This window comes from Malania oleifera, chromosome 7 (assembly GCF_029873635.1).
Source record: "Malania oleifera isolate guangnan ecotype guangnan chromosome 7, ASM2987363v1, whole genome shotgun sequence".
NCBI classification, from domain to species: domain Eukaryota; kingdom Viridiplantae; phylum Streptophyta; class Magnoliopsida; order Santalales; family Ximeniaceae; genus Malania; species Malania oleifera.
Genome location: NC_080423.1, coordinates 84,064,408 through 84,136,496, shown reverse-complemented (window position 1 = coordinate 84,136,496; position 72,089 = coordinate 84,064,408). Strand labels below are relative to the sequence as shown.

General features: G+C 38.0%; 4 protein-coding genes across 4 annotated transcripts; 3 read left to right on the top strand and 1 right to left on the bottom strand.

Annotated features, from left to right (window-relative positions):
• The first annotated feature begins 434 nt into the window (after positions 1-434).
• Positions 435-10,536, top strand: LOC131159830 (uncharacterized). The gene is made up of 9 exons (XM_058115008.1): positions 435-483; positions 648-755; positions 2,248-2,303; positions 3,110-3,253; positions 9,157-9,230; positions 9,392-9,446; positions 9,512-9,574; positions 9,657-9,784; positions 10,136-10,536. The coding sequence occupies exons 2-9, from the start codon at positions 710-712 to the stop codon at positions 10,212-10,214; spliced, it is 645 nt and encodes a 214-aa protein (XP_057970991.1). The 5' UTR covers positions 435-483; positions 648-709; the 3' UTR covers positions 10,215-10,536.
• A 3,236-nt stretch (positions 10,537-13,772) lies between these two features.
• Positions 13,773-16,360, top strand: LOC131160913 (putative cyclin-D7-1). The gene is made up of 6 exons (XM_058116786.1): positions 13,773-14,060; positions 14,232-14,318; positions 14,443-14,535; positions 14,704-14,914; positions 15,876-16,006; positions 16,118-16,360. The coding sequence occupies exons 1-6, from the start codon at positions 13,773-13,775 to the stop codon at positions 16,358-16,360; spliced, it is 1,053 nt and encodes a 350-aa protein (XP_057972769.1).
• Positions 16,361-23,295: 6,935 nt separating this feature from the next.
• LOC131159829 (light-harvesting complex-like protein OHP1, chloroplastic) lies at positions 23,296-24,490 on the top strand. The gene is made up of 3 exons (XM_058115007.1): positions 23,296-23,826; positions 23,938-24,060; positions 24,167-24,490. The coding sequence occupies exons 1-3, from the start codon at positions 23,647-23,649 to the stop codon at positions 24,233-24,235; spliced, it is 372 nt and encodes a 123-aa protein (XP_057970990.1). The 5' UTR covers positions 23,296-23,646; the 3' UTR covers positions 24,236-24,490.
• A 523-nt stretch (positions 24,491-25,013) lies between these two features.
• LOC131159828 (uncharacterized) lies at positions 25,014-48,894 on the bottom strand. Its single transcript, XM_058115006.1, has 12 exons — positions 48,546-48,894; positions 48,329-48,440; positions 44,488-44,561; positions 44,327-44,373; positions 44,063-44,216; positions 43,921-43,965; positions 43,645-43,849; positions 43,500-43,561; positions 43,271-43,371; positions 26,723-26,777; positions 26,585-26,632; positions 25,014-25,621 (listed from the first exon to the last, which is right to left on the bottom strand). Exons 1-12 carry the CDS (start codon positions 48,742-48,744, stop codon positions 25,443-25,445), a joined length of 1,281 nt encoding a protein of 426 aa, XP_057970989.1. The 5' UTR covers positions 48,745-48,894; the 3' UTR covers positions 25,014-25,442.
• Between the last annotated feature and the right edge of the window lie 23,195 nt (positions 48,895-72,089).

Genomic DNA, 72,089 nt, shown 5'->3' with positions numbered 1-72,089 from the left:
CAATGGGTTCGCCCTCTAACTTTCCTCTCATGCAATTATCTCTCGCTTCACATAACTCTTTTCGGTACATGTGATCCACTCTGAATATGAGACAGATTCCCAATAATTTATTTTTTTTTATAAAATATAAGGTAAAGTTCGTATCCTTTTAACAATCCTCTGGATTTGCAAAATTCTTGAAACTTTAAACTCAGAAATGTGAGAGAAAGGAAAGAAAAATATGGAGGAATCAAAATTTCCATATTTAGTTATCAAGAAAAATTAGAAAGAAAATAAAATATATATTAAATCAATTGATAAAATTTTAATTTTACACATCATCGATATTTAATTTTTCTTAATTTTTATTTATATTAAAATAAACATTTATTATATAATATTTTTGATATAAAAAAAAATGTAATGGAAAGTGAGTTCCTTTTTATTTTCCTTCCCTCTGTTTTCTCACAACATAATCCTTAATTCAAAGAATTCTTTGGAGTGGTACTTGAGATTTTTAAAATTTTAAAGAAAGTGAATGTTTTTTAACCAAATTTCAGAGTGATTAATTTTTTTCCGTCCTAAATTTATATTATTTTAATAAAAAAATTTAAAATAAAAAAAATGGAATAAAATTCTCCATTAATAATTCACCCTCTGTATTTTAGGACCGTCGCACGGTTGGTGAGGCAGTTTCCGGCGCGACCGCTCGCGGGATCCATCAAGAGTAATGCCAGTGAGAGTGGTAGAGACCTCCGCACCTTCCCAAGTACCGGGTAATTTCTTCAATTTGGGCTTTTGTTAACGTTGGCTTAGTATTTCTTTAGACTCTCAGTTTCTCGACATCCGCTTGCTTCCTTAGAAAATGCAGGAAAAGAAAGGGTGAAGCTGAAACCTTAAACCTCCACTCAGCTCAGCTTGATGCTACCGTTTGGTGTAAATTGACGTGGGTTTCGATTTTTTTTTTTGTCTGGAAACCTATGCCACACAAGATAAGCTTGCGGCTCAAATTCCTTTCTCTTCTCCTTCTGATATTTTTCTCGGTAGCCAAGCAGAGGGTTGGGGTTGTCGCGGTAACAGATTCTCTTTTTTTTTCTGGAAGAAAATCAGGCTTCTGTTTCAGTTGACGGTAAAGATGGTGTCTGTTCGTTTATGAAGCTGCGATTATACTCCGCTAATTTTCTGTTTTCAAAAGCAAGTGTGAAAGCGTTATTTAATGCGGCCATTCGTTATTTTCTTTACAGTTCAGCCTTTTGGACTCAGTTTGTTAATTTTATGAATAGAAGATGATAATGGATAGCTTGCAAGCCCTTTCCAGGTCAAAAAACTTATATTGGTATATGGCGACTGTGTCCAATATGTAAGCGTATGTAGCATAAAAAATACTGGAGCAATTCCTCCATGTAGGGCTGTTCTTGTTGCATCATGTAGAGGATAGAGAATAAGAAGGCCCTTCCCCTCAGTTCAACGTTACCATAATTTTTTATAAGCTCTCTACAAATGGACTATTTTGGCCGCTTAATGCCCGGTGGAGCAAATTTTTTTTTAAATATTGCATAGCATAACATACCATGTGAAACATCAAACCCCTTATTATTATTATTATTATTATTATTATTATTATTATGATGTTGGACAACTACAAAATAATAGGTGTTAGCATCAATATCTATCTTCCTTGCTTACCATTTCCTTTTGAGGTCATAGTGTGGCATCTTGTCTGTCTTGAAGACTTAATTATTGTACTTCTTCTCAGTTCGTAGTAGTTCTTTTATGAATTCATAGTAGTCCTTTTACAGGTGATTTTTTGTGGTCTTACGTCCTAAAAATAATTGAAATCATAACTTCTTCTCTCCACAATCTTGTATTCAGCTAAAGTATGTTTTTTAGCTCTTCATCGTCTTTGAGCTGATTTTCTGGAAACTCCAGATCTATCATAATTTTGGGTTGCTATCCAATTCATTACACTCCATGGTTTTTCTTGGGATCCTGTGTCCATTATGAAAGAAACCCTACCAAATAACTTCCTAGATAAATGGAAATCTCAGTACATCAATTTAGTCATTTTTACTTCATATGTCATATCCACTTCTTGTTTTTCTCTGCTTTGAAAAGTTGGGACAAAGCTTAATTATGAATATTGAATTTAATTTTGTTTAAGAACTTAAGATTATATGGAGTGTCATTGACATCTGTTTGTCTCACTAAATAACCTATGAGTTTTTAGTTCTTTGTTTTCTTATCTGGAAGTTTCTATTGACTTTGAAGGTGCAAATGGTGGAGACAGATCACCTTCTGCTTGTATGCTTCTGAGTGTTGGACAGGTGGATCTTCACAGTTTCTTCATGTTGATTATATTCACTTATCAATATCCTTCAATTCTTTTTCAAATACATTTTTTTTTATGTGCTTTGATCTACTAAATAATTTCTTTATTGTTGGTTAACGTCGGGTGTCTTGTGCTGTTAAATGGTTGATTTAGTTAGTTTCTTACTAGTTATTTAGTGTAAAGTATTACATGGATGTTCATTTACTCATGTAGCTGAAATTAAAGAAAAAATGATAAATAATGCTCTGATGTGTTAATATTATTGCAAAATTACGATATTTTTGTACAATCTAAATATCTAGTGCAGGTTTGTTGATGATTATATGTTAAAAAGATGCAACATATGTGATTACATGCATTTTTCAGTATTGCAAGATAATGTGAGAAGCAGCTTTGTGATTCTATTACTAGAAATATAGTTTATAAATGCAGTTTCCGCTATTGTACGCATACTCACACAGCGTCATATACACATACATACATGCTATTTGTATATAAGATAGCTGAAAATGATGGAAATAGGTAAGTTCAAAGTGCTGTACCAAAATACATGTTGGGTTCCAACTTCCAAGTCGTAGGTACCTGCACATTGCTCATTTAGAATCATCCATATAACATATATACCTAATGATTGAATTTTTCTTAGCACAGTGCACAAATGCTAATTAGGAAATAACGTTTTCATCACCTCATATTAATTTGAATAAGATTCTGTATTCGATGCGCATACTATGGAAATCATTAAAGGCCCATGTCTATATTGTACCACTAAAAATGCTCATTTTAGCTTCACCATTACAGGCCTTTTCTGGAACTCAGAATGTTTCTAGTCTACAAAAGGATGAAGCATGGAGAGTTAATGTGCGTATCCAAGGCTGTGACCTTGATCATGGATATTTATGTGGCACTATGGAAGCTCTTAATGTTCCTATGGCAGACACCCCAGTAAGCAACATCATTTTCTTGATTGAAACAATCATTTAACAGATATTCATATACCAAAATCTTCACACACACACAGACGTATTATTTATTTGCTTTTTGTGTGTATAGTGCACTACTGCTAAAAGAAAATCTGATGAGATAAGATATTAGAAAGGCATAAATTTAGCAAATTCTTCTAAAACTTATGCTTACAATATTAATAGATAGTTATTTGGCATTACTTTGTGCAATGGCTGGTTCTTCCTTCCTTGTATCCCGCACACGTTCCATCACCACTTAGCCCTATCTTGTGGCCATAGCAAATTTTTGCAGATTTACCTGTCTTTACCCAACTTTGATAGGAATTTTGGTGGCAATAGATTTTATATCCCTGCATACATATTTATTTTTTAGCACTTACTTTTGAATCCTCCATTTCCCGGTTAGTCCTCTACTGAAAAGAAAATCCACTGCAAACCAAAATATTGTTGAATGACAAAATATAGAGCTGACTAAATCTGTTGGTCCTTAAAATAGTTATTGACGTGGTTGATGGGCAAGGCTATAAAAGCTATTAATTCAATGGTTAAGTTTAATTCCAGATGTCCTCAATGACACTGTGCCTTTGTTGGCATCAGTGATTTGTTCAGACTTCACATTGTATCTCTTAGGCATGCATGCTTTGTTAGCTTCATATTCCATGTCTTGAAAATTTTATTCCCTTGATTAAAACCCGTTGGAAGCCATATCCTCTACCTCTCTCTCTCTCTCTCTCTCTCTCTCTCAATTTGAGTCTGCACTTGAATTGAAAGTCCTTCACGGCTTAGTAATGTCTTATAACTTATAGGGCACTTGTGTTTTCTTTCCTTCTACTCATGGCCTGTGCTTCAATAGTAGTATCTGTAATTCAGAGTTAAAGTTCTTAAACTTCTTATAGTGTGTGCTTTTCAAGTAAATTTTTTTTTGTAATGATCCTTTTGTACTTAAATATGCTTAATTGACCACTTTCATAAGTCATGCCAATAATAACTCCGCCCAAGGTTTTAAATTTTGATTTCGACTCAAATTTTGAAGCTCCAAAAGTGTGGAAATTTGAGGGAAATTTCGATTTTGATGTCAATTTCAATTTCGATTTGAAAAAAATTATGAAAATTAGTAGTAAAGCGTGGAATTCTTTTATGAAACTTTAGAAATGGTTAATAGACGTAATAACATAAGTTTTAGGACTAATATATTACAAGTTAAATACATTTATGTTGTGTATAAGGTGGGAAAGTTGTAAAATAATTTGTGTATCAAACATATTTGTAAAATAATGTGCATTAAAACATATTCATTTAATTAAAATTAAATTTCTAAATCATTTAAATATTATTAATTATACAAATAATGATAATTTAGACATGAATGGTCAAATAAAAAATGTTGTTGTAAGTTTTTTTTTTTATATATAATTTCAAAAGCCCTTATAATAATCTTTTTGTTTCGATAAAAAAATAAAATAAATTAAGAAAAAAATTTCACTTCACTCCTAAATTTCTCATTTGAATTCCAAGAAAATTTCATTTTATAGTTAAAATTTTGACAAATTTTGCTAAAATTTCAAGATTTCGATAAATTTCAAATGATTTGTTGAAATTTCAATGGAAATTTTGTAAAATAGAAATCGATTGCCATTTCAATTTTGAGGGTGATGAAAATTGGAAATTTGGACAAAAAATTCAATAATTTCTTGGAAATTTAATGCCATGACTCCACCTCAGTTGCCAATTACAAAAGGGGAAAATTACCAATTCATTAAGATATTGAACCATGCATAACTTTGACCAAAAAAATCAATAAATCATGTTATCAGTTACCATATTCATCCATTAATTCAGCCTTATCATTTAAATTAATTGCAAAGAACATCGACAAATAAATTTCTCAATCATGCTTCTATCATTGTCCAATGAAAATTAAATCCTCTACGCAATTCACTTATCTTATATATGGTAGAGATAACACAACCTTCAAAGAAAATGATAGCTGCTTCCAGAAGAATTCCTGCAAGGCTTTGGTTCTCTAGTCTCCACACTCTTGTTTCCTACAGTCTCACCCCCAAGGCAGCACCCTATGGTATTAGTTTTAGGTAAGTGGATGCTATAGGATTAGGTTTTGCATTATTATCCAAGAAAGCGATCTTAGGGTCCAAAAATAGCCCAAAAGATGATTAATGGTTCACAAATAAAGTGTCATTGCGTGCGTGGTGAAAATGAAGAGGGTATTAAAAAAGGAAGCAAAAAAAGCAGAGAAGGGTAGCATGGTGCAGTTGCCCAATTGTTTCGACAATTGGAGGATTTGCTTAGAATTTGCTAAATTTCATGGGTTGACCCAATTTTATTCAAATTTTAAATTTGGATAGTGACTATTTGCCTAAAGTTTTTGCTAATTTCCCAATCTTTTTAGCCCAAGATTTCACTCCTGTGATTAAATTAATTTCAAAAGATTTTCTTTATGATTTTCCAAGTGAATCTCACATGGGCCATGTGTAATTGGGCCTAGAATTGTGCAAAGTTGAAAATGGGCTCTAAAATTACTAAATCAAGATGATTATAATGAAAATTGGCCCAGTAAGAGAGGACCAAAGTCAGATGTCTATATCGGCACTTATGAAAGGGCCAACATTAACTCCTCCTATGGGCGCTTACATTCTCCAAAGAATGTTATATCTGAGAAGGGAATATCATTTACTTTTGGGACATTGAGATCAGTGTGTGAAACCTCAAAAAAGTCTTAGTTGAACAAAAAATTATTAAAGGAATATTGAAACTATTTATCAAATGAATTAAATAATAATAATAATAATAATAATAAAATCTCACCAAATAACAAACTTAGTCAAATTTTCAACAATCTCCTGCTTAGATCATGTTAGATTAGATTCCACCAAAAAGGAATGCAAGCAACAATTGTTTCATGTCACCTCTTCAGACTTCTCCTTATGATTGGGCCACATGGTATTTTCTTCAACCATAATATGGGCAACCACTTCAAACTGTTTTAGATTTTCCATGTTACCTAATTTCTTAATATCTTTTCAAATGTTAAGAGTTAATGGTTAAACATATAGTTTATTTTTGTTTTTGAAAATAATGTCAAATGACCCAAACATAGGGAGAGTATAAGGAGATTGTATGAATAAACTACTCTTGCATCATCCCCACTTAAACGTGCGTGCGCACACACATATTTGTCAATGTTTTGACACCCCATGAGGAGAAATTCTCGAGTGTTATACCAAAACTCAAGTATATACCAAGTTCGTTAAACCAAACCTCCCTATTATACTATTTGCTTGAATTTTCCAAGCTTTTTATATGCTTTATTTTCCTACGGAAACACAAAACCTGGTTTGAAGCAAGAATTGATATTGCTTACATGTTTTAGTGATTTTTATACATCCACAAGAAAAGGCAACAGAAACTTTGAAAAAGATTTATATTGTAGATATTTGACAAGTTTTATGCTGGTTCTGCCACCTAATGCACCCCGCTTACTTTTTTCTCAGGCTTGGGACCATAAGAAAAAGCAATCAACAAATCCATCAAGATTCTTGTTGTTAGGAATATACGAACAAATTCCCGAAACCTGTGAGAAACAAATAGAGAAAGAATGACACCAAAGAAAAAATTCAATCACACGCACAAGACAATATTTACGTGGTTCGGCAATTTTGCCTACGTCCACGGAGTTGCAGGGATTTCAACATTATCAGGAAGAAAGCACAGAGAGTGCGGCGATACAATTCTCTCGCTCTCGCTCTCTCTCAAGAATACAACCACTCTACCCTAATCACCCGAAAGCACCCTTTTTATATGTTGCGCCTAGGGTTCCGTTCCGAATGGGCTCCAAAAAATTTTCCCCGGGGGCTACAACTTGTACCGCTTAGTCCATGGAGCGAAGGCTTGGGCCTCTAATTAAATGGAGGTCGGGTCATCATCCAAATTAAGACACAACTAGGCTCCACAAAAGCCCAACACTTGTAATGAACAAGTTTGCTGCCTTAGATCCCTCTCCCCCTTTCTTTTGTCCAAAAAAAAAAGACAAAAACAAAAGGAGGAAAAGGGCCCTCATGGCATCCCTAAAACCCCATAGAGCTGCCTAGAGAATCCCTCTCACCATGAGTGAGTATGCTGACCCACAAGCTTACCTAGAAGTAAGGCTGCAAATGAACCAAGCTGCTCAAGAGTAGGTCGGGAGCTTGGCTTGTTAAGATCTCATTCTAGCTCATTCATTATATAAATGGGTGATTCCCAAGCCTATTTTTGCGGCTCGTTTAATAAATGAGCCAAACTTGAACATAAATGGGCTTGGTTCGTTTCAGCTTGTGAGCGGCTCAATTATAGACTTGGTTTTGTCTCATTTAATACATTTGGATTAGGCCTTATGTATGGGATAGTTTAACAAGGTTGAATTGGGGTTGATAGAATAAAATGGGCTCAAAAGTAGGGCCTGTTTAGTTGCCAACTTATTTACCTCAAACTCCATAACATAAATTTAGTGATAGGCCACTGCACAAGGCCAATAGGCTAGCTTGGTTGAGAGGGGGAGCAAAAAAAAGATCTAAGGCAGTATTAATAAGAGCCTCTTTTTCACCAACAAAATCCTAAGATCGTCTCACCTCTTCAAGATGTTCCTAATGTACCTAACCATTCATGAGCATCTTGGTAGCTCATTTCAGTAAGGGCTCATGAGCTCATTTAATTGCATATTAGACAAGTTTGATATTAATACTTGGTTGAGCTCAGCTCGAGCTCGATTAAAAAAATTTAATAAACAAGTTTAAACATAACAAAGTTCTGCTCAACTCGGCTTTTTTGCAGCCCTACCAGAAGTCTGCAATCACCTAGAGCTAACACTAGGCTATCCTACAAGAGATCATGTTCTTCCATGGAAAAAGCTTCCCAAGAGGTAATAACATCTACTTTCTGTATATACGGACTCCTTGCAAATCTCTTTTTATGGAATCTTAAACCTGAGTCCTGGTTTAATGTGTAGAACAAGGAACATCAGAACTTATTCCCAAAGTAATCCCCAAAAATGTAAATTCCAAAATCAGAAGTTGTGCCATGGCAAGGGAAACTGAGACAAAACACCAGCCACAGGCTTATGAAAGTGGTAGGCAAAACCAGTCATATCCTTGGTGCTAAGGACTTTTGCAGAAATTAGTCATACGAAATGTGCAATAACAACTACAAGCCTTTAGTCCTACTAGGTGGGCTTGGCTACATGAATCATTTTCCGTCGATTCATCCAATTGAGAGTGTTTTCCTCTATTAGATTAACGGCTATTAAATCCTTCCTCACTACCTTTTTCCAAGTTATTTTAGGCTACCCTTACCCCTTTTCATGCCAGAAATAATAACTAACTCACTCCTCCTCACAAGTGGTCTACTAGGTCTACGTTTCAAATGCTCAAACCATGTAAGCTGCCCCTCCCTTATCTTGTCTTCAATTGGTCCTAAATTATTGTGTATATGATCATTTTTTACTTTGTTTTTTAAATGTTATAATACTTATCAACCTTAGCATTCGCATTTCAACAACTTTTACTTTTTGTATATGTTGTTTCTTACTTGTCCAACATTCTGAATCATAAAGCAGAGCTGGCCTTATAGCCATCTCATTAAACTTTCTTTTTAATTTTAAGCATATTGTATGATCACACAACACACTTGTCGCACTCCTCCATTTAACCCAAGCTGTTTTAATTTTATGTACTATGTCTTCTTCAATATTAATTTGAAGATTCTGCATTGATTATTAGGTCAGTAAGGGAAGCTTACCTGCCATGCCAACTTCTCCATTCTTGTAGGAACACATGGATTTGTTAAATACTTTGCATCTGCACAGGGCTTTAACTTATTCAATTATCTATTCAGGTTGTAACTTTCTGGGAAGGAGAGATTGTTGATACCAAGAACTACACTTTCTTCACGGGCAAATGGGAAGCAACGTATGGTTTTCTGTTTTTGTTTTCATTCTTCTTTCTTTTTTCTTGAACATGGAGCCTACTTCATTAGGGGAAAAAGATGGTGGCTGTTAATTGGGCTGATTTCTAGCCATATGGATTTGAAAATAAGTATACTGATTAATCAGTTTGGAAATCGTTAACAGGCCAGAAGAGGACATAAGGCATTGGACCAAATTTCCATCTTTTGCGCCACTTTTGGTAAGGAATTGTGTCTTTTCCTTGTGTGCAGAATATTGTGTCTTGATTAACTCTGTTCTTTTCAGAGTCAAGTGGAGGTTGACGGTGGCAAAACATTGGACTTGAGTAACTATCCATACATATTTATGGTAACCTAGTCTCATTCACTTAGAAAGAAACTGACACTATATCAAGAAATAACTTTCCATTTTCTGTGATCTCTTTGTACAGAGATGGAAGGAGCAATACTTTGTGAATGTTGGAACAGACTGTGGATTGACTATAGCTGGATTTTACTATGTTTGCTTCTCTTGTAGTGATGGCTCCATCAATGGCTTCTATTATGATCCCAATAGCAGGTATTTGTGGCCTAGATTCCCCCTTATGGCGCACTTGGCACTTCAAGCCTTGATTTGAACAAAATGCATACAAAATTGTGTTGAGTTGTTGAATTCCACACAATTCTAAATCTAATCTCAAATTCCTTGGTCTTAGTGCATATATATATATATATATATATTATATTATTGACACACTCACACTATGATGGAAGCATTTTCACCGGTTTCCTTTTCTCATTTTATAGAATTATGGATGTTGTAACCAAGATCATTTACATATGAGGTTTCACCCATTCATCACATTTGTGTTTTTACACATTGAAACAAACTTGAACTAACCGGTGAAAATGTAAACGAACCAACCTGCAGCCCATTTCAGAAGCTTGAGCTGAAATCCACTAATGAGGGAAGATCAGGTTTCAGTTTTTCATCGTATGAGTTGCAGTAAATGGATCCTAGGCGGTTGATTCCAAGAGAAGCACTTTAGTTGAATTTCAGCATCCTATTGTGCATTGATGACTGTAGAGCGCTCTCAGTTGTCTCTAGCGCTGTATAATGCTTTTTGAAGTCAGGTGAGTTTGTTTACTTGCATTTCTGGAGCTGCTGGAAGTTGGAGGACTGGAAGAGCTCCAAAAGTTGTTAAATGTGAGGATTGTATCACAAGAATTCACAAGATGTGCTTGAACTTTATTTATTTTCATACTTCTACCTGGCTATTACATGACTTGAACTAAATATATAGTGTGATGAAATTATGCCTATTGTTCCAATCCATGGATTATGTGCATCAATTGTTTTTGGGTAGGGGTATTGGTGATGAAGTTTATTTTGTTTTCATAGTTCTACATGCCTATTTCCCACATCCACTATTTGATCGGTTTATTGGATGCCTGCCATAACTTGTAGATGTGAACAATGTAATGTAATTTTGTGATTATGGTGTTTGAAATTTAAAGAAGTTTCAGTACTTCACATTTTTCTATTACCCTTTTTGTTTTTACCTTGAATCTTTTAAAGGTGTATGTTCCAAATAGGCGTTTTTTATTTTTGTTTCTAGGAGACTGGATTGTATGTCAATAACTTCCAACACCTCTATCTTCTTTTCTGCTCATTCTTTCTTTACCCTTGCTCTTGCCATTTTGATAGTTACGACTATTTGAGCAACAAATTGAAATGTTCACCTGTCTCTTTGTCAACATGCCAGTAGAATGAGACCATTTTGAGCAATTAGGGTTTGATCTTAGAGATTAAGTTTGTTGATATTATTTGCAGTGAGGGATGCCATACCTTCTTTAAGCGTTCACAGAATTTGCGACTCAGAATCTGCATATAATATTTAAATGCTGTGTATTTATGTGAATTGGTTCTGTTGATTTTATTGCAAATAGAGCACAAAGACAATATACATCATATTGTTCCACCAATCCAAGGCAGTGGTTTTGTATATGATTTTCATTAAATCACCGTTGGGTTGAAATATTATTCTTGCATTGGTGTTTCCATCCATTTTCCCCATTTTTGTATCTTGCAATCATATTTTTCAATTTTGTCCAATAGATATTTCAATTCGAATTATATTTGTGTATAGATATTTCAGTGCTCTAATTAATAGGGTTGTTGTAGAGAGATCTTCTATCAAATTCCCATTTTGCCTTTTGCTAGCAGAAGTCACATTCTCCCAGTGGTTTTGAGTTTCCTGTCTACTTTGCCACCACGTTAACCCTACGCATAGCATTACATTCCATGTTCCATGTGCAATTATCTTCTTCATCTTCCTTCATCTTCTCTGTACCAACCTGTCTCTCGAAGATTTTCTTCTCCATGACATTAATGTCCTTTGGTTGATTGATCGGTAGTTTATTTAACTGTGCAAGGAAAAATTTACTTTCTGATTGCCCTTAATTTATCTGATTAAGTTAAATTGTTCATCCGATTTGATTTGCTTCAACTGATTTTCGTAATTCGATTTAAATCATCCACACTTGATCATCCTGCTATTGACAAGATTACGGAATTCTGCTTGTTCATGGGGTAATGCACTTGGGTCAGCCGAGCAGGGTCACAAGACAACGGGGTCTTCTCTTTCTACTGATTTCATTTAGAATTCTTTTCACTTTGTCAATTATTCATCACATTTGAAGCAAGAAAATTATTTTCATTTTTGCATTGCATTTCATATTGATGAAATAAAACTCCGGATTTTAGAGCCATTAATTGGCATTTGAGGTGGGCAAGCCTATTTATATTCAATTGGAGCATGTCTTAGTGGCTATTTAGTAATTAATGCATAGTATTCATACTCGGTACGATTAAGATTTTTAACATGATATTATCTCATTTATGTTGATCCAATGTCATTTAATTCATATTCGTGTTGTCGTATTATATGTTAATTATTTTACGCATGAAAAACATGTTAATTATTTTAAGCATGAAAAACACGAGCGCACAATGCATAACAATGGAGGATTTGAACTTCTAGTAGAACAATTGGGTGGAAAGTCAATTTGAAAAATATTTTAGTATCATCTACGGTTATCACTTTAAAAAATGAACCCATATTTGCATTTTGTTTAAAAAATTCATCAAAAAATATTTTTCGAGATTTTTCCATAGTATGGCACTAGATAGATGGTAGTGTTATATTGTTGTCCATCTTCTACACCAAATCAAATTTTCATTTATTACACTCAAGATTATATCAATTCATCATATACTTATGAATATAACATAATCAACCATTTAGATTTTTTTGTTTTTTGTTTTTTTAAATCTGCATTGTTATGATTAAAGAACAAAAATTTTATTTTTTTGAAATGGTAATCACAATAAAATCAAAAACAAAATTTTAAAACAAATTGTGTTGGCAAGGTGATTGTTATGGAGCAGTGGGGGATAAAAGAAGATGTAGCAATATATGCAACTCACCACATCATCATAGTTAATAATTTAGAGTAAATGACAGTAACCTCTCGTGAGATTCAATAAAAAGATAAGAATCTTGCTTGAAATCTTTAGAGATTTTAAAAATTTTACAAATCTATTTGATATTTGACTTTTGAGATACTTATACCCTTTAAAAGGTTTGCCTTCTTTTTTAACAAAAGATAAAAAATAAAAAATAAAAAAGTTCATGTCTTTTAACAAATTTCAAGGGAGTTGTGTGAAATTCTTAAAACTTTAAGTGGTTTTAGAAATTTTTGAAACTTTAGTAAAGATTATTATTTTTCTATGAACTTGAGGGCAAAATAGGGCCTTTGTCCAGTAATTTAGAAAAATGGTTTGTGCTGTGAACCATGGGCGTGTGACACATAATATAACTCAATAAATTATGATGAAAAGCTGAGCAGGCTCATAATAATGATAATATCTAAGGAGAAGCAGGAGAGAGGCAGAGGGCTGAAGCTGAGGCTGGAGCTTTGCTCATCTTAAAATTTCCATGGAGAAGGAAGTGAAGAAGAAGGGGGGAGACGAGGTGACATTGAATGAGGAGACGCCCATACCCCCTGCGTAGACTCGTGCATTCCCCCGTATCACGCACTCTCTTACTCTTACTCCTTCCCCATGCGCTCAAAAATTTAACCCCCTCCCCCTCCCCAACTCCCTCTCGCATTTACCCCTTTTCATGTGGGACGCCCCACTCCCCTTTTATTTCCTATCCTCTCTCTCTCTCTCATATGCACTTAACCCCACTATATAACCCCACTCTTCACACTTCACTATTCCCCAACTCCCACCCTCCCCTCCCACGTCCCCCCCCCCCCCCCCCCCCCCTAACTTCTCTCTCTCTCTCTCTCTCTCTCTCTCTCTCTCTCTCTCTCTCTCTCTCGTAGTGTACTAAACCCAGAGAATGTACTGTTTGCATGCAACGTGGAACTTTTAGACCATTTTGCCGTTTACGGGCTGTGAGGAGATAGATCTTAATTTACGCCTACCAACTTGCAGAAGAAGCCCAACTACTCCTACTTCTCCATTCACAATTGTCTATTTATTATTAGCACATAGAATGGAGATTACCCAACTCCTCTGCGACGAAGTGTGGCTTAGCAGCAGCGGCAGCGGCAACAGCGCTCCTTCTACCCCTCACTGCAACACCCACGGCGACCACGCAGCCATGCTGCCGCCCATTGCCTCGGATCCCTTCTTCGCCACTAAAGAAGACTGCGAGGAGGGTCTGGCCACATGCCTCCACAAGGAGTCATCTTACATGCCCCTTCCCCCATACTCTCACCTTCTCCACCACTCCCCTGCTTTGGTTTCCTCTAGACTCCGAGCTATTCAATGGCTCATCAAGGTTAGTTCTTGTTGATTGTTACTTTCTTCCTCACTAAGTAATTAAATATGTTTCGAACTCCTAAGCAACAATATACATTAATTTTTCGTTTGGTGGGTTTGAGTCTAACTTATATTATCAATATACATTAATTTTTGTTGATTTCTCTGCGTTTTTTTTTCCCTCTTGTAGTCTCGAAGTCGGCTGAATCTCTCTTTCCAAACTCTCTTCAACGCCGTGAATTACCTTGATAGATACGTTTCCACAAATCATTCTCACGTATGATCGAACAGCAAACACCCCTTGAATTAATCAGCATTAGTATTTTCCAATCTATATATACTATGATTTTTAATTTCTGATAATTTTTTAATAAAAAATAAATAATTTTCATGGATGGCAGGGCTCTCGGATTTTTGAATTGGTGTCTGTGGCGTGTTTATCAGTGGCATCCAAGTTTAATGAGACTTCCCCTCCTTCCTTGCATGAAATTCAAGTAATAATAATTCATCATTAATTAACTTTAAAATTTCATTATTAATTACCGTCATATTATTTTGTTAATGAATGTAATGTATGTTTCTGTCAAATTAATAATTAAATTAGTGTTTGGACACGTGATTATATAAATTAATTAGTTTGAATTGATGCATGCCCATTGAAGACGGAGGATCTGGAGAATTCATATGAATGCAGCATGATCCAACGGATGGAATTGAAAGTGTTAGAGGCATTAAGATGGCGACTTAGCTCTACTACCCCCTTTTCCTACGTAGGACTGCTGCTGTGGAGCATTGCAGACTCCCTCCAACCTCAACTTCTCCACCATAACTTAAACACTCGAGTCACTAATCTCCTTCTAGCTGCCCTTCAAGGTACTTGCAGTTTTTGATATCCCGGGCTTTGTATTCCGGCCATTATCCACAGCAGACGCAGGGTCAATGGATCGGAATATAAAACTCGAAATGTTAATTATTTTCAATATATATATATATTTGTATGTATGTATGTGTGTGTGTGTGTGTGTGTGTGTGTGTGTGTGTGTGTATTTTTTTTTTATTTCTTAAAAAATTGTGCTAATTTGATCAGTATTTAATTTGTTCTTAAAATTTGAGATTATTTGTTCAACATATATTGATTTATATTTCATTTAAGGTGGTGCCTGCCCCATTAAAATTAATTGGTGGATTGCACTTCCTAATTTGATTAAATTGGATTTGATTGATGAATAATGACTGACTAGGTAACGTGAGAATTCAGTAAATTACATGTGGGTGGGTGATATTTAAGGAACGCATGCATAGGGGTTACATAGTGTTTCCACATTCAACATTATGTAACCCTAGGTGCCGCATCACACATCTATTTTTCTAACCTTTCTTAAGAAATTTTTAAATAATTGAGATGGGGTTTGGTGGGACTTTTGAAATCTCAAGTTTATGTTTTTCTTTTTATGTCAAATCTTCATGAAATTTAAGATTTATAATTATAATTTAGAGCGTTCCATACATTTTTGTCCAACTTCAGTGATCCTAAACTCATGCAAAATATTTGCCTGGCTTTTCCTTAATACAAAATCTGCGCCCCTCATGCTTCTTTTATTTAATTTATACATGCATATGCATACACACTCTCAGTGCTCATGCTTATACTTCACACCCAGTTAATAAAATTTCCTGGGCTACCACTAGCTTGTCCATGTGAAATTGAAGCTATTGTATGTGCACGCAGGGGCGATCATGCACCGTATCGATTATGTTGTAGGTTAAAAATTACACCAGAATCTATACACCATCGATGAATGTTTAACACTAAAGTATTAATTGTTTTGATCAGATTACAAGTTCCTGGAGTTCAGGCCATCTGTTGTCGCTGTTTCAGCCCTACTATGCTGCTTAGAAGACCTAACCCCATCATCTGATGCCCACCTCCCCTACATTAGCACTCTCATCCCCCAACCCCAAAAGGTAAATTAATTTTGCAAACCAGAACCTTTCTACCTAACTGCTTCTGCAACAATTAATACACACGCACGCACACCATTCATTGGTTTGATTATATCTGATATATGTTTATAGGAAGCTCAGCAGGTGGAGTGCCAAAAGATGATGGAAGAGCAATATTTGCAGAGCATAGCGGGAGGAGGGAGGCCGTCATGCCGCTGCCCATCAAGCCCAGTGAGCGTACTGTTGAAGGACCAGATAGATGTCCACTGCGGTTGTAGTACTCGTCTATGCCGCTGCCTTAACACGCCTCCCCGTTCAAAAATTGATGAGCCATCCGTTTCGAGAAAGACCAAGAGAAAGAGAGAAGAACAATAAATGGAAGCATGCGTGCATGGCTCAACTTGCATCTGCTTCAAACCCAAACTCTGCCATGCCAAGCACATACTATATTATTCATTCCCGGCCCCGGCCGGCCACCCCATTACCCATGCATGTATGTTTATGATTGTTGTACTATTTAATTAATGTTCATTTCATCCATCAATGAAATCATAAATTGATTTATAGTTTAATGAAGGTCTGTGCGTGAATGTTTTCATTTCCACATGCAATTTGTTAAATTTCACGGAACGGAAGGGGCTACGAACCATGTTCATAATTTACATTCAATTTTTTTATAGGGAAACAAAAGTGGGGTAATGGGGCCTTCACATACCATGTTTCTTTCTCACTGTTTTAACTTGAAAAATATTAGAGAAAAAAAAAATACAAAAGGAATTTATTTTTTATAAATAAAAGTGAAAAAATAAAATATAATAAATCAATAAAAAAAATTTGCCTGATTTTTAAATCATAGTTGAATAACTTCCGTTCCTAAATGTACTAGATATAAAGAAAAAATTCAATATAAAATTGATTTCTTTTTTTTTTCTCTCTCAAATGAAATTCTCTGCATCATAAATAATATAAATATGTTGGGGTTTTACAGATCAAGTAATTAATAGATAAAAATAAATAAAGCACACACATACCAAAATTGACACCAGAGTTACGTGGTTCGGCCAAATTCCGGCCTACGTCCACGGGAGCGAGAGATTACTATATATAGGGAAAAATACAGAGGAGGAGGAGGATACAATCACTCAACTCTCACTCAACTCTCTTTATGCAAGCTGCAACACACCACACTCACTTCACTCTTAGCTTATTGCATATACAACTCCACACACACACATATATATATATACACAAGGGGGAGCAAAAATTCAACGGACGGTGGCTAAATGTCAACATGTCCGGCAGAGTAGGTGGAGCAGCAAAGGGTGACGGAGGAGCAGCCGGCACCGTAGATGTTGAAGGGGCAGCAGCCGTCTGCTTTAACTGGGTATGGATCCATCAATTCTCCCCCTCCATACCCATAGGAGGAGAATAATATGTTAATCTTCAATTGACGTCCATCCCAGCTATATCCCTGCATAGCTAGAGCTTCTCATAAGTTACCCTCTTTGTTAACATGTCTGCCGGATTCTCTTTAGTATGAATTTTTACTAACTTCAACAGTTGTTGTTCCATCACTTCGCGTATCCAATGATAGCGAATGTCAATATGTTTTGTTCGGGAATGGTACATTGAATTCTTGCTCAAGTCCAGTGCACTCTGACTATCACAATGTACCTTGTATTCTTCCTGTTTGACTCCTAACTCTTGAAGAAACCGTTTTACCCACAACATCTCCTTCCCAGCTTCCGCTGCGGCAATATATTCTGCTTCTGTTGTGGATAGGGCAACACACTTTTGCAATTTTGACTGCCATGATACAGCTCCCCCTGCAAAGGTGAACAAAAAACCTGATGTGGACTTTCTTCCATCAAGATCACCAGCCATGTCTGCATCAGTGTAACCCTCCAAGATTGGTTCAGCTTCCCCGAAACATAAGCATAATCCCAATGTACCTTTCAAGTACTTGAGAATCCATTTCACAGCTTCCCAATGGTCTTTCCCTGGATTGGAAAGAAACTTGCTCACAACGCCTACAGCGTGGGCAATGTCTGGTCTCGTACACACCATTGCGTACATCAAGCTTCCAACTGCTGATGAGTATGGGACTATTGACATTTCTTCCCTTGATGAGTGAGACAACTTCTTGCTTAGCTTGAAATGATTAGCCAGTGGAGTACTTACTGGCTTGGCACTTTCCATGTTGAATTTTTTGATTACCCGTTCAATATACTTCTCCTGTGATAACCATAACTTTCTGGCTTTCCTGTCGCAACTGATCCTTATGCCTAGGATCTGCTGAGCTGGGCCTAAGTCCTTCATTTCAAAAGACTTAGACAACTCCATCTTTAACTTGTTGATCTTGCTTGCATCCTGACCAATGATCAACATGTCATCAACATAGAGTAGTAGTATGACAAGACTACTATCAGGGAATATCTGAACATATGCACACTGATCTGCTGCAGTTCTCTTATATCCGTGACTCACCATGAAAGAGTCAAATTTTATATACCATTGTCTCAGTGCTTGCTTAAGGCCGTAGAGACTTTTCTTCAACCTGCAGACTAGGTGTTCCTTCCCTGGAACTTCAAATCCTTCTGGTTGCTCCATGTAGATGTCTTCTTCCAAGTCTCCATGTAGGAAAGCTGTCTTCACATCCATTTGTTCAAGCTCTAGATTTAACTTGGCTACTAATCCGAGTATGACTCGAATTGTTGTCATTTTCACTACTGGCGAAAATATCTCGTCAAAGTCAACTCCTTTCTTCTGTTCGAAACCTTTGACGACCAATCTGGCTTTATGCGTCACAATTTGTCTACTACCATCTTTCTTAAGCTTGAACACCCATTTGTTCCTTAGTGCTCTCTTCCCTTTGGGAAGTCTTACCAGCTCATACGTTTGATTCTTGTGTAAAGAATTCACCTCTGCTTTCATAGCTTCTATCCATTTAGCTTTGTCGGTATGAGATTGGACCTCTTGGAAACTTTCTGGCTCCCCCTCATCAGTGAGTAAAAGATATTCTGATTCTGGATATCTTCTCGACGGAATCAGAACACGACCTCTTTCAGATCTTCTAGGCTCAACTTCTTCTGGAGGAGGATATACTTCATCATCTGACTGATGTGATGATTCTGCAATTTCTGGTGGAGGGGGTTGTTGCTCCCTCTGCTCAACACCGTCTACATCTGTTTCCAAAGGATCATCCTGCAATTCTCCATGGTTTGTGGGAGAATATGATGGTGTAGGATCCGTTACAATGACTGGAGCACTGGAACTAGGCTGGTTAGACTTTGTTTGTGGTTCAAAGTCCTCAAACACCTGGTTTTCATGGAAAACCACATCTCTCGATCTGATGACCTGCTTCCTCTCTGGATCCCATAATTTGTAGCCGAATTCATCATCTCCATAGCCAATAAAGATACATGGAATGGACTTCACATCGAGCTTTTGCCTCTGCTCATTAGATATATATGCAAAAGCTTTGCACCCAAACACTCTTAGATGAGTGTAAGAAACTTTTCTTCTGGTCCATTCTTTCTCTGGAATTCCAAAGTTAAGTGGTGCTGACGGTGATCTGTTAATAAGGTAACATGCGACACGAATAGCTTCCCCCCAGAATGGCTTAGGTAATTTAGCCATACTGAGCATGCTTCTAACTCTCTCCATAATGGTCCGATTCATTCTCTCAGCTACACCATTATGTTGTGGGGTACGTGGGACCGTCTTTTCATGCCTAATACCATGTTCAGTACAGTATGCTCTGAACTCGTTGGAAGTATACTCGCCTCCATTGTCTGTCCGGAGGCACTTCAATTTCTTCCCTGTTTGCCTCTCCACCATAGCATGAAATTCCTTGAAATATTTAAAAACCTGGTCCTTTGTTTTCAAAAAATATACCCACACCTTCTTTAAAGCGTCGTCAATAAAGGTAACAAAATACCTGTTGCCGCCGATTGATTCTACTTCAATGGGTCCGCATACATCAAAATGTACCAAACTCAATGGCTTTGACCTTCTTTTTATAGAGGAACTAAATAAAACTCTATACTGTTTCCCAAATAAGCAATGATCACATGGGTTTAAGGCAATACCTTTTATGATTTTGATAAATGCCTTCTTCGCCAGTGTAAGGAGCCCTTTTTCACCCACGTGTCCAAGTCTCTTATGCCATAGGTTTGGTGATGCTTCATTTTCCACTGCATTGATGGCATCAGTACAAATCTTCACCTGCGTTTTATACAATGTGCAGCAAATGCGTCCTCATGCTATTGTCAAATTACCTTTTGACAATTTCCAAGCACCTTTCCCAAAGTAGCTTTCATAGCCCTGTTTATCAAGGGCTGCCCCAGAAATAAGGTTGAGTCGAAGATCTGGGACATGTCGAACATCCTTTAGTGTTATGGTGCAACCAACATTGGTCACAATCTGCACGTCTCCGATTCCCACGATCTGAGAAGAACTAGTGTTCCCCATCTTTACTGTACCAAAATCTCCAGATTTATACATCGTGAAGAATTCTTTGTGGGGAGTGGCATGGTAGGAGGCTGCTGTGTCTACCACCCATTCAGTGTCGTGGTTCCCAATATGACAACATGCATCTTCATCAATTGAGAAAACTGATATATCTTGAGTTAAAGTGACCGAGTTCTCACCTTCCTCCTTCTTTTGTTGCTGGCGGCTTTGACCATGATCCCGTCGAAATTTTCGACAATCTTTCTTCATGTGGCCTTCAATGCCACAATAGTAACAAGAGATTTTCCCTCTCTGCCAATTTTTACCATCACTAAATCTGCCGCGATCCTGGGATCTTCCTCTAGATTTGCTTCTACCTCTGCCTCTACCTCGACTTCTGGTACTGGTACTTTCTTGAGGTCGGCCTCTGGTTTCAGTAACAAAGGCTTGTGACTGATCTGCACCTGTTTCTTTTCTCCTAGCCTCTTCGTTGAATAAGGCATCTTTTACCATCGCCATGGTAAGTTTGCCGTCAGGAGCTGAATTGCTGAGAGTAATAACCAATGTCTCCCAGCTGTCTGGTAAGGAGCTAAGAAGCAGCAATGCTTCTGCTTCATCGCCAAGATCCATCTTCACAGATGAAAGCTGATTTACTAGGTTTTGGAACTCACTAGTATGTTCAGCTATAGAGGTCCCACTTTTTAACTTCAGATTAACAAGCCGTCTCATTAACATGGCTTTGTTGCGGGCAGTCTTGGCCTGGTACATGTTTTCCAGCTTCTCCCAAAGACTATAAGCATCAGTCTCTTGTGCGACGTGATGATATACCTTGTGGTCAATCCATTGTCTGATTTGACCAATGGTCTTCCTATTCATTCTTCTCCAATCATCATCTTTGACGGAATCTGGTTTCATACCTTTATAATCCAAAGGGTCTGCCAGATCCTTACAATTAAGAAGATCCTCCATCCGAGACCTCCACAGAGTGTAATTGGAGGCTGTGAGCTTGATCATGGTACCCGAGTCTGACTCCTCCATTGATTTTAAATACTAACTTGCTTGTACAGAAAAATTGGGGCAGAATCTCAAGAAACCAAATGTACGGTTGCGTCCGAAACGGTCGAAAACCCTGGAAATGGCTTAAGTTGTTCGAAAAACGGACCTGAAATGGCTTTAAAAAGCCTGGTCAAACTTCGGTCAAAATTGGTCAACTCTTGGTCAACTTGTGCTGACGTGGCGTTTGGGCCCACTGTGGGGTCCACTGCTGACGTGGTGTGGGACCCGAGCTGACGTGGCAGGTGACTCAGCTGCTGACTGGGTTGCTGACTAGGCGCCACGTGTCGCTGACTAGCGCGGGTCCTGGATGACGTGGCCGCTGACGTGGCGCTGACGCGTCAGGCTGACTGGACTCTGACGCGGCGCGGGTCCCGGCGACGTGGCGCTAACTGGGTTGCTGACTAGGCGCCACGTGTCGCTGAGTGGCGCGGGTCCTGGATGACGTGGCCGCTGACGTGGTCGGCGACGTGGCGCTGACGCGTCAGGCTGACTGGACGCTGACGCGGCGCGGGTCCCGGTGACGTGGCGCTGACGTGGCGTCGTCTTCCTCCTGCGAATGTGTGCCGGACGTTCTCCGGCGCATGAAAGCGCGTGACGCTACTTCCAGAAGAGTAGCCGGCGCGTGGAAACGTCCCCTAGACGTTGGCGGCGCGTGTGACGTCTTCTGATGCTGTTTGGAGCTCCGGTTGACACCGTTTGCTTCGTCTTGATGAGTGGAGTTCGTTGGTCGCCTCAAAATTAAATTTTGAGGTACTGGACAGAGGCTCAAAATCTGGGAATTTTCTCCGATCTGAAATTCTACTCCAACAATACGCTCTGATACCACTTTGTTGGGCTTTTACAGATCAAGTAATTAATAGATAAAAATAAATAAAGCACACACATACCAAAATTGACACCAGAGTTACGTGGTTCGGCCAAATTCCGGCCTACGTCCACGGGAGCGAGAGATTACTATATACTAGGAAAAATACAGAGGAGGAGGAGGATACAATCACTCAACTCTCACTCAACTCTCTTTATGCAAGCTGCAACACACCACACTCACTTCACTCTTAGCTTATAGCATATACAACTTCACACACATATATATATACACAAGGGGGAGCAAAAATTCAACGGACGGTGGCTAAATGTCAACATGTCCGGCAGAGTAGGTGGAGCAGCAAAGGGTGACGGAGGAGCAGCCGGCGCCGTAGATGTTGAAGGGGCAGCAGCCGTCTGCTTTGACTGGGTATGGATCCATCAAAATATGCTTGAAAATGAATCAGGTTGAATTGAGTTTTACCGTAATCAAATTTGTTTATTAAATTATTTATAAAACTTGAATATAATCTAATCTCAAAATGAGCATGTGAATATACAATTTTGAAAACTTGTTAAACAAGTTGAACAGACCACGTTTATTTATGCAAATGAACAAGTTGAATGAATCCTTATCAAGCTAACTTATCGAATTACACACGAATGACTTTCTTTTTTTAAAGATCTCTCGTTGGAAGAAGCAAAAGACTCTTACACTATGTTTAAAAAGGTTTTAAAATTAGATTTGTATTGGATTTGAAAAAGATATAATACAAAATTGTATTGAAATTTATCGAAATTCAAGTCCTAAAATTATTCTCTCGAGCACAGCATTAAAGTTTTGTTAGGTAAACAAAATATTAATATGAGTTATAACTAATATCGTCTTAGTATGTCTTTGTTCCTAACAAGTTAAGTCTGTTTTCCTTGATCCCCTTGCCCAAACCTGATTGAATTCTTATTAAATCCAGCTCCCAATCCGCTCGAAGCTGTATGGTTCATTCATAGTCCTGTACATACTTTAAAAAATAATGAAATAATATTTTTCTCACTCTTGCAAATCTAAACTCGCGTGAGGGGAACATGGGTTTCACTGTGCTTTGCCTTTTCTCTCACCACATTATTCTCTGCGTAGTTTAAAAAATATTATAGGGGAAATTAGATGTGGAGAGAGAGAGAGAGAGAGAGAGAGAGAGAGAGAGAGAGGAGTGTGGTTCAGAAAATCAGGGCTGGGATGACCCTGTGGACAGGAGCTCAGTACACACAAGGCGCAGTTTAGAGGCAAGCCAAGACTGTGTGGATAAGGTAGGGATAGAAGCAATGGTGCAAATGATTACGGAACCAAAACAATGGCTTCTTCTTCTTCTTCAGCCTCAGTGGCTGCTTCGTCTCTGTCTCACCTCCCTGCAAGAGCCCCGCTGGTTTATCATCCAACCCAGAAGCTCTCACTTTTCCATACCCCAAGTAGCAGAGGAACCAAGCAGAGGCGCTTGCCTTTAAGAATCCAATCTGCAAAGCTCCCCGCCGGGGTAGGTTAATTCTTGATCTCAGGGTTTTTCATTTTTTAAAACTTTCTTCAAATGGGTTCTTCTTAATTCTTACACGTTAATTTCATCTTCTGCAAAATACAAAATACCCAGGTGGACTTGCCAAAAGCAGAGCCTAGATTTCAAGCCCCTGTCCTGGGGTTCACAAAGACCGCAGAGGTATGGAACTCCCGAGCCTGTATGATTGGTCTGATTGGGACATTCATTGTGGAACTGGTGAGTCCCCTGCTCAACTCACTTCTCCTCAAATCTTCTTTCCAACAGTAATGCCTTTCAATTTTAAGCTGCAGCATTTTACACTGCTGTTTTGTTTTGTTTTCAGATATTTAACAAGGGAATACTTCAGATGATTGGGGTGGATGTTGGGAAGGGTCTCGATCTTCCTCTTTGAGCAAGCAATCTGAGCATATAGATCTCTACATAATTGGGTCTTTGTTCTAGCGCTATATTGTTTTAGAATCTTGAGTTGTTAATGAAATGGATTTTGAATTTTGTTCAGATTCAGCAGCTCAAATGCATAGTATTGGATCATCTAATTTCTGTAATCTTCCTAATCGAAGCATCCAGTCTTATGTATCCAAACACGACTGTCAACATATATAAATTTAAAACTAAGAAAGTGGAGATAAACCTTTTCCTTCTTAAACAATGTTGTGCATTAGGGGTTTTATTTTTATTTTTTACTTTCACCCCAATTTGTGTTAAGTGATTACATTATGATGATATGAGCTTGTTATTTCTATTATCTAGGCATTGACAGAGAACTTGTAGTTTTTCATGATAAAGAGGAAACTGTTGAATAATTTTTATTGTTGTTGTGACAAGGTTGAGTTATACTAGTTTTGTAAGATATCATTTTTATGCTTTTTCATGCTGGCAGAGAGCTTCCAACATGGGAAATGTTCGAATAGTTGTCTGTAATTAGAATTATTTTTCTTTTCTCTTGCTTCTAAGATAGGTCTACCCTTGGTAATCTCTTTTGTTTAACAATATTTTTATTATCTTGAGTTATTTAATTTGGATGGCTTAGGATAAATAAAGGCTTTAAGTTAGATTCTTTTTTCCCAAAATATCCACAAATAGTATTGTCAAGATCATCAACCTTCAAGAGTTTCAAGGTATTAGTATACCATTCATGCCTAGAAAGTTATTGATGACCCTTAGCAGGATGCCTCAAAGACCAAAACCAGTTTTATTAAGAAACATAAATTAATAAAAAAATACCAAAAAAAGCTATGGCAAACAACCTTACAACCCATCACTTGCTAATTTGGGGAGAAGGTGAGGCACATAACAGCGTTCAACCCTAACACATTAAAGCTAACGCTTCTTTTCTGCATCACTTGCGAGAGAACAAAATCAAGATAACACTCGGAGCAAGTCCCAAAATTGTGGACTTATAATACAAAACTCAGGCAGACCTCAGCATCTGCCTCTATAGACATACATTTGAAAATTAATACAAGATGTAAATCATACATGCTGTGTAGATGGAGATGCAATGCATCCACAGGATTGAAGCCCATCCGCTCCATTCCTCTGTAATTTCACCCCTGGTATCATTGACCTGCTGCTGCAAAACCTAGCAAACATGAAGCCTACAGGACCCTGCTGATTCGAGCATCTATGATTGTCACTTTGGAAGACGATTCAGAGAAATCCAGTGCCTCAGCCAGGGATAACCGCTGATTTCCCCATGCAGATTCCGCCCATCTCTTCATTTTCTCTCCTTCGCTCCTCCTGTTCTGTTGAATGCAGAGTATTTCTGCATATCCACCTAGACATCCAACAATCATCATCAACTTTACAAAATGCGAAAAATAATGTAATTATGTTCAGCAGTCACAAAGCAACTTTATAATAAATCCATTCCTGCATAGATGCACCGCCAAATGAAAAAAAAATTGTTAAAGATGTTATTTATCACAAGAGTGAAAATAAGAAACCCATTCCATGAGCATGGGTGGGGGTTCTTACATGCCCTTAGAAATGCAAAATCATGTTTGCAGACCTCTCGTGATCTGGTAGTGAATGCAAGAAAGAAAAAAAACTGCCAAGTTTTGCTCATTTGAACAGGAAAATGAATCCTATGCTTGACTAGCAATGCTACACATTTTGACTGCTTGCATATGATTTGAATGCATTCCATCTGCCATGTTGAGTATTATTCGCACACATCACACATAGATAGCATCCTCCATATCAGATGGTCCATGTGGCATTAATATGCATCATTCTGCGCACAAGGCAGAGCCAGCAACTCCTTGACACAGTTGTAAAATTAAGAGAAATGAAAGAACGCATGAATGCAAATAATACCCAATAAGAATTTCAACTATGATTGAAAGAACTGCACAAGTTTCAGTTACAATTCGCAGGATGGCTTATGGCAGGTTTGCAAAAATTTTTCCCATTTCTTCTAATTTTACTTCTTTGGTTTCAGCAAATTGTTAGACTCAGGGTAGTAGAGCAAAATGGTCCTTTTTCCCTTTCATTTACATTTATTTTGGAGGCTTTGAGGATCAGGATTATGCTATATCCAAGATATCTGCTAAGAGGTTCAACGACTTAAATGTTTAGATTTGACATGCTGCTGTGAACAAGCCATAGTATTGGTGCAAATTCACTTAACCAAGACCAAAGCTAAATTTCCATACATCTGTAGTTCCAACTGCTCCATAAGCATGCACAATGATGCAGGAGCAGTATAATGAAAAGCATTGTCATTGCTGAACCATACCTCTTGCAAGGGCCGCTATATCCTGTCTATCTACCATTTCTTTTGCACCTGTTCAACCAAGGGAAAAAAATGCTTCATTTGAATTTTAATACAGGCAGAGGAGCAAAGGTGGGAAAAATCAATGAATTCTTTCCATACTTTCAGTCTCCAAGGGTGGAGCTTTGAACAAATCTATTGCCCGTCTATACAGTCCCTGTCAAAGAAAGTTTCAAGAAAATGCTAAGAAAACATAAATTCTTTTATACATAAATAGTTACAAGATCCACAGCCCCTGTTAAACTGGTATGGCTAAATTCCCAAAACCTAAACAAAGGAAACCAAAAATATCAACTGATTAGACTCAATGAATCCCATTTCACTATTTTAAATAGGAAGGATCAGGTATAAATTTAATTCAAAACTCAAACTTAAAAGTACTAAAAATATTTTATAGGTTCACAGACATGGGTTCTATACCTTTAAAATGTTAAAAAGAGTTAGTTAAGCTATCAAGGGTAAAGAGTAATTAAAGAGTAACAAGTGTATTATATCACAAAATAAAAGTAAAGCAAATGGCAATGATTGAGCAAAACAAAAGAGAGAAGAGAGAAGAGAAGCTTAACACAGCGATATTAACATGGTTCGGCACCGCGCCTACGTCCACACCTTGAGACCAACTCAAGGATTCCCAAAATCCACTATACGATCCTCCTTCCGGCGGAGAAGCCTATACACACAGCTGCTCACAAAGAGCTTTCACAATGGTACTCACTTAGAGATACCCTACAATGGCTCACAAAGAGCCTTTCTATACAAGTAGTTGATGAAAGGTAGATACAATCTTAAATGCTCCTCTTGAGCTGAATATCACAACAAAATCCTCTCACAATATCCTCTTTTTCAATGGAGTAAAACGAGAGCAAGAACAAGAGGGAAAGTGATTTGCACAATAAAACCCTAGAGTGAATGCACAATGAATGATCTCAATAACTAAATGAGCTTTTTATACTTGAAGTTAATGCAAGATCCCTTTTTAAACACCAAAACGGTTGGGCGTTGGAGAGCCGTTGGGCATTTATTGATGCAAGACAAAAGAAAAACTAGTTGTTCTGCTGCATTTAATGAAGTCTGCAGCCCGACATTTGTTTACGAGGTCTCGCCTTCGTCGCGAGCTCTTAAGTAAATTCATCGATGAAGCCCTGTGTTTGTCGACGAGTTGCTGGTTCTAAATTCAGACAAGTCTCGGTTTCTTTTCATCGACGAGAACCCTGTGTTCGTCGACGAAATTTGCACAGACCTCGTCGCTGAATCCCCTGTATTTGTCGACAAGGGGTGCTCTAAATGTTTAGGTACTCTCGATATATTCTCGTCGACAAGAACCCTGTGTTCGTCGACGAGGGTCTGTGTTGTATTCGTCGAAGAAGCCCTGTGTTCGTCGACGAGACTCCTCTTACTACTTTAAAGATCCTTTGAAGTTCAAAGTAAAAAGGTCCTTGTTCATTTATGAGGAATGATCCCTGATCCACTATAAGATGTCTTAGATTTAGTAAAACATGTTTTGAGGGTTTCTAGACATCTTACGTAGTTTAACTTGTCTCGTTGTGCGTGTGTGGGACAGTGCCTGTTGTTCAAGTGATGTGTATGTGATATGCTTATTTCTTGCTTGTTCTATTGAGTCACTCCATATACAAGGGATTTACAAAAACAATCTCTCTAACTCTCACACTCAATCTTTGGAAAACTTGCATGCTATGTAGAGTCCATGAGTGCTTTGGTTTGAGTGGCTGAGCTCTGGTCATGTCTCATGTTGCTTTTGGCTAAATTGAAACTTGCTTGCTTTGGTGTCATTCTGTGCAACTGAACAGGACTAAAGAAAAGGTTAGTAGCCTTAAAGAACTGCTAATGGGTTGTTGTCATCAAAACACAGTTGGAATGAAAGACCCTTAACCACTTGGTCTAACATTCTCCTCATTTTTGATGATGACAATCCATTAGTGTTCTTTTTGAAAAATATGCTCCCCCTTACTAAATGTATATGTCTAGAATTTTAACAAATCCTCCCCCTTAATGTTTGCATTATTTGAATGGAGATTTTATTTAAATTTTCGGCAACATGCCGTCTATAAGTAAGGCATTTTCCAAGTTGTTTAATCTTGCATGAAACCAATATTTAACAGTCCAGTATATCACATTTTAGTATAAGCATATCAATACAACGTTAGTTCATTCATGTTTCATTCAAGCAATTACAATACATGCCAAGTACATTAATCGCAGTGACTACTACTACTACATCCAAAAAGTATCCAACTGATTACATCCGAAGGGAAAGGCCTATATCTATATCATCTATCTCTCCCCCTTTGCCATTATCAAAATTGGGGGAAAAGAGCTATGGAGGATCATTCCTGTGGGCGACTAAGGCGGTTGAAAAGAGCAGCGAAGGACGCGTCAAGAGAATCAAAACGAGCGCGGTTGGTGTTTTCCTGACGGGCAAGGGTCGCATCGAGAGAGTCAAAACGAGCACGGTGACGCATTTCTGACTGCGTCATGACATGCTGAAAGCCGTCCAGGCGTTCCAAAATATGGCCATAGGAGGCATCCTCATCCTCTTCGTCCTCTTCCTCCATAGTAGCCTCAACTTCATCGACCGAAGCTTGACCCTGCTCATGGGCTTTGACCCACGTGTTGGTAGCATCATCCTTTTCAAAATGCATGCGACGAAGGGTCGCCTCGGTGTATGTATCCTTTGGCGCAGGACGAATGCAGGACATCCCGGCGCGGATAAGCTCGAAATGATCAAAAAAGGTCGTGAGGAGACGACCGTAAGGAAGGCAACCCCGCTGCCGTTTGAGGCTCTCTTCCATATTCTGAACGATTATAGAGGGCAAGTAGATACCGCGCCCAACCCATAGGCAATACATACTGAAAATGTCGCCCAACGTTACCCAATCCCAGCCACCGGTTCGAGGGCAAAGATTATATGTAATCATGTGGTGGAGGACCCTAAATTCAACTGTGAGGTCCTTGGATTTAGGGCGGGCAATAGAAGGAATACGAGGGTTACCAGTAATGAGCTTGAGCACCGTATGGGAGTCGAACCACTCAAATCATGTGGGCCAAGAGGCCTCGGAGTGGATAGAGGCTACAACCAAGCACGGCAGAGAATGTATCTTCGCAGAGCCGAATGATGGTTCGGCAGACCGTGGAGTAGGCGGCAATGCCGCGATGCGATGGGACAAAGTTGGCATAGAATTCGCAAACGAGGTCCTCGTAGACAAGCTCTCCTAGGTCGAAGATTGCATCCCATCCGACTACCTTAATCTTAGAGAGCAGAGTGGGAAAATGGAGCTGAAGAAAGTCGAAAGGCACAATCTTCCCATGAACGATGTGTCGTTTTACAATATCGTTTTGATAACGATAGGCAGCCTCCACAGAAAAGAAACGGGGATCAGAGTTGGTGGGGGTCGGCTGAGGAGGAGCAGTAGGAGGACGATGAGACGAGCCCTCGCCAGCCTTAGTTTGAAGGGTTCGGCACTTAGGTCGGGGAGCCATTAAAGGTTGGAGGCAAGTGTGTGAGAGGGAAGAAAGCTTGGAGACGGGAGTGGTGGAGGTTACAACCGCAGCCACCAAAGGAGTGGCAAGGCAATGGAAGCTTGGAGAGTGCGTGCGTCGGTGAGGGAGGCTTGGAGGGCGGAAGGTTTTCAGGTTGCTCTGGACAGTGTGGGTCGAGAGAAGGAGGTGAGAGAGCGGCAGAGGTTCGAGAGGAAGGAGAGGGGTCGAGATGTGGGGGCTAGGGTTTGTGACTGAGTGAGATGTGCGAGCGGGAATATGAAGCATCCCGACAGATTTTGTCGACGAGAACCCTGTGTTTGTCGACGAAATTAATGAAACTTCGGCGACAAGACCCCTGTGTTCGTCGACGAAAAGGACATATTTCTCGGCGACGAATACCCTATGTTCGTCGACGAGGGCATGAATAAAAATTGAGTTTTACTTAGGATAAGCTTAAGAATGAAGGAAGAAACTCCTAAGATAGATCTAAGGGAGTACACATGCCTAGGGCACGCCGGATTCTATTGAATCTTTCTTCATTGAGAGGCTTAGTCAAGATGCCTGCTAATTGATTTTCAGTGGGAACATAAACCAACTCAACGTCTCCCTTTTGGACATTGTCTCGAATAAAATCGTGCCTAATTTCGATGTGTTTAGTTCTAGAGTGTAGGCACAGATTTTTTGAGATGTTGATGGTACTAGTGTTGTCACAATAAATTGGAGTACCCTTAACTAAGATTCAGAAGTCCTCAAGCCGTTGCTTCATGTATAAGGCGTGGGCACAGCAACTACCGGCTGCAATGTATTCAGCCTCGGTGGTTGAGAGAGCTACGGAGGTTTGCTTCTTGCAAAATCAGGACACAAGTGAGTGTCCTAGGAAATGGCATGTTCCACTAGTGCTTTTTCTATCGCTTTTGCAACCACCGTAGTCGGCATCCAAGTAGCAAGTGAGATCAAAGGAAGCATTCTTAGGGTAAAAGAGTCCTAAGTCATGTGTGTCTGCTAAGTATTTAAAGATTCTTTTGACTGCATGAAGATGAGATTCTTTGGGACATGATTGGAATCTAGCGCATAGACAAACACTAAACATTATATCGGGCCTGCTAGAAGTGAGATACAACAAGCTACCAATCATTCCGCAGTAAAGTTTTTGGTCTACATTCTTCCCTTTTTCATCAGCGTCAAGTTTTGTTGTGATGTTCATAGGGGTTACTTTAGACTTGCCCATTTCAAGACCGAACTTCTTTAGCATGTCCTTAACGTATTTGGCTTGATTTATAAAAAATTCATGTTTTATTTGTTTAATTTATAACCCTAGGAAGAAGGTTAGTTCACCCATCATACTCATTTCAAATGTTTCCTACATGGTTTGAGCAAAATCTTGACACAAAGTTTCATTTGTAGCACCAAAAATGATATCATCTACGTAAATCTGTATAACTAGCATATCATTTTCCTTGTGTTTTAAGAATAATGTAGTGTCAAATTTTCCTCTTGTGAATCCATTATCTAGGAGGAATTTACTTAACCGTTCATACCATGCCCTTGGTGCTTGCTTAAGTCCGTAAAGAGCTTTCGAGAGTTTGTATACATATTTTAGATGTGTGTGGCTCTCAAATCCTGGAGGTTGCTTGACATAGACTTCTCCATTTATGTATCCATTTAAAAATGCACTTTTTACATCCATTTGAAATAATTTAAAGTTTTTGTAGCAAGCAAAAGCAAGTAGCATTCTAATAGCTTCTAGTCTTGCCACAGGAGCATAAGTTTCATCGTAGTCAATACCCTCCTGTTGGTTATACCCTTGGACCACTAATCTAACTTTGTTTCTAACAATATTCTCATCGTCATCTTTCTTATTCCTAAACACCCATTTTGTGCCTATTATTGCAGTATTTTTGGGTTTAGGAACTAGGTGTCATACTTTGTTTCTTTCAAATTGGTCTAGTTCTTCTTGCATGGCATTTATCCAGTTTTCATCATTTTCAGCTTCCTCAAAGTTTTTTGGTTCTAGATGGGATAAGAAAGCAATATGATTACATCCACTTCTTAGGTGAGATCTAGTGCTAACTCCTTGGGATGGACTACCTATGATAAGACCAGTTGGGTGATTCTTTACAAATTTCCAAGCCCTAGGTAGTTCATAATTTTCTTCTTCTGGTTCATTAGGCTTTTGAGGAGATGATTCTTGATTATCAATGTTTGTGTCTTCACAGTTTCTATGTTGATCATTATTTATCTTAAGTTGCTCAAGTTCTTTTTCAATTCTAAAGGTAGTGACTTGATTATCTTCCTCCACCTCAACAGTTGTTTTGGATGTGTGAGAGTCTGTTTCATCAAACACAACATGGGTTGATTCTTGAACAGTTTGAGTTCTTTTGTTGAATACCCTATATGCTTTACTATTCATGGCATATCCTATAAAGATTCCCTCATCGGATTTTGAATCAAATTTTTCCAAATGATCCCTATCATTTAATATGAAACATTTGCATCCAAAGACCTTAAAGTGTGAAATATTAGGTTTCCTACCCTTCCATATCTCGTATGGGGTTTTTCCTAACTTGGATCTAATGATGACACGATTACTAACATAGCAAGCTGTGCTAACGGCTTCTGCCCATAAATATTTTGGCAAGTTGTGTTCGTTGAGCATTGTCCTAACCATTTCTTGGAGTGTTCGATTTTTCCTTTTAACTTCTCGGTTTTGTTGTGGAGTTTTCGGTGCGGAGAAGTTGTGTGAATAGCCATTTTTGCTGCAAAAGTCTTCTAGTTCTTTGTTTCTAAATTCCCTTCCTCTATCACTCATAATGTGTACAATTGATATTCCCTTTTCATTTTGAATTTTTCCACAAAAATGGATGAAGGTATTACAAGTGTCACTTTTGTTCGCAAGAAAAATTACCCATGAGAATCTAGAGAAGTCATCAAATATAACGAAAGCATATAGTTTTCCACTAATACTAGCAATGTCATTTGGACCGAATAGATCGAGATGGATTAACTCTAAAGGTCTTGAGGTGGATATCATTTTCTTGGTTTTGAAGGAAGATTTAACTTGTTTTCCATATTGACATGCATCACAAACTTTGTCCTCTACATAATTATCCTTTGGTAGGTCATTTACTAGTTTCTTAGATGATAGCTTATGTAGTAAGTCCATGCTAGCATGACCTAGTCTTCTATGTCATAACCAACAATTTTCATTAGTAGCTGCTAAACATCTAACATCACAAGTTTTAATGTCATCAAACTCAATTGTGTATAAACATCTAACATCACAAGTTTTAATGTCATCAAACTCAATTGTGTAAATGTTGGACTCATGTTTTCCTAAAAGTATGGTTTTTCCATGTAAATCATTTATTAGGCATTGGGTGGATTGAAATGTAATGTTTAATCCTTTATCACACAATTGACTAACACTTAATAGGTTATGCTTGAGTGTATCTACAAGAGCTACATTTTTAATAGCCAAGAATGAATTACATATTTTACCTTTTCCGATGATTCTTCCTTTGGCATTGTCTCCAAAAGTGACTAATCCTTCCTTCTTGTAGGTGAGAGAGAAGAATTTGCTTGCATCTCCCATCATATGTCTTGAGCATCCACTATCAAGAAACCATTTACTTCTTGTAGAGTTGGTCTTTAAGCATAACTACACACAGCATTAAGTGATTTGCATTGGTACCCACATTGTCCTGGGTCCTATAAGGTTAGTGTTCTTAATCACCCATTTGTATTTCATACTTTTTCCTTTATTTCCCCTGAAGGGGCAAGTAAAGTGTACATGACCTCTTCTTTCGCAATATAGGCAAACTTTATTAGCATGCAAAGGGTTTGGTTTAGGTGCAGGATTTTTCTTTGATGCGGAGCTTCTTTTAGTACAAAGATTTACAAAGCCTATTGATTCGGATGACGATAGGCTGTATCCTAATCCTTCTTTGAAAGTTCCAAATCTTTGAACTCCAAGTAGCCTATCAAAATTTTCTTTACCATTTGTAAATTTATAAATTGTATTATTTTGATCTTCCACCTTCTTTTTCAATTTAGAGTTTTCTTGAAGGATTTTGATTATTTACCTTTTTAAGCTTCCAACTTCTTTTTGAAAAGACTCCTTGCAATTTTTGCATTCCTTAGTGAGTCTTTCGTTTTCTAGACTAAAAGATGCATTTTCTTCTTTCAAAGTATCACATGAGCAGATTTGTTTTTGTTCGCATCTTGCATGATTTCCTTCTAAAAGTTTGTGTTTTTTTCTAGATGCTATTAATTCAATATAGAGTTTCCTACAATTTTCTTCTAGTTCTTCATAAAAAGGGAGATATTCGTCATCAAAGTTTACCTCACTTTGTTCGTCCGCCATAAGGCAGAAGTTGGCAACTTCTTCCCCGATTTCTTCGTCGGTTGAGGTTCCATCTAGTTCATCCCATTCGGTTGCTTTCATTGCTTTGAACTTCTTTTTGTCTCCCTATTGATTGTTGCCTTTGTTTTTGAAGAGAGGATAGTCGGCCATGCGGTGCCCGATCTTTTTGCAATTGCAACATCTTATGCTCGATTCTCCTTTCTCCTTTTGTTTGCCACCTCGTTTGTTCATCAGAAAATTACTGAATCTTCTTGTAAGGAGAGCGACTACATCATCATCGTCATTTTCTTCCTCTTCTACGAGCTCTTTTTGCTTTCCAGCTTTTAGAGCAATTTCGGTAGCCTTCTTGGGTGCTTCAACTTCTATGGTAGCATTTTTCTTCTTGATCTCATAGGTCATGAGAGACCCGATCAGCTCGTCAAGAGTGACCTTTGATAGGTCTTTTGCTTCCTCAATTGCTGTGGACTTGGCATGCCAAGATGCCGGTAGCGAGCGAAGGACTTTCTGCACATTGTCTTCCATAGGGTATTCTCTACCAAGAGCTTTTAGTCCATTTGTGATGTGTGTAAAATGAGTAAACATGGCAGTAATTGTCTCACCTTCTTCCATTTTAAACATTTCATATTCTTTGACCAACATATAAATTTTCGACTTTTTTACCTGGGTTGTACCTTTATATGTTACCTGAAGCTTTTCCCACATCTCCTTAGCCGTGTTGCATCCACAGATTCGGTTGTACTCTTCATCATTCACAGCACAATAGAGAAAGTGCTTGGTTTTGAAGTTCAATTGTGCTAGCTTTGCATCCGCCTCGGGAAGTTTTCCAATAGGCATGTCATCGTCTTCCTCATTCTTGAAGGTGTAGTCTCCTTCAGTGATGATGTTCCACATTCATTAGTCATAAGCTTGGATGAAGATTGACATTCGATCTTTCCATGCCGAGTAGTTAGCTCCGGCAAAATTTGGGGGGACGGTCCACGGATTGACCTTGGGCAAACATATCCGCCATATTGATTTTTCCGCCTGGGAGTTACTCCGAATATCTAGCGACTGGCGCTCTTATACCACTTGTTGGCCCGGTTGAGCATCTAGAGGGGGGGTGAATAGATGTTTTTCGCGGATATGCAAATTTTCTACAAACACAAAAATCTTGCCAAGAACAAGTGGATTACATCACAAAATAAAAGTAAAGCAAAAGGCAATCAATGAGCAATACAAAAGAGAGAAGAGAGAAGAGAAGCTTAACACGGCGATATTAACGTGGTTCAGCGCCACGCCGCGCCTACGTCCATGCCTTGAGACCAACTCAAAAATTCCCAAAATCCACTATACAATCCTCCTTTAGACGGAGAAGCCTATGCACACAGCTGCTCACAAAGAGCTTTCACAATGGTACTCACTTAGAGATACCCTACAATGGCTCACAAAGAACCTTTCTATACAAGTAGTTGATGAAAGGTAGATACAATCTTAAATGCCCCTCTTGAGCTGAGTATCACAACAAAATCCTCACATGATATCCTCTTTTTCAATGGAGTAAAACGAGAGCAAGAACAAGAGGGCAAGTGATTTGCACAATGAAACCCTAGAGTGAATGCACAATGAATGATCTCAATAACTAAATGAGCTTTTTATACTTGAAGTTAATGCAAGATCCCTTTTTAAACACCAAAAGGTCGAGTTGGGCACTGGAGAGCCGTTGGGCATTTATTGATGCAAGACAAAAGAAAAACTAGTCATTCTGCTGCATTTAATGAAGTCTGCAGCCCGACATTTGTCTACGAGGTCTCGCCTTCGTCGCGAGCTCTTAAGTAAATTCATCGATGAAGCCCTGTGTTTGTCGACGAGTTGCTGGTTCTGAATTCAGACAATTCTCGGTTTCTTTTCGTCGACGAAATTTGCATAGACCTCGTCGCCGAATCCCCTGTATTCGTCGACGAGGGGTGCTCTAAATTTTTAGGTACTCTCGGTATATTCTTGCCGACGAGAACCCTGTGTTCGTCGACGAGGGACTGTGTTGTATTCGTCGACGAAGCCCTATGTTCGTCGACGAGGCCCCTCTTACTACTTTAAAGATCCTTTTAAGTTCAAAGTAAAAAGGTCCTTGTTCATTTATGAGGAATGATCCCTAATCCACTATAAGATGTCTTAGATTTAGTAAAACATGTTTTGAGGGTTTTTAGACATCTTACGTAGTTTAACTTGTCTCGTTGTGTGTGTGTGGGACTGTGCTTGTTGTTCAAGTGATGTGTATGTGATATGCCCATTTCTTGCTTGTTCTATTGAGTCACTCCATATACAAGAGATTTACAAAAACAATCTCTCTAACTCTCACACTCAATCTTTAGAAAACTTGCATGCTATGTAGAGTCCATGAATGCTTTGGTTTGAGTGGCTGAGCTCTGATCATGTCTCATGTTACTTTTGGCTGAATTGAAACTTGCTTGCTTCGGAGCCGTTCTGTGCAATTGAACAGGACTAGAAAAAAGGTTAGTAGCCTTAAAGAACTGCTAATGAGTTGTTGTCATCAAAACACAGTTAGAGTGAAAGACCCTTAACCACTTGGTCTAACAAAGTCATTTAACACTTGACTACCTCATACATTCTCTCTCCTCAACATTCCCCCCTAATATAGGGTAGGAAGCAGGTATTTGAATGGATCATTTTGACCGAATTTGGAAATTTAGTATATGTATGGTAGGTTTGTGCATTTGGGCCTTGGGGTTTTGTTCGTAATATATATGTGTTTTAGGGATTTATTTTTTAATTTCATGAATCTTTGGGGGTTTATGTGTAATTTCTTGTAATTAATGAATTTGAATTGATTAGAATGTGTGTACTATGTTGTTTCTCCTTTCCTCTCTTCTTCCTTCTTCCTTCTCCCTCTTCTTCACCTTTGCCCCTCTGTCTCTCGCAAATTCTCTCTTGCAGTAATTTTCATTGCTGTTCTGCATCATTTGCTCAATTCCCCTTGGCTGTTCTGCATCATTTGGTACCAGAGCCCCACTGTGATCTCCATTATTCCATTTTCAATCCACCCTTTTTCCTCTAGATCATTCTTCTTCGTCTCTTTTCTGTTAAATTCCAGCCCCTTTTTCCCTCAGCAGTATTCAAATTTCTACAGAATTCTTTAAACAACTTCTCTTCCCCATTTCTATCTTCTTTCTTTCCTCCTCTCTTTCCTTTCCTCTCCCTATTTGAGTCTACACTGTTCATCATCCTCCAACTTCCAGCTGAAATTATAGCCGTGCCACTAACTTTGTGAACACTTTCTCAGAGGATTTTCACAACTAGGGGCGTGCAACCGGCCAGTTCGGTTGATTCGGCCAAAAAATCAACAGAACTGAATTTTTTTTTTTTCTGTTCAACTCAAACATAAACTGAACCGACTAAAGTAATTGGTTCAAAACTTCAAGAAACCGACCCAACCAAATTTATAAACCAAAGGTTTCTTAGGCAAAAAATCAGATATTCTCTCTGCATTTCTATGAACTTGCACTCTCAAATCTTAGCAGATGGTGATGATGCAGGTGCAAGGATAGACCAATCAGCTCTCCCCTCCCATTTCCCTTGCCATTTTCATTTTTCCCCACATTATAATTCATTTATATCTTGTCTTCTTCATCGAATCATCAAATTGATCTGCTTCTGGTGATGGATCGGGGATGTGCAGTAGCAGAGACGGAGTTGATACTTGATCGTGTCAGATTGGCCAAGACGAGTGGTGGATGATAACCAGATCTGGATTAAGACACTGGTGATGGTTCATGGTGGGCCATGGTTGTGGCGATACTGCTGGTAAGGACAAGCACAGCAGTGGTGGGGCAAGATCGAAGAGGAACTGGTAAACCAAGACTGTTCTGATAAAGGGGGAAGTTGGGCTTCTTTGGTTGGTTTGGTTCTGGATTAATAAAACCAAGTGCAAACCGAATAAGATTTTGGCCATAATTTTTGGCACCAAACCGAACAATTTAGCTTATTTAACCGAACCGTTTGCACTAAATTAATTTGGTTCAGTCGGTTTAATAGGTTTAAGCCAATTTTTGAACGGCCCTATTGACAACATCATCACCGTAAAGCAGAACCTCCTAAAATGACCCATCTTCAAAGTTTAATTGTCGTCCAACCACCAAACAGCTCCCACGTGCCGGCAAAAGATTATTCCCAGCCATCAGCCTTTCGAAATCCCTACCTTCATATGCTTTTCACATCACGCCACCAATACCACTGAATTTGCCACCATATACCTTTGTTCCAAATTTCATTGCTGAAAAGTCACGGCCAGTGACTCGCATAAAGTGATACATGTGTTGGAAAATTTCCCTATTCTGCAACTTCCAAAATCGTAAGATATTTGCTTTCAGCCACATTATTCTTCCTTTTTCCAGCAAAAAAACATGCAATTTTTTGTTGTTCGATAGTGAGAATTTAGTTATACTCCCAAGAGGGGTGGTGAATTGGGTTTTTAAAATTCCTTTATAACTTTGTTTTACAAATTCCTTAGTTTAAGTATTAACCCAGCAAATTAATTTTTCAGCAATCACTCAAACACAATAATATTGATTAGCAGCCTCACAAGTACAACTAACAAACCTTTGATCAATACAAGTTCAATCCTTTATGAATAAATGATATTAAAAATCAGCTTGATTAAAATCTCAGGACTTAAATATTCAAATTCAGAATTTTCTTCAACAATGACTAGTGACAATGTTAAAATAATTTCAGAAGATTAATTTTATAAAGCCTGAAACTTTCCTTTAATTAATTGAGCAAGATTGACTTCAGCTGTGATATAAAGATCAATATTCAATTTTGAACTTGTTAAATCAACCAATGATAACCAATATGTTTCTTGATTTCAAGTATAAAACAAAATCAGTAATTCAGCAACTTCCAATATGCAGCAAGTTCTCAGTAAACATACACGCAGATAATAAACTTGCAATAAAGTAAAGAGATTAGGGAAGAAGAGCTGAAAACCAGATTTTTTACAAGTTCGGCTAGAAGCCTACGCCCTTGCCCCAAGCAACCGCTGTGAGGATTTTCCTTTCCAACTTTTTACCAGGCAAAGTTGCAACCTCTCTCCGTATGAGGTGGAGATCCCTCTCTAACAAGAATACCCCTTCTTGCTAGGCAACGATCCAATATCCCTGAATCGTCAATAATAGAAACAAGAAACAATTTTTGTTCGCACAAGTAAAACTCTCAATTAGAGCAGATTTGTACAAGTGAAAATCAATATACTTCAGCAATAATCAACATAAAAGAGTGAAGCTCAATAGAATATCACCAGGTTTCTGATTTGATTTAAAAATCTCAATAGAAACAATCAAAATACCAAGAGTAGTATCAGCAAAAGCACGGCAATTTCTTCAAAAAAATTTCAACAAGAGAGCTTTGAATTTGTAGCTTATTTGTGCTTTGATTGTTGTATGTAATTTGTGGAAACAAGAAGTATTTATAGAGTTTAAAAGTATATGAATGTATTCCCCAAGTTACTTGCAGTGTTTCCCAAGTTTTCTCAAAGTTTGGGAGTCAAAAAATCAATTTTGAAAACTTTCCCTCGCTGTTTTAAATTTAAAACATGAACTTCAATCTATTGTGACCTGAGGGTCAGTCGCCTGAGCCTTTTAAGTTCAGCATATTTTCAAACAGAGTGTTGAGTCAGTCGCCTGAGCCTTAGTGGTCAGTCGCCTATCTCGGTTCTGTTTGCTCAAATTTATCAGCATAAGAACGTCAACCACCTGATGAGGATTTATCAGTTCCCTGTCCTATCTTGTAGCTTATATGCTTTCAAAATTTTGTTTCCAAAATTCTTTAACTTTTTAAACTTGAAAAGCTTAAATGAGACTTTAAATATATTTTCCATGGTTTTCAAAAGAAAGTTTCTAAGTCAAATATAGTTCCTAAGAGCTTCAAACATTTATATTGAAATCGTGAAGTACTTACATGAGACTTCTTAAAGACTATAACTTTCTAAGCGCTAAGTCTTCATGCATTTGCTTTCATTCTTTGTGTCTCTTGAGCTTCTGTCTTCAATAATCTTTAGCTTCATCAGATCTTCTAACTTTAAGTACAAGCTTTTAATGAAACTCTTCAAGTACTTTGTCTTGATCTTTATCAAAGCATTTGAACCCTGAAACTTCACCTAACCAAACATGTTAAGTACCCTTGATTTGTTATCATCAAAATAAGATTATAACCCTTGTTAGGCCAATAGATAGAAAGTTGATTGTTTGAGTTTGGTACACATTTTGAGAGATCCATTACCACTGACAGCATCATAATCAGCCATTTTGAAGGGCACTGCTTGAATTTGGTGGAATACACAAGAGGAGATATGTAGAAGAAGGAGATTTTGTGAGATAAGAACACATGATCAAATGAAGCAAGCCATGCAGGACCAATTTGTACCTTACATCCAATATGTTCATCCGCAACTCTTTGATTTGAAGCAAGAAGAAGAGATGCAAATTACACTACTAGGTTTTATCTTCTGCCACTCATGCTAACATAGAAAGGAAAGGGGCTCTGTAACTATAACTTTGTACTTGGAAGGGTTGAAGTGAGCTATTGCCTTTAAGCTTGCTGCATGTTGCCTCATTACAGTTGGGATGCCATAGAGGCTGCCACTTCGATTGAGGAGGATATGCAACATAAGCCTACTAGAGCTACATTGAACCTTTGTTTTGAGAAGGGTAATGATTGGGTTGCCCTAGAGAAGTCAAATGAGCATTGGACTTAGAATAAAGGAGTTGTTTCCTTACAAAGTCATGAGTATTGCAAAAAAAAAAGATGATGACACCAGCCAAGTAATTGAATCTAAATACAGAAGTCCCAAGCACATTAGATGTAGATGGCAACATGATAAACTATTTAGTTCTTCGACCTATCCTCACTCCTCCACAAGGTTGAAGGAAAAATGATTGGAGACTATTAAAGCTTAATATACATTGTTGGTCCACAACCTAATAGCTTAAACTTTAAGGTAAAGTGGTATTCTAACATGGTATCAAAGCTAGTTACTAGAAGGTCTTGGGTTCTAGTCTTATTGCCAGCATTTATTGTGTGGTGTTTAAAAAATTTTGTAATCCTTGTAATGGGAACTATCATCTGTTTATCTCTCCATGTGTTGTTGTGCTGGCGAGTGTTAAAGCTTGATATATGTTGTCAACCCACAACCTAATAGCTTAAGCTTTTAGGTAAAGTGATATTCTAACAAAGACAAACTAGCATATCTCAAACTCAGGATTTTGTCATAAGCAACTTAATATTTTGGTTGCTGATCCTAGTAGTTTGTACAAGAAGGTGAGCCTTGGATTAATGGCAAGGTTGCTCCTTTGTAAGTTGTAACCGGTTGGTCATGGGTTCGAGTACAGGAAAAGGGCCTCTCAACATGAAAGTAGGATTAAGTCTGCGTACATTGTGATGACCCTCCCCCTACCCTTGCAAAGCAAGGAGCGTCGTGACTGAGGGACACCCTTTTTATCCTAGTAATTTGTACAAATGTAGTTTCTGAAGAAGCCATGAAGATGTTAAATTTATAAATTGAACCTCATCATAATCCACACAAAATTTCTTGGATGAACAATTCAATTGTGGAGACAATGTAGTGTGATTTCCTTCTTCTTAAGATTCATCATATCCTTTTGGCCCCCTACATGGTTGTTTGATAAGAGGGCTGAGGATAATGCCTATGGAAAATTCTTATGCCCTCTCCATCAACAAGAACAAGTTTATGCCATCTTGAGCTCTTCCAATCACAAAATTAAAGCGCACCGCTTGTTCCTCTCTTATGAGCAAAATAATTCTATTTAGGGTGATGGACTCTTGGTGTTTTCCCCAACTCAATGGCGTTGAGTTTTTTTAGGAGTGAATGATGTAGGACAGCAAGCAAGTTTTGGATGGAACATTTTGACTCAATTTGGAGAATTTCAAATAATAGGGTTGAGGGATTGTTAGATCCTAAACCCAAATTTGTTTTAGTTTATCTGTAAAAGGCTAATGGGTATTTGATGGTGAGTTTGTAATATATGTGTGCTCTAGGAGCTTCTTTTGTAATTAATGTAATTTCTTGTAACCTAAGGATCTGAAAGCCATGTAAGAGGTAGTTTTTGTTGGATTTCAATCGAACTAAACATGTGCCGTGTCACCTCGTATCTCCTTTCCCTATCTTCTTCGTCCTTTTTTCCTTCTTCCGCTTACCCTTCTCTTCTCAATCTCTCCAAAATTCTCTCTTGGAAGTAATTCTCTTAGTTGTTCTGCATCATTTGCTCAATTCCCCAATCACACTGGAAAAAGAAATAAAAAAAAAAAGAAAAAAGAAAAAAAAAACATCTAAATAGGTAGCCCTCTCTCTCTAATCACTGATTTAAGAAATTAAAGATATATTGATTTTAAACTACACAACAATTTATATCCATTTTAATTTAATTTAAATTAATAATTTACACCACATTAAAATTTTATATACAGAATTTTATAACTCATGCTTTTCACATGCCACCACCTAGCATTCGTAATGCTTCATCTGCATCATTGTGACCTACCACGTCCTAGTTTTCCATTCCAACATGCCAAAGACTCATTAACATAAACATAGCTCGAATCAGTCCATGATTCCATTCTTGCAAAACTATATCAAAACCCAAAATTTAACCAATTAATTTTCCTATGCATGGAATCATTAAAAAAGTGCATGATCATGAACAAATGAGGCCAAGGCAAGACATTGAGATTCTAAATTTCTGAAAACAAAAAATACACAGATCAATATAAGTTCTGACCTCTTGAATCAAAAGAGAACTTGAATGCTCAAGCCTTGCTTTATGCTTGAACATGAGGGCTAAGGAGATTAAGACAACCCCAACTTTAGGATGAAATGAGCCTACACCAAAGCAATAAAACCATATGTTGTTGTCACATATAACTCCATCAATCAATCTGATTAAGACAATATGCTAAATTCTTGTGTACATCACTCCAAATTAACAAAGAAAAGCTTATGTAAAACACCAAAATGTTCTTCTGTTTTGGTCAATGCTTTTGTCAATATCTCCTGAGCATCCTCAAAGTTCCTAGGGAAACACAAGTTTAAATCCATGACATGTAAAAGGATCACACTAAAAAGGAACAGCTACAGAAAGTCACACAAGGTTACCCAAGCTGCACTTCAAGTTGCCCCAGAGCACAGTTAGCTGCCACCAGAACTGCATCTGATGACATATTACAAGCTCCTGAGGCATAGGGGTTACTGAAATCTTTATTCTCAGAAATCTCTTGAATTACTTTCTGGTACAACTCCTTTGCTGTCGAAAAGTTCCGCATGGCATGCAAGAGTTCTCCATATGACAGAGCAACATTGCCTATGTATCAAAAGATCAATAAAATATTGTCTATTGATTTATTTCAAAATAACTGATGAGATGAACCTCACCAGTGCAACCTCTGTCATCCTGACATCCTTGAAAGAAAAACTCAGCTACACAAAATGAGACCACCTTCTGGTAAATTATAGATATTATGATTTATGAAACAGTAATGTTAAAAGAAAACAAACGGCAAGCATTCAGATGTACCTGATTCAAGATTGCCCTTAACCATCTCAATGAGCCCTTTCACAGCCTTAGCTCGAGCACGCAGAAACTTAGAGGTAGATTCACCATCAGCTTCTGGTCCCATTTCTTCCAAGATTTTTAAGCATTTATCTGCTAGCACTGACGAGGTATCATCCTATATAGGGGCAGGGCAATCTTAAAATGAATTCAAGTAGTAAACTTGCAAATATTTTATTTTATTTTAAAATAAAATTCCTTGAACAAATGGAACGTGTAGAGACTTACGTGCCCCAATTCTAAATGGATTCCAACAAGAGCCTCCAGGGCAAGAACTGCAACAAAACCACAAATGACTTAGAATTTGAAGAATAAATTACCATAGAAATTCACCAAAACATGCTCAATTTCAAAAGAATAAAAAAGGTAGAGAGAGCACAGGAATTCACCTCTAATGCCCATAGAAGAGAGTGGCAATTCTTGAATTCTTTGGAGTCTCTCAATTGCATCATTGAAATTTCCTCTGGAGTTATTGGAGAATAAATCAGAGCAGCACACAGCACAGCATGCAAAGAAAGGAAAGGAAATCGTGGATGCTGAAGAATGAAGTCTGCCAATTCTGTTTACGGAATTCCTTTATGATTCCGTAAGTTATTTGTCCTTTTCTTTTGCTAAGTAGTATAGGTAATAATGTCTTTCCATATGATATAGGCAGTTAGAATATTCTTTAGTAATTGTATATAAATACATGCTTGTAAACTTGCTGAAAGGCAATTCAATACAGAGCGCATTTTTCTCTCCTTTTCCAGAACTCTTCTTCTGCGAATTCTCCTTGCATTTCTATTTTTGTTACATGAAAAAGAAACGTGGACTTTATCATCTTCTTAGCTCACGGGTGTCACCTTCTGCTCTAGTTGATGCTTGGCCTACTTTCCTACATAAAAATCACTCCACTTCTGCTTCTGGTACTCACACAGCTTCTGTTTCTGATTTATGGCATTATAGACTAGGCCATATCTCTCTTTCCAGATTAATTTTAATTACTGACATTGTAACAAACAATCTGAAATTCCATAATCAAATGCCATGTTCTGTTTGTCCTTTAGCCAAACAGCATCGTCTCCCTTTTCCACACTCTGAGCATTCATCTTTACATGCTTTTAATATTGTCCATTGTGATATTTGGGGTCCCAACTCCACCATTGCTGCTGATCGATCTCGTTTCTTTCTCACACTTGTCGATGATTTCTCTAGGACAACTTGGGTTTATATACTTCAAAATAAATCTGATACCCGGACTTGTATTGTCACTTTTTGCAATTCAATTGAAACCCAATTTCAGACAAAAATTAAGATACTTAAGAGTGACAATGGATCTGAATTCCAAATGAGAGATTTCTATCAAACCAAAGGCATTATACACCAAAGGAGTTGTTTGGAAACACCCCAACAAAACAGGAAAGTGGAGAGAAAACATCAACATATCATGAATGTGGCTCGCACCTTAAAATTCCAATCAAATCTCCCTCTCAAATTTTGCACTGACTGTGTTCTAACAGCAGTTTACCTTATTAATAGAACCCCCACCCCCCTTCTTCATAATAAAACCCCTTATGAAACCCTCTTCCATAGCCCACCCCATTACCAACACTTCAAAGTTTTCAAGTGCCTTGCTTATGCCTCTACATTATCCCATGGGAGGAAGAAATTTGATTCTCGAGGTAGAGAGTGTTTCTTTTTAGGCTACCCTTTCAGAGTTAAAGCATATAAATTACTTGATTTACAAACTGAGCAAGTCTTTCTATCCCGAGATGTCCAATTCCATGAAACAATTTTCCCTTCCATTCCCACAAACCCAACACAGCATCTCCTTCTCTTCTTTTCCCTTTTCTGTCCTTGCATTCTCCTCCCCTTACTACTATGCCACATCCTATCCTTTCCTCTAATTCCCAACAGCATAATTCCCCTCCTCACATCACTCAACCATTACCTGCTACAATCCTTCCTGAGGAACTCAACTCCCATTCCCAAACCTCTCCTTCCTCTCCCCCTATTTCTTCCCCACTTTCAACCTCTCCTATTCTCCCCCGCAGGTCAACTAGAACTTGAAGTGCACCCAGCTACCTGCAGGATTTCCACTGTCAACAGACTACCCTTACTGCTCCTATCCCAGAGTTGAACAAGAAACTCATGTCTTCATCAGGTACACCCTTTCCACTGCATCATACACTTGCTTATCATTCTTTTTCACATCCATATCAAGCCTTTTCCACCCTTATTTCCACACACATTGAACCAAAAACTTATAAACAAGCCATTAAGGACCCAGGTTGGTGTCAAGCAATGGATAATGAGCTGGCTGCCTTGGAAGCAAATCACACTTGGGAACTTATTACTTTACCACCTGGAAAAGTACCTATTGCCTATAAATACGTCTACAAAATTATGCATAATTCTGATGGGAGTGTTGAAAGGTTGAAGGCAAGATTAGTAGCTAAAGGCTACACTCAACTTAAAGGGTTACCAAGAGACATTCTTTCCTATTGCAAAATTGGTCACAGTGAGATGTCTTTTTAGCTATTGCATCGATTAAGGGTTGGCATTTACATCAATCAATTTTATGTAAATAATGCCTTCTTGCATAGGGTTTTACATGAAGACATTTTTATGAACAAGCCTCTCAGTTACAACAAAGGTTCTCCCAACCAAGTTTGCAAGCAACTCAAAAGTTTGTATGGCGTCAAACAAGCATCGAGACAATGGTATTCTAAATTCTCAAATGCCTTAATTGAATCTAGTTTCTCTCAATCCAAGGCTGATTATAGCCTTTTCACCCGAGACACAAATGGCATCTTTGTTGCTTTACTCGTATATGTTGATGACATACTTGTAGCAAGTAATGATCTCAATACTGTGAATGATCTAAAGGCTTCTCTGCATAGCAAGTTTCAAATAAAGGATCTTGGCACATTGAGGTACTTTCTTGGCATAGAGATTGCAAGGTCATCTAAAGGGATACATTTCTGTCAGAGGAAGTATACATTGGACATTTTGGCAGATTCGGGTACCTTGGGCAGCAACCTTACTAAGGTTCCTATGGAACAAAACCTCAAACTCACTAAGTCCACAGGTATTCCATTCGCAGACCCCCAATGTTTACAAAAGAATGATTGGTCGCCTATTATACCTCACTATCTCTCAGCCAAACATATGTTTTAGTGTTCAAACTCTAACCCTACTGATACACACGTCCTGGCAGTTCAGAAAGTTCTTAGGTGGCTCAAGGGTGCCCGTGGTCAAGGTCTCCTTCTCCCTCGTTCTTCTTCATTTCAACTTGTGACCTACTTTGATTCGGACTAGGTCTCCTGTCCAAGACACCAGGAGATCCGTAAGTGGCTATTGCATCTTTCTTGGTTCTTCCCTGATCTCTTGGAAGTCCAAGAAACAATCGGTTGTTTCACATTCATCGGAAGAGGCAAGAGTATCGATCAATGGTTGCTACTTGTTCTGAGTTAACATGGTGTTATGATTCATCTTATCCACCCTTCAAGTTCCTCATCCTCAAGCAGCTTTACTCCACTATGATAACCAAGCTGCCCTACACATCGCTGCGAACCCTGTCTTCAACGAAAGAACCAAACTTATCGAGCTCAATTGTCACTTAATTCGTGACAAAATCAAATATGGTAGCATCTGCATTCATTATGTTCCTAGCTCTGATCAAATTGCCGACACCATGACAAAAGTTTTGTCTTCAAAAGTTCTCAATCCTCACTTATCCAAGATGGGAGTCGTAAATCTTAACGCTTCATCTTGCGGGGGGTATTGGAGAATAAATCAGAGCAGCACACAGCACAGCATGCAAAGAAAAGAAAGGAAATTGTGGATGCTGAAGAATGAAGTCTGTCAATTCTGTTTTCAGAATTCCTTTATGATTCCGTTAGTTATTTGTCATTTTCTTTTGCTAAGTTGTATATAACGGGTAATAATGTCTTTCCATATGATATAGGTAGTTAGAATATTCTTTAGTAATTGTATATAATATTACATGCTTGTAAACTTGCTGAAAGGCAATTCAATACAGAGAGCATTTTTCTCTTCTTTTCCAGAATTCTTCTTCTGCAAATTCTCCTTGCATTTCTATTTGTTACAGAATTGATAAAAAATTAACGCAATATATGCCTCAATTTACAAAAAATTATTGCTAGGAATTACAGACATATCTAATTTCATTACACAAATTTTAGAAAAACAATAATATTTAATAAAAGAGCAGAAGAAAGATCATACCTTTCAGAGAAAAGGGTAGACATAGCAAGCAGAGCCATTCCGCCTGAATTATCCTCCGGGTGAGCAGAGAGGCACTGCTCCAGCACCAGTTGACCTTGTGCATGCGAGTCATCTACACTCAAGACAGGAATTTACCCAAAAAAAAAAAATTACTTCTAATTAAGCGAAAAGAGGACGTTGAGAAACAGAACTGTGGAAGATGTTAGTGGGAAGAAACCTGATTTGAGAGACCTGGCATGGCTGAGTGCGTAATTGATCATTTCAAGAGCCACTGGGTCAGCAATGGGGCCGCCATTGGTGTAGAATCTAGAGGGTTGTGGAGAGAGAACGGAGGACCCATGACATAAAAATCCTTTTCGGACAGTTCGAGCGGCAGCAACCACCGCGCCCGGTGCTCTTGCAGCGATGCGAATCATCGGAGTAGACGGTGCTGGTGGCACGTATAATACCGCCAAAACCCGGAGAAGTCCAGAAGCAGAAGGGTTTATCGAGAAAAGGAAACGACTACGAGGAGAAGGGCATTGAGAAATCGTATTTTGAATGCGCGGTTTTAGGTTGGGGAATTGTACAATACGTTTCTCCCCAAATTTTCCTTTTTTGTAAAAAAAAAAATCTCAAAACTCCATTTATGATGTAAAAAAATTTTAAATCCACACATTGACGACCTTCAGATACACACAATTCCATTTTTAGAAGATAAGGAAGTGTGTGTGTGTGTGTGTGTGTGTGTGTGTGTGTGTGTGTGTGTGTGAGAGAGAGAGAGAGAGCAATTAAAAATAATTTTTAATTTATTTTAATTTAATATTATATTATCTTTTTAATTTCACACACAACTGATCATAAGTCTTAATAAAGGAGAAAGGTAGACAGTATAAAACTTATTAGATCATTATGATATGAATACTTACTAATTATTTGTTAGGGCATAAGTCTTAATAAAGGAGAAAGGTAGACAGTATAAAACTTATTAGATCATTATGATATGAATACTTACTAATTATTTGTTAGGGCATCCTCTACGAAGCGATGTGTAACACTTATACCATTTAGGTGTAACAAAAAGCGGGTGAAGGTGGGTAAGGTTATCACCCCAAAGTGACAGATCCCATCGGCACCTAGGATCGATGTTAAATATGCAAGGGTTATCGTATCATTTTAGACATGGGCAAATAAAGAATTTAGTTCAGGAAACTAACATTAGATTAACAACTTAAAATATAGAGACACTTAGGTAAAAGCATGGAGACAGTCAACATGATGATTAGAAGAAAAATTAATTTAATCTATTTTCAAGAAACTAAATGGGTAAAGAAGAAAGTTAGAGATATTGAAAAATCAGGATTCAACCTTTGGTGCATTAGAAAAAGAGAAACATAAAAATAGGATGAGAATTATTATAGATAAAGACTTAAAAGATTGTATTATAGATGTCAAAAGAGTAAGAGATAGAACTATAAAATCAAGATGGTTTTAAGTCAAGAGATAATAAATGTCATTAGTGTTTATGCTCCTTAAGTGGGCTTAGGATTGTTTGGAATCACTTATTTAGAAGTGTTTTTTTTTTAAGAAGTGTTGAAATTAATAAGTACTAAAAATAAGTATTGAACTGAAAAGCGTTGAATTAATACGTGTTATTTGGTTGGATATATAAATAAGTTATGATTATAAGTGTTGCTTAAAATAAGTTTGGTTTGGATACTCACTTTATTAAATAAGTACAATACTTACATTGCAACAATAATTAATATATCATAATATATATTAAAATAACATATAATTTTCAAATAATATTTATAATATATAAACATTACTTTATTAATTTATGTTAATCATAATATTTCTAATTAAATTAACAATTTTATTTTAATTTCTCAATTGTTGCTTCTTCAAATTTGAGAAGACACTGAGGAGGGGCAGTAGTAATGCCACCAATGACTTATGGAGAAGGTGATGACAACGACAACAACATCATCATGTTGGTGTGAGTTGTCGTTACTTAGAGAGATTTTAGGAAAAGTTTTGATTGTAAATCTCTTGTATTAAGGCCTTGATTGTAAATCCCTTGATACAAGAGACAACCCTAATTCTAGCGTTAAAATTAGTATAAACCAAAATTAGAAATTTTTCTTGTATATAGCTACCTACTATTCCATGAAAGATTACTGTGAAATAAACACATTATTTTCTTCTTATTTTTAACATGGTATCAGAGCCATTCTGATTTTGCACCTAGCTTTTTCCTAACCCTACCAGTGTCTTCTCTGCTGTCGCGCTCGTCGAAGGTGATTCCACGGTCGTTAAGAATCTAATCGTCCATTGCTTCAACGGTGTTCTTCATCTGTTGAAGGTCATAAATCTGAACCCTTTGGAGTGCCTCAACTTCTAGTTTCCCGAAATCCTAGCATACTAAACTGATCATTGTCCGTCAATTCTCGACTGTTCCTTACTCTTCGATTCACAACTGGGTATCGCTCTTCGATTCCCGACTACTTTTGCTCTTCGATCCCCAACTTCAGGGATTGCTCGTCGATATCCCATTCGAGCCCTCTAACGAAGCACTTGTGTTCCTTCCGCCACACTCAACTGAATTGCTAACTTTTTGAGTCTGATCTCTATTTTGATACTGACAAAGCATAAGGATCTTATGTGTTTTTAAGTGCTTGAACAGATTTATATTTTGGCACACACATAAGACAATGGGAAGATGGAAGCTTGAAGATCCTAAAGCCTACATCATCTGGCATATTCCATAGAAGACATAAGAGCATAGAAGAAGACAAATTTTTTTCATTTGTAATGCATTTTGTTTTAAAGTTGATCTGTAATAATGCATGTCATGCATAATGTGAATGGAAACTCAATGATGACCATAGACTGACCTTAGGGAACCAATGTTTTCACGAAAAACATTTCATATGATTTGCTAAACACTTACAAAGGTTTTAAAAATAAAATTGAGGTAAAAAATAGGGCTAAATCTTAGGATTTAAGAAACCTTGGTCGACCGGCCCTTTAGCGTTAAAATCATCTCAGCCGACCAACCCTGTAGGTTTGCCTATTTAAGAAGCCTTGGCCAACCAACCCTTCTAACACTTGATATGGCCAGCCAACCGACCTTAATTTTTGAACTATTTTCAAGCCTCGATCGATCGTCTATTTAGTTCAAAAAAAACCATGGCTGACCAACCTTCATAGACTGGCAGACCGACCTTAAGGCTAGCCGACCAAACCTACGAAGGTTCATAATCGCCTTCTCCTCAACCGATTGACGTTCTCCTCAGCCGACCGAGCTCTTTTGAAAATTCAAATTTGAGCTTAGTTCAGTCGACTGGCAAAGCCTTGGGTCGACTGAACCTCTCAAGAAAAATTAACTTTTAGCACTAATTGTGATTAATTTTCAAATTAAACAAATTTAAAAATTCCCTTTATGTCCCAAACGGTCATATTTTCCCTCGACTCTATATATACCCCATCATTACTCATTTTTTAAACTAATGCTTAGATTAAAAAAGCCTCCCAAATATTTTATGCTTTAACTTTCTTCTCTCTCTTATACTCATTTATTTCAAAATTCTTTTTAAGAGAGCATTTGATTACTACTCTCCTCCACTGGCACACTTATTGCTTTTGAAGTTTGGTTGGGATTTATTGTTTTAGGCATTTGACATATAGTTTTTGAACACTTAAACTCACATTTTTTGAAAATCATTTTGAGAGTAATCTTTGAGTTTCTTCCATCTATATTGTTGACAAATATTCTTGGAGAAAATTTTTATCGATTATCTCTAAAAGACTTGAGCACATATTTTTACATTCATATTTTTCTTATGTTTGGAAAAGTCTTCTTACATTTATGCCTTCATAGATAAATTTTTATCTTGCAAAAGTCATTTGAAAACAAAAACTCTAGGTTCTCCTATATCCTTTATTGAAAAATATTTTGGAGAATTTTTCATTATGGTTTGAATCTTTGAAGTGCATTATCATATACATTGTTTTCAATGATTACAAAATCATTTTGAGAAATACCACTGTAGTGATCCCAAAAATAAAATAAAATAAAATAAATAAAAAAATAAAAATTAATTATATAATAAATAATTAATTAATTAATTAATATTAATATAATATAATAAATATTATAATATTATAATATTATGTGTATATATATATTACAACCTAAAGGATAGCAAGATCCAAAGCCCCCCTATTTCATACTCTCTCTCTCGTCTCTCTCTCCTCGATTTTTCAACGAAACGTGCGTCGATTGAAGAATGGAATATATATATATATATATATATATATATATATATATATATATATATATATATAAGGATAGCAAGATCCAAAGCACACCCCCATTTCACGTTCTCTCTCTTTCGTCTCTCTCATACGTGCGCTGATTGAAGAATGGAATATATATATACATACATATATATATATATATATATATATATATATATATATATATATATATATATTACTACCTAAGGGATAGCAAGATTCAAAGGCCACCCCCCCCCCCCCCATTTCATGCTCTCTCTCTCTTTAGGTAGTAATGTGACGACCTGCTTCATTTCCACATATTTTATATATATACAATAAAACCAATATCATAAACCTAGCAGATCATAATCCACCTGAACCCGTGGGTACCAAGGATATATCAGAACACATAACGGAAGCCTAAGCAGGAGGAAACATACAATCATAATATCATAAATACAAAATCATCCATCACAATACTAGAGTTACTACATCCACTGTATTTAAGTATATACATCCCAAAAAGAAATACCTACGGACATTTCTCACAAAAATCCAACCGTCCCCACCAAAACTTACCCTTCAGAGAGGGTAGATCAACAGAACAATATCAGTGGAGCTTTACCCGCTCTCATATCAGGCGCTTCTGAAATGTTTATAAAATTTGGGGTGAGACACCTCTCACTAAGGGAAATAAACTAACATTAGTGTGTGACAACATGAGCATTTCTGTGGTATATATATAATCATGAACATAACCAGTAAAACTATAAATATATATTTCTGGGAAAACTTATATAATCACAACATGACAGAACATACTATATTCTCATAGCATAACTCATCTCATATAATAATAATACAAAAACATTCTTGATAGGTTAGCTGGCTGTTGTCATGTATTACCCCCACACGACTAGGTTGCGTGGCCCGAAGGCTGGACCTGACAATGGTTGGCCTACCACTACCAAGTCAAGAGTACAGTCTGTAAGTCTGATGGATCTACTAGACCAGGTCCGTACACCAGGGGCGCTCACACACTTCTTAAAATCACATCGGCCATCCAATCTCACACCATTTCGTACAATAGCGTTAACACAAATATCATGATAAATCATGAACACATAGTATCGGTACCATGCAAGTGCTAGCCTAAACCAAGCCAACCAGATTCTGATAACATATAACATATACTGAAACTGTGATACATGGATATTTCATACCATTAATTATCAAATCTTCACATTTTACCATAGCTCGGCCCGTACGCCGACAAATTATATCCATAGCTCAACCCGTACGATGGCAAATCATATCCATAGCTCGGCTCATACGCCAACAAACATATCCATAGCTTAGCTCATACGCTGGCAAATCATATACATAACTCAGCCCGTACACCGACAAAACATATCCATAACATGGCCTATACGCCAAAAAACATATAAAAAATCTTTGCCTGTACGCCGGTTTTTCATTATAAAAGTCCATATCTTATCACATTCCCAGAAAATAGTATTTCTTTATAATTTCTACTCATGCCACACAAACTAAGTTTTTCATATATTTAACATACCATCATTTTCAGCAATATTTCCCAAATATAAAACATATATAAATATATTTATTTTCCTGAGGTCAAATGCTGTAATAATATACATATTTTTCTTAAAATACTAGCTTAGTTTATCCCCTTACCTGAGTCCTAAAAAGCCCCTAAAACAAACAGCCCCGCACCCGCAGGGTTCCCTGTTCAACACCCTGAAAACGACATTCCCCAGAACTAAAGTTCAGTATTTCTACGCATATTACACTTCCTACAATTGTCAAGAAACCAAATATTAAGTAGAAAGTCTTACCCTGGATTTGGGATGGTTTCCAACTCAGCCCCACCAACGATCTGCTCTGGCAGACTTACAGACAACTTTCCTAAGAGCGTCGTGGTGGCTTCGGATAGTCGATCCGATGGCACCCGAAAATTGAAAGAAAAGGAAGAAGAACTGAAGAGAGGAAGGGAGGGAGAGAGAGAGAGAGAGAGAGAGAGAGAGAGAGAGAGTTTTGTTTGCGTGAAATCTGCCAAAAATCCATGTTTAGAACTATTTGTACTGCGACCTTCGTTGACAAGCCACGTCATCTCATTGACGAGGTCATGAAGACAACTCGTCGACGAGCCCTATCTCTTTTTCGATGAAATTCAGAATCTCGAAACCCCCGGTCGGTATTTTCTCGTCGACGAATCCTATCCTCGTCAATGAGCTCCACTTATACCCTCGTCGACAAATCCCTTATGTTCGTCGACGAGGAGCTAAAAAATTCCTCTGGTTGTTACATTCTTCCCTCCTTATAAAAATTTCTTTCTTGAAATTTACTACTCATACAACTCATCATCCCTTAAAGGTAAAACATTCTACTTGTTTTATTACTTACCCTCACTTATGGAGGAGGAATACCGTGGTTACATTCCGAGTCCTGAGAGATTACACATACAAAAGAAAATTCTCCCAAAACCAAAAGGTCACTTACTAACTAAACTTTTTACATATACCTGCAAAAGAAATACTATCTAACTACTTACATTTTACCCGATTAGACTTCTTAGAATAGGTGCGGATACTTCTGCTTCATCTGCTCCTCGGATTCCTAAGAAGTCTCTTCAACTGTATGATTCCTCCACAAAATTTTTACCTGAGGAATCTCCTTGTTACGTAACTCCTGCACTTTCCTATCCAAAATATGTACTAGTACCTCTTCATACACCAGCAAATCATTGAACTCTAATTCACCATAACTGATGATATGAGAAGGATTTGGGACGTATTTCCTCAACATAGCAACATGGAATACGTCGTGGATCCTGAACAACACAGGTGGCAAAGCTAGCCTATAGGCTACCGGCCCCACTTTATCTAGAATCTCAAATGGACCGATAAACTTAGGACAAAGTTTACCCTTCTTTTCGAACCTCATAACCCCTTTCAACGGAGCTATCTTCAAAAACACATGATTACCCACATCAAATTCTAGATTCCTGCGGCGATTATCAGTATAACTTTTCTGTCAGCTCTGAGCTGCACTAATTCTATCTCTGATAAGTAGAACTTTATCACATGCTTACTGTACTAGCTCTGGCCCCACAACTCGCCGCTCACCCATCTCATCCCAAAACAAAGGAGAACGACATCTCTTACCACATAGAGCCTCAAATGGTGTCATGCCAATGTTAGTCTGATAACTGTTATTATACGCAAACTCTACCAATGGCATGAACTGAGTCCAAGTACCCCGAAATCTAATATGAATGCTTGGAGCATATCTTCCAATATCTGTATCGTCCTCTCAGTCTGTCCATCCAATTGAGGATGGAATGCCGTGCTAAAAGACAAATGAGACCCTAGTGCTTCCTGCAAACTCTTCCAAAAACGTGATGTAAAACGTGGGTCTCGATCTGACACAATAGATACTGGCACCCCATGTGAACGAACTATCTCCCGAATGTAGATCTTTGCTAAACGGTTGAGAGAGTAGCTGATTTTGATAGGGAGGAAATGGGCAATCTTAGTCAATCGGTCAACAATCACCTAGATGGCATTATGGTCGTGCAATGTCGTCGGCAGACCTGAAATGAAGTCCATGGATATATGATCTCACTTCCATTCTGGTATAAATAATGGCTGCAACTGACCTACCGGCCTCTGGTGCTTAGCTTTTTCTTGCTAGCACATCAAACACTACACTACATACTCAACAATCTCTCTCTTCATACCACTCCACCAATACGACTCTCGTAGATCCTTGTACATCTTCATACTGCCGGGATGAACTGTATACAAAGATCTATGGGCTTCCTTTAAAATAGTCTTTCAAATGTCAGCATTGGTAGGAACACATAACCTGGAACAAAACCGCAAAGCTCCGTCGTCTGCAATACTGAATTCCTCCCCTTGACCACTCTGCACTTTGTCCATCACCTCTGCTAATTCTGGGTCTTCCTTCTGAGTAGCTTTTATCCTCTCCTGCATAGTAGGTTGCACTACTAAACCAGCGATACACACCTTAGAGTCACTTCCAACAATTCAATGCTAAGTCTCTCCAGATCCATCATGGTTGGATACTGGATCTCCGTAGCCACCAATGTTGATTCCCTGGACTTCCTGCTCAATGCATCAGCTACCACGTTTGCTTTCCGTGGGTGATAACTGATGGTACAATCAAATCCTTAATTAGCCCCAACCACCTTCTCTGCCTCATATTCAATTTCTTCTGCATGAAAAAGTACTTCAAACTCTTATGGTTGGAAAAGATCTCACACCGCTCGCCATACAGGTAATGCCTCCAAATCTTTAATGTGTGTACAACTGCGGCCAATTCAAGATCATGGGTAGGGTAGTTTTTTTCATATTCTTTCAACTGCCTGGAAGCATATGCCACCACCCTACCATACTGCATCAATACATGACCAAGTCCTTTCAAGGGCGTATCACTGTAAATGACATACCCCTCACCCCCTAACAGGATGACCAATACCAGCGCCATCACTAGCCTTTGCTTCAACTCTTGAAAACTCTGCTCGCAACTATTGTCCCACTTAAATCTAACATTCTTCTTAGTCAGTTGTATCCCCCGATAAAGCTGAGAATCCCTTTACAAAATGACGGTAATACCCAGCTAGCCCTAAGAAACTCCTGATCTCCTAGACATTCCTCGGTCTAGCCCAATTCACTACAACCTCAACCTTACTAGAATTCACAGAAATACAGTCTCCAGATATAACATGCCCCAAGAACACGACCTTCTCAAACCAGAATTTACATTTACTGAACTTGGCATACAACTTCTTTTCCCAAAGCGTTTGTAGAACCTACCTCAAGTGCGTCTCATGCTCCTTATGGCTCCTCGAATAAACCAGTACATCATTAATAAAAATAACAATGAACTGGTCTAGGCATTGATGGAAGACTCTGTTCATCAAGTTCATAAATACCGCATAAGCATTCATCAATCCAAACGGCATAACAAGAAACTCATAATGTTCGTACCTAGTCCTGAAGGCCATCTTTGAGACGTCTTCTGCTTTCACTTTCACTTGATGATAGTCGGATCTGAGGTCAATCTTTGAATACACCCGTGTACTCTGGAGTTGGTCAAACAAATCATCTATACGAGGTAGAGGATGTTTATTCTTGATTGTCACTTTGTTAATCTCCCTATAATCTAAACACATCTTCATAGACCCATTCTTCTTCTTCACAAATAAAACTAGAGCTCCCCACAGGAATACACTGGGTCATATAAAGCCCTTGTCGAGCAAATCTTGCAATTGATCCTTCAATTCTACCAATTCTGTTGGTGTCATTCGATAAGGTACTTTGGAAATTGGCATTGTTCCTAGAAGTAGATCAATAGGGAAATCCACCTTACGATCAGGTGGTAAGCCTCGTAACTCATCTGGGAAAATATCTATAAATTCTTTTGCTATAGTCGTGCTAACAAGTTTCATTTCATTCTCTGACATCTCCTTTACAACAGCCACAAACCCCTAGCAACCACTCATCAGTAGTCTCCTCGCCTAGATAGCTAAAACTAGCTGAGGCGGGGATTGCACTTGCGATCCTGCGAACTTGAATTATGCTCGTCTTAGAAGTTTGAATATCACTTCCCGTGAATGGCAATCTATGCTGGCAAAATTAGATGTTAGCCAATTTATGCTGAAGATCACATCAAATCCATGCATATCTAGCACTATTAGATCAGAAAATAGAATTCCCCTTGAATATCAACTGAGCAACCCCGGAGCACCCTACTACATCTCATTGTCGACCCAATCGGTATAGATACCAACAGTTCAGTATTCAATAACTATGTTTCTGCCCTACATAATCTAGTGCATCCCAAGAACACAAACGAGTGTGTAGCTCCTAAATCAAACAATGCAATAACTTTAAAAGAAAGCATAATAACCATACCTGTCACCACGTCACCTACCGTCTCAGCCTCACCTAGCATTAGAGTAAACACCCTTATTGGAGTCACATTCCTCTGCTGGCCCCCACGTGGCACCTGATAACCTCCCCGGTATGGTCTAGGAGCTAGAACTGCATCTAGTGGGGTAGAGCAGTCTCGCACCATGTGCTCCAGTCTACCACAGCGACAACAGACAACTCCACCAGCTCAACACTCTCCCCAATGTCTCCTACCACAAGTCTGACAGACTTGAGCACCCTGCACTGCCTGAACCTCACGTCCTTCAGTCTCCTATCTCCACCCTCTGCCATTGTTTCCTCTCTTTCACTGACCCAGTCTATGACCCTGCTGATAACCTATAGATGTAGGTCTCTTCCTCTGTCCTTGCTCCTTTGCATCGAGACGCTCACCAATCTCTGCCAAGGTGACCCTATCAACTAGCTCAGCAAAATCTTGGATTTGTAGCACCACTTACTTGAATATACTCCGCCTCAAGCCTCTCTGAAACTACCTCGCTTTCTTTACCTCATCAGGGACAATGTACGGGGCGAAACAAGAAAGCTCAATGAAACACGCCGCATACTGCTGGACGGATAACTGTCCCTACTTCAGACTCAGGAACTCTTCTACCTTAGCCTCCCTGACAATAGCTGGAAAATATTTATCGAAGAACAACTCCTTAAATCGGTCTCATGTCATGGCTATCGGAGTCGCCCTCTACTGCTCCAACAATCTCAACGCAGTCCACCACCTCTCGGCCTCTCCCATCAGTCTATAAGTGGCAAAGAGGACCCTCTATTCCTCTGTACACTGCAACATAGACAAAACTTTCTCGGTCTCCTACATCCCATTTTCAGCGGCTGCAGGATCAACTCCCCTTGAGATTGCCAGAGGATTCATCTTCGAAAACTTTTCTATAGTGCACCCAAGGCCTGCCAGTGGACCACCCTAATCTCTAGAGCTCCTAGCAATCTCAACCATAACCTGCTGAGCCACGCTACATAATACCACATCAGAGTCGGTCCCAACTGCACCTGATGGCCTTGCTCCATCACTGCCACTCGCATGGGCACTACGTCATCCTAGATCCATCCTGAAAAATAACAATTGCAACTCAGTAATCCTATCCTTATAATTTACCCGCTTAACCTAGCCTCTTATCTCAACACTTTTAACTTATTTCTAATTCCTAATCCTATATTCTAGGAACACAACCCGACAATAGCTTACTATGGTTTTCCTGAAATTGTTACCCTAGGAAAAACACAGAAACTACCATGGAATTCCTGTCTCCAGACTATAGAACAAAACATCAAATCATTTCCTATACTCTGGTATGGTTTCCGCTGCATTCTAAATTCTACAGAACCTAGCAACCTAGGCTCTGATACCAAACTGTGATGACCTGCTTAGTTTTTCATATATATATATATATATATATATATATATATATATATATAATAAAACAACCCAGCAAATCATAATCCACCTAGACTCATGGGTACCAGGATACATCAGAACACATAACGAAAGCCTAAGTAGTAGGAAACATACAATCATAATATCATAAATACAAAATCATCCATCACAATATTAAAGTTACTACATCCACTGTATTTAAGTATATACATCCCAAAAAGAAAGACCTAAGGACATTTCTCAAAAAAATCCAACCGTCCCAACCAAAACTTACCCTTCGGAAAGGGTAGATCAACAGAACTATATTAGCGGAGCTTTATCCGCTCTCCTATCAAGGACTCTTGAACTGTTTATGAAATTCAAGGTGAGACACCTCTTAGTAAGGGAAATAAACTAACACTAGTGTGTGACAACATGAGCATTTCTGTGGTATATATATAATCATGAACATAACCAGTAAAACTGTAAATATATATTTCTAGGAACACTTGTATAATCACAACATGACAGAACATACTATATTCTCATAGCATAACTCATCTCATATAATAATAATAAAAAAACATTCCTGGTAGGTTAGCTGGCTATTGTCATGTATTACCCCCACATGACTAGGTTGTGTGGCCCAAAGGCAGGATCTAACAATGGCTGGCCGACCACTGCCAAGTCAAGAGTACAGTCTGTAAGTCCGATGGGTCTACCAGACTTGGTCCGTACACCAGGGGTGTTCACACACTTCTTAAAACCACATCGACCATCTAATCTCACACTACTCCATACAGCGGCATTAACGCAAATATAATGATAAATCATGAACACATAGCACCGGTACCATGCAAGTGCTAGCCTAAACCAAGCCAACCAGGTTTTGATAACATATAACATATATTGAAACTGTGATACATGGATATTTCATACCATTAATTATCAAATCAATCATATCATTTTGCATGTATACATATATCATGAAAATCATCGGCTCGTACGCTAGCATTTCATATTTTACCATAACTCAGCCCGTACGCTGGCAAATTATATCCATAGCTCAGTCCATAAGCTGGAAAATCATATCCATAGCTTGGCCCGTACACTGGCAAACATATTCATAGCTCAGCCCGTACGCTGGCAAATCATATACATAGCTCGGCCCATACGCTGGTAAAACATATCCATAGCACGACCTGTACGCCGGCAAACATATAAAAATCTCGGCCCATACGCTGGTTTTTCATTATAAAAGTCAATATCTTATCACATTCTCAGAAAACAGTATTTCTTTATAATTTCTACTCATGCCACACAAACTAGGTTTTTCGTATATTTAACATACCATCATTTTCAGCAGTATTTCCGAAATATAAAACATATATAAATATATTTATTTTCCTGAGGTCAAATTCTGTAATAATATACATATTTTTCATAAAATACTACTTTAGTTTATCCCTTTACCTGAGTCCTGAAAAGCCCCTAAAACAAACAGCCCTGCACCCGCAGGGTTCCCCGTTCAACACCCTGAAAACAACATTCCCCAGAACTAAAGTTCAGTATTTCTACACATATTACACTTCCTAGAACTGTCAAGAAACCAAATACTAAGTAGAAAGTCTTACCCTGGATTTGGGATGGTTTCCAACTCAGCCCCACCGACCATCCGCTCCGGCAGACTTACGGAGAACTTTCCCAAGAGCGTCATGGTGGCTTCGGATGGTCGATCCGATGGCAAACGGACCCGAAAATTGAAAGAAAATTAAGGAGATTTGAAGGGAGGGAGAGAGAGAGTTTTGTTTCATGAAATCTGCCAAAAATCCACGTTTAAAACTATTTATACTGTGGCCTTCGTCGAAAATCCACGTTATCTCGTCGACGAGGTCATGAATACAACTCGTCGACAAGTCCTCTCTCTTCATCGATGAAATTTAGAATCCCCAAATCCCCGCTCAATATTGTCTCGTCGACGAATCCTTTCCTCGTCGACGAGCTCCTCTTATACCCTCGTCGACGAATCCCCTGTGTTCGTCGACGAGGAGCTGAAAAATTCCTCGGGTTATTGCAAGTAATATATATATATATAGGATAGCAAGATCCAAAGCACCCCCCCTCCATTTCACGCTCTCTCTCTTTAATCTCTCTCTCTTTCTCCTCAATTTTTCAGCTAAACATGCGCAAATTAAAGAACATAAAATATCTTTAAGTCCATTTTCTGCCACCAATGTTTTAATCAGAGCAAATTTGTGGTTTGGGGATCCTAAACACCACTCCAAAGTTAGGGTAAGGAAGATGAATTAAATTAGTTGTTTTTAGAATTTAACCAGTTATTGGAAGTATGTGGGAGTAGGAATGTTAATATTGTTATCATTCCAAGGTAAAGTTGATTAAATTAAGGTACATGAATACAAAGATTTGTGCGAATGCCGCAGGCACTGCTTTAGCATCCCTGCAGGCATTTCTCCAAGAATCAGGTAAGGGGATAGTTTTTGAGAATTTACCAGTTGAAATGCAGTATCTGATTATAGAAATTATATGTATGATTTTTTGGATAATCAAGTATATGGAAATTGTGTTTATAAATTAATGTGTATTTTTTGGAAATCAGGTGTTTGAGTTGAGTAAACCCTAAAAGTTGATTTGAAATTATTTTTTCAACAAAATATGTTTCCCCCAAGCAGATAGTATAATATATGAGTATGAATATTTCAAGTACATGTAACGACCCAAAAATTCAAGCCATTTTTTTCTATATATATATACATGTAACTGCAAAGTCATACTACTCTGATAACCTTGTAATAAATATTGAAATACACATACGTAGCGGAAAACATAAAACTGTATAACCATATACACAATACCCGAATTTAGTATCTCTCCAAATATACATACACAAAAACATAACTCTCTAGTGTCATCTATAAAGACTCCTAAGATCTACCCAAAAATACTTTTCTTCTGAAAACACTTACCCTACAAACAAGGCAGTGCAACCGACCTCCCTATCTTCGAGCCTAATTTGCTCGTCTAGTTGGATCACCTAAAAAATGTTAAATTACTGGAATGAGACAATGCTCAGTAAGATGAAATATGCAATCACCAGTGTGTGGTAATTGAGTATATAGGAATAATATACTGATAATTAACTGAAACTGAGATAGCCTGTAAAATAATATATAGTAAACTCACACCTATCTGGCTTAAAATACAACTGTATTATCTAAACTTTCTATTTATTCATACTACTAGTATTATAATATATCTGTTCTTATTGTGTAAATCTATATATGTATAAATAACTGTGATATTTTCCTGAAAAACTGTATGTCATGATTTAACCCCTCATTACAAGGTTGTGCGGCCCGTAGGCGGGACTTAACATTGGTTGGCCTACCAGAATAAGTTAACTGAAACTCTATCAATCATAAGATCGGCCGCCTACAATCCCTCCAAGGCACGGTACTGACATCTCCCTTGTCAAACTGGCCACCTCTACCTAGAATTCTGAGGAGCCTGCAGTCCCTCCAAGGCACGGTTGAGGGAAATCCACACACTATCTGAGATATGTGGTTGCACTATAATCTGAAATAGTTACGGTACCATGCTCTACTGACTGAATCCGAATTGAACTGATTCATTATGGATCTGATACTGCATAATAATATTCTATATATTTATCTTACTGTTTTACCATGATTCTAATATATTTGAAATAACCATAACATTGTAATACATAATCTGAATATGCTGTATAATCTGAATAATCTGTAATATCTGAATGTATTGTATAATATGAATGTTAACTAAAGCCTGTATATCATGATATTCTGAAAATGCTATAAAATATATATTTATGTATGTATACTATAAATCATGATAATCTGAAAGTTGTATAACTGTTGTACTGGTCTGATATTAACTTATGCCACACAACTAGAATAAATAAATATCCCATATTCTGAAATCTATATTTTCTGATACTAAATATAATTTATGGTCTCAATAATAATCCTGAAAATCATATAATTTAATATCTGTAACCATCTAAATACATATACCAGAATGCATAAGCTTCACTGATAAAATTCTTAATTTAACTGGCATAGCATATTTCCCTTACCTGGAAAACTAAGTTCATCTACTAACTTTCTAACTTACGCCCATGGCATTCATAAGTCCATAATCCTGAAATTATACACATACATATTTCCCTGTCAACCAACTGAATTTTCAGAATAATTTTCATACTCACATGTCCTAAATTATAAACTATTTATCATTTACCTAGGTTCTTGAGAACACCCACTAGGTTCCCTAACCTGTTTGTAGTATAAGCCTCAAAATTTTGAATTCACAACACCCAAAGTTAATCATCCCAAAGACCAATATAACAACATTTAAAACCAAATCTAGGTTCAAAAAAACTTACAAGCCAAATAACCCTTAAATAACCTACTTTCCCTGATTTTGGGATGATGCCTAAACTTCTCAAATCGAAATTCTGCTCCGACTAAGTTGTAGAGAATCTCCCTAGGATCATCGTGGTAGCTTCTGATCTTCAAACCAGGGAGAAACGGAGCCAAAAATCTAGAGAGAAGGTAGAGAGGCCGAAATTCTAGAGAAAGAAACAAAAGGGAAAGAAATTTCTCACTGGAAATGTGATTTTTGCATATTTATAGGTTACTTGACACATGGCTTCGTCGACGAGCCACATGTACTCGTCAACAAACAAGAAAAGGAAGTTTGTCGACGAAGGTAAAGAACTCATCGATGAACCAATGGGTCTGAAATACACACACTCGGTATCTCTTCATCGACGAAACACTAAACTTCGTCCCTGAATCCTATTGGGAGTTTGTTGACGAAACCAGGGCATTAGTTGACGAACCCTATTTTGACCCTTTTAAATTTTCCTTCTTCTCTATTATTTAATTATTATAGTTTTTAGGTCTCTACATTCTCCCCTCCTTATAAAATTTCGTCCTCGAAATTTACTATTTGTGTTATGCACCATCCTCTAAGGAAAATTTACTACTTATTTTATTAATTGCCCTCACTTATGGTGGAGGAATACCATAGTTACAATCAAGATTATAGGAGATTACAAGCATATACATAAAATAAAATTCTCCCAAAACTAAAATACTATCTAGCATATATTCTACTATACAACTTATACATCAATTATTTTGTGCAATATCAAAATAAAACTTACTCTATCTAAACTGTTGTTGTTTCTTCCCTAACTATTACTGATCTCCACTAAACAAATGTGGGTACTTCTATCGCATTTCTTTTTCTAGCTCCCACGAGGCCTCCTCCATTGCATTATTCCTCAATAGGACTTTTACTAGTGGAATTCTCTTAGTGCGCAACTCCTGTTCTTTTCTATCTAAGATCTGCACTGGCATCTCCTCATATGCTAGTGTATCTCTGAGCTCTATCTCCTCATAGCTAATCACATGGGAGGGATTTGGGATGCATTTTCTCAACATGGAAACATGAAATACGTTGTGTATTCTAGATAGAGTTGGTGGTAAAGCTAGCCTGTAGGCAACTGGACCCACTCTCTCTAGTATATTGAATGGGCCAATAAACTTAGGACTCAGCTTACCCTTCCTCCCAAGCCTCATAACCTCTCTTAGCGGTACTACTTTCGAAAATACCTAATCTTCTATATTAAATTCCAACTTTCGGCGCCAAGTATCTGCGTAACTTTTCTGTCGACTCTGAACTGCACTGATCCTGTCTTTAATTAATCGGACTTTAAGGTATGCCTATTGCACTAATTCTGGTTCCAGAACTCGCCTCTCACCTACTTCATCCCAGTATAGTGGAGAACGGCACCTCCTACCAGACAATGCCTTGTAAGGTGTCGTCCCAATGCTGGCCTGATAGCTGTTATTATACGCGAACTCAACCAATGACATATATTGGGTCAGCTACCCCCGAAATCCAACACATACGTTCGAAGCATATCCTCAAGTATCTAGATCGTCCTCTCTATTTGCCCACCAGTCCAAGGATGAAAATTTCTGTCAAATGATAACTAAGACCCTAAAGCCTCTTGTAAGCTCTTCCAAAATTATGATGTGAAACGTGGGTCTCGGTCTGAAACTATATATTCTGGCACTCCATGAGGTCAAACTATCTCCTGAATATATATATCTCTATCAGTCTGTTCATAGTATAGCTAACTTTAATAGGTAGGAAGTGGGCAGTCTTCGTCAGCCGGTCTACAACCACTCAAATGGCGTTCTGTCTATGTAGCATCGGCGATAACCTTGTAACAAAGTCCATAGATATATGGTCCCACTTCCATTCAGGAATGTGGAGTGGCTGGAACTGTCCTGTTGGTCTCTAGTGCTCAGCCTTTACTTATTGGTACGTTAAGGACTGCTTCACATATTTCGCTATCTCTCTCTTCATGTTACTCCACGAAAAAGATTCTCGAAGATCCCGATACATTTTAGTACTGTCAGGATGAACTGGGTATAAGGATTTATGTGCCTCCTATAAAATAGCCCTCCTAATCTCAGCATCTGTAGACACGCACAGTCTAGTACGAAACCATAGGGCTCCATCATCTGATATACTGAACTCCTCCCCCTATACATCTTGCACTTTCTCTATCAGCTCAATCAATTTTGCGTCATTTCTTTAGGCAACTTTAATTCTTTCTTGCAAGGTAGGCTATATCACCAGGTTGGCAATAAATGTCTGGTGACCGTCCTCTATTAGCTCCACACCTAGCCTCTCCAAATCCATCTGAATCGGATGCTAAATCTCTTCCATTGACAATATTGTGCTCACTGACTTTCGACTCAGCGCATCAACCACCACGTTTGCTTTCCCTAGATGGTAGCTAATAGCACCATTATAATCCTTAATGAGCTCTAGCCATCTTCTTTGCCTCATATTCAATTCTTTCTGAGTGAACAAATACCTCAAACTTTTATGGTCAGTGAGGATTTCACATTTCCCACCATAAAGGTAGTGCCTCTAGATCTTTAGAGCATACACCACTGCAACTAACTCTAAATCATGTATTGGGTAGTTCTTTTCATATTCTTTAAGCTGCCGTGAAGCATGGGCAATAACTTTCCCGTGCTGCATTAACACACACCCAAGTCCCTTGTAGGACGCGCCACTGTATATCACAAATCCATCCTTTTCTTATGGAATAGATAATATTGGTGCAGTGATCAGCTACTACTTTAATTCTTGGAAACTCAGCTCGCAATCGTCAGTCCATTCAAATCTCATATTTTTCCTCTTGAGTCATGTCAGTGAACCCGATAATCTAGAGAAGCCATCTACAAAACATCGGTAGTACCTACCAAACCCAAAAAACTCCTGACCTCCTGAACATTCCCTGGTCTCACCCAACTCACCACTACTTCTATTTTACTCTGATCAACTGATATGTCATCCCCGAAGATCACATGCTCAAGGAAAGTGACCTGTCTCAGTCAGAATTCACATCTCTTGAATTTTGCATATAATTTATTTTCCCTTAACACCTGCAATACCATCCTTAGATGATTCTCGCGTTCCTCAAAACTATTCAAGTATACCAATATATCATCAATAAATACCACAACAAATTGGTCTAGGTACTGATGGAACACTTGATTCATTAAATCCATAAACACTGTCGGTGTATTAGTCAATCCGAATGGCATTACCAAGAACTCGTAGTGCCTGTACCTGGTTTGAAATGCTATCTTAGAAATGTCCTCTGCTCAAACTTTTGCCTGGTGGTAACCCGATCGAAGGTCAATCTTAGAGTAGACCTGGGTCCCCTAGAGCTGATCAAATAAACCATCAATTTTTGGGAAGATGATATTTATTCTTGACTGTCAGTTTATTTATTTCTCTATAATCTATACACATCCTCATAGTCTCATCTTTCTTCTTTACGAACAAAACTGGTGCTCCCAAGGTGACACACTAGGTTTGATAAACCCTTTATCCATCAACTCTTGCAGCCAGTTAATCTTTCAATTCTTTCAGTTCAGCTAGAACCATTTGGTATAGCGCTTTAGATACCAGTGCCAACCCTGATAAAAGATCCACAGTAAATTCTATCTCTCGGTCTGGCGATAAGCCAAGTAATTCCTCTAGAAACACATCTAAAAATTCTCTAACTACTAAAATATCAACCTGTTTCAATTCTTCCCTCAGCAACTCCTTTATGTAAGCAATATACCCTTGGCAACCACCCTGAAGCAGTCTCTTTGCCTGAATAGCTAACACCAACTGTGGCGAGGCATGCACACATGAACCCATAAATCTGAATTCTTGCTCACTTGGGGGCCTGAAAATCATTTCTTTTGGATGACAATCAATGCTGGCATGATTAGCTACCAGCCAGTCCATACCTAATATCATATCGAGCCCCTACATTTATAACACCACAAGATCGACTGGTAGTACTTTCTCCTGAATGCCCACTATAAAATTTATAGTATCCTCTTACATCTTATTATTGATCTAGTTGGCGTGGTTACTAATAATTCAACATCTAATAGCTACGCCTCAATCCCAGATAACTTAGCATATCCTGATGACACGAAAGAATGGGTGGCACCTATATCAAAGAAAAAAATAACTTTATATAGTAAATCAGTAAAGATACCTATCACGAAGCCTCTAATAGCCTCAGCATCTCCCGACGTCAATGCATAGACCCTTGCCGATGGTTTGTTCCTTTATTGGCCTCCATGAGGCGCCTGGTAACCACCTCGGAACGGTCTGTGAGCTGGTGCATGGGCCGACAGTCCCTAACATGCCCAGGCCCTATGACCGGGTCTCCCACACCAATAAAATATGTTTTCTCTCATCCTACATTCACCTAGATGTCTCCGGCCACGTCTGGGACAGATGGGACAAGTCTATTCACCCTGAAACCCTCGATGTCCTGTCGTCTGCCTCTGGCCTCCTCTGTACTGGTCTCCTCTCCATGGGTCCCAGCTAGAACCCGCCTGAAATCCTAGAGGCATGGGCCTCCTTCTCCGGCTCGATACCCCCACATATATCCGTTTGCTCTCCTCTACTATTGTAGCTCTATCAACCAATTCAGAGAAGTCTTGTATCTTTAGAACCGCCACTTGCTTATATATATATATATATCTCGCCTCAAGCCCCTCTCAAACATCCTAGCCTTCTTAGCTTCATCCAGCACTATGTATGGAGAAAATCATGACAACTCGATGAATTTTGCTGCATACTACTAAACTGTCAAAGGCCCTTAAGTCAAGCTTAGAAACTCATGCACTTTAGCCTCTCTAATAGTGGCGGGAAAATGTATGTCGAAGAATATCTCTCTGAATCGACTTTAGGTCATAGCCACTAGTATAGGCCTCCGCTTCTCCAGTAATCTAGTAGTCGTCTACCATCCCTCAGACTCTCCTGTCAACTTGTACGTGGCATAGAGGATCCTCTGTTCATTGGTGCAATGTAGCACTGTTAGTACTTTTTCCATCTCCTGCATCCAGTTCTCAACAACTGCAGGATCAACTGCTCTTGAAAATGCTGGAGGATTCATCTTTGTGAACTTTTCTATGGTACACCCCAGGGCTGTAGACGGGCCTCCCTGCTCCCTACAATTCCATGCAATCTCATCCATGACCTGCTGAGCTACGCTGCATAAAACAGCATCTGAGTCTTCACTGCCAATATTAGAGGGCCTTGCTCCATCATCCCCGCTAACATGAACACTAATACCTCCAGAGTCCATCCTACAATAACACCAAATTATTCTGAGAATCCAAACCTCATAATACTATTCTAACTAAAATATCCCTCATACCTCCTATCACTAATTTAAGGTCTATTCCTACCATATAGAAAAAGAAACCGACGATAGTTTACTATAGTTTTCCAGAAATTGTCACTCCAGGAAAAACATAGAAACCACCCTGAATTGCCTGCTCTCAGATTGCATAACAAAACCCTAAATTCTCACCCTAATTTCCCAACATTTACTCACTGATATCTTGTTCTATCCTAATTTATATCCTTCTCAAAATTCCATTCCTATATTACAATATTATTTTCCATTGTACTCTAGAGTTTACAAAACCTAACAACCTAGGCTCTGATACCAAAATGTAACAACCCAAAAAGTCAAGCCATTTTTTTCTATATATACATGTAACTGTAAAGTCATACTACTCTGATACCCCTGTAATAAATATTGAAAAACACCTATGCAGCAGAAAACATAAAACTATACAACCATCTACACAATACCAGAATTCAGTATCTCCCCAAAATATACATACACAAAAAAATAACTCTCCAGTGTCATCTATAAAGACTCCTGAGATCTACCCAAAAATACTTTTCTCCTTAAAACACTTACCCTACAAATAGGGCAGTGCAACCGACCTCCCTATCTTTGAGCCTGATTTGCTCATATAGCTGGATCATCTGAAAATGTTAAATTACTAGGATGAGACAACGCTCAGTAAGCCGAAATATGCTATCACCAGTGTGTGGCAATTAAGTTTACAAGAATAATATACTGTTAATTAACTAAAATTATGATAGCGTGTAAAATAATATATAGTATAACTCACACCTATTTGGCTTAAAATAAAACTGTATTATCTGAGCTTTCTATTTATTCATACTGCTAGTATTATAATACATCTGATGTTATTCTGTAAATCTATATACGTATAAATAATTTTGATATTTCCCTGGAAAACTGTATGCTATGATTTAACCCCTTATGATAGGGTTGTGTGGCTTGTAGGCGAGACTTAACACTGGTTGGCCTACCAAGATAAGTCAACTGAAACTCTATCAATCATCAGACCAGCTACTTGTAATCCCTCCAAGGCACGGTACTAACATCTCCCTCGTCAAATTGGCCAGCTCTACCTAGGATTTTGGGGAGCCTACAATCCCTCCAAGGCACGGTTGACAGAAATCCACACACTATTTGAGATATGTGGTTGCACTCTGATCTGAAATAGCTACGGTACCGTGATCTGCTGACTGAATCTGAACTGAACTGATTCATCAAGGATCTGATACTATATAATAATATTCTATATATATATATCTTACAATTTTACCATGATTCTTATATAACTGAAATAACCATAACATTGTAATATCTGATATGACCTTGCCATATAATATGAATAATCTGTAATATTTGAATATACTGTCTAATCTAAATGTTATGGTTCTAAAGCTTGTATATCATGGTATTCAAAAAATTTTGTAAAATATATGTTTCTACATGTATACTATAAATCATGATAATCTGAAAGTTGTATGACTACTGTATTGGTTTGATATTAACTCATGCCACACAACTAGAATAAATAAATATCTCATATTTTGAAATCTATATTTTTTGATACTAAATATAATTTATGGTCTGAATAATAATCCTAAAAATCATATAATTTAATATATGTAACCATCTAAAATACATATACTAGAATGCATATGCTTCAGTGATAAAATTCATAATTTAACTGGCATAGTATATTTCCCTTACCTGACAAACTAAGCTCGTCTACTAACTTTCTAACTTATGCCCATTGCGTTCATAATTCCATAATCTTGAAATTATACACATACATATTCCCTTGTCAACAAATTGAATTTTTAGAATAATTTTCATACTCACATGTCCTAAATTATAAACTATTTATCATTTACTTGGGTTCCAAAGAACATCCACTAGGTTCCCTAACCTGCCTGTAGTATAAGCCCCAAAATCCTAAATTCACAACACCCAAATCTAATCATCTCAAACGCCAGTATAACAACATTTAAAATCAAATCTGGGTTCAGAAAAACCTACAAGCCAAATGACCCTTAAATAACCTACTTACCGTGGTTTTGGGATGATGCCCAAACTTCTCAAATCAAAATTCTGCTCTAGCTAAGTTGTAGAAAATCTCCCCAGGATCATCGTGGTAGTTTTTGATCATTGAACTAGGGAGAAACGGAGTCAAAAATCTAAAGAGAAGGTAAAGAGGCTGAAATTCTAGAGAGAGAAATAGAAGGGAAAGAAAATTCTTGCTGGAAATGTGATTTTTGCATATTTATAGGTGACTTGACACGTGGCTTCGTCGATGAGCCACGTGTACTC

Bases quoted from the DNA above. Each gene is read 5' to 3' on its own strand.
- LOC131159828 (XM_058115006.1), bottom strand. From the start codon at position 48,744: ATGATTCGCATCGCTGCAAGAGCACCGGGCGCGGTGGTTGCTGCCGCT. The intron at 43,562-43,644 runs GTAACCTTGTGT...GTGTTTCCCTAG, and splicing joins CAACTTGAAGTGCAGCTTGG to GAACTTTGAGGATGCTCAGG. The intron at 25,622-26,584 runs GTATGGTTCAGC...TTGGATGTCTAG, and splicing joins TATAGCGGCCCTTGCAAGAG to GTGGATATGCAGAAATACTC.
- LOC131159830 (XM_058115008.1), top strand. From the start codon at position 710: ATGCCAGTGAGAGTGGTAGAGACCTCCGCACCTTCCCAAGTACCGG. The intron at 9,231-9,391 runs GTATGGTTTTCT...AATCGTTAACAG, and splicing joins ACGGGCAAATGGGAAGCAAC to GCCAGAAGAGGACATAAGGC. The intron at 9,447-9,511 runs GTAAGGAATTGT...TGTTCTTTTCAG, and splicing joins CATCTTTTGCGCCACTTTTG to AGTCAAGTGGAGGTTGACGG.
- LOC131159829 (XM_058115007.1), top strand. From the start codon at position 23,647: ATGGCTTCTTCTTCTTCTTCAGCCTCAGTGGCTGCTTCGTCTCTGTCT. The intron at 23,827-23,937 runs GTAGGTTAATTC...CAAAATACCCAG, and splicing joins CTGCAAAGCTCCCCGCCGGG to GTGGACTTGCCAAAAGCAGA. The intron at 24,061-24,166 runs GTGAGTCCCCTG...TTTTGTTTTCAG, and splicing joins GGACATTCATTGTGGAACTG to ATATTTAACAAGGGAATACT.
- LOC131160913 (XM_058116786.1), top strand. From the start codon at position 13,773: ATGGAGATTACCCAACTCCTCTGCGACGAAGTGTGGCTTAGCAGCAGC. The intron at 14,319-14,442 runs GTATGATCGAAC...CATGGATGGCAG, and splicing joins TTTCCACAAATCATTCTCAC to GGCTCTCGGATTTTTGAATT. The intron at 16,007-16,117 runs GTAAATTAATTT...ATATGTTTATAG, and splicing joins TCATCCCCCAACCCCAAAAG to GAAGCTCAGCAGGTGGAGTG.